At 44.7% G+C, this 61434-nt stretch overlaps 1 protein-coding gene and 1 long non-coding RNA gene across 2 annotated transcripts; one reads left to right on the top strand and one right to left on the bottom strand.

The window, feature by feature from the left end:
- Nucleotides 1-5325: 5325 nt before the first annotated feature.
- Nucleotides 5326-17783, bottom strand: LOC125946573 (uncharacterized). The gene is made up of 3 exons (XR_007467669.1): nt 17672-17783; nt 9031-9078; nt 5326-5487 (listed from the first exon to the last, which is right to left on the bottom strand). It is a non-coding gene; the product is annotated as an uncharacterized LOC125946573 (long non-coding RNA).
- Nucleotides 17784-48565: 30782 nt separating this feature from the next.
- On the top strand, nt 48566-56973 carry LOC119459476 (uncharacterized). The gene is made up of 4 exons (XM_037721237.2): nt 48566-48722; nt 52653-52832; nt 56480-56509; nt 56815-56973. Exons 1-4 carry the CDS (start codon nt 48662-48664, stop codon nt 56868-56870), a joined length of 327 nt encoding a protein of 108 aa, XP_037577165.1. The 5' UTR covers nt 48566-48661; the 3' UTR covers nt 56871-56973.
- Nucleotides 56974-61434: the final 4461 nt, after the last annotated feature.

Below are 61434 nucleotides of genomic sequence, written 5' to 3'. Positions count from 1 at the left end.
AATCGTGATAAGGCGTGAAAATGCGGCAGCCTGAGGGGAAACCCCACGTAAAAGGCACGTCTTTCTTCAGAAGTTCAGTGAGTGGTTCGAGCGATTGCTGCGAAATCTTTCACAAACCGTGTGAAATAAGAGCAGAGCCCCACAAAACTCCGGACGTCTTTGACAGACTGAGGTACAGGAAAAGCTGTTACTGCTCGAACCTTCTCCGGGTCGGGTTGTACTCCGGAAGCATCGACGAGATGGCCGAGCACTGTAATCCGTCGGCGCCCGAAGTGGCACTTCGATGAGTTTAATTGGAGCCCAGCCTTACGGAAGACGTCAAGTATAGCTGCGACGCGCTCAAGGTGCGTCTCAAACGCAGGAGAAAACACAAGGACGTCGTCGAGGTAACAAAGGCAAGTTGACCATTTGAAACCTTGAAGCAGAGAGTCCATCATCCGTTCGAACGTGGTGGGGGCATTGCATAAACCAAACGGCATAACCTTAAATTGGTAGAGGCCATCTGGATTGACGAAAGCGGTCTTTTCTTGGTCTTGCTCATCGACGGAAATCTGCCAATAACCAGATCGAAGGTCAATGGACAAAAAGTATTTGGCACCGTGAAGACAATCAAGAGCGTCGTCAATTCGTGGTAACGGGTAAACGTCCTTTTAGTGATTCGGTTTAGGTGGCGGTAATCAACACAGAAACGCCACGTGCCATCTTTCTTTTTGACGCGCACCACCGGCGACGCCCAAGGGCTCGACGAGGGCTCAACAATGCCTTTGGCGAGCATCTTGTTGACTTCCTGCTGAATAACTTGCCGCTCTGCCGTGGACACGCGATACGGTCGGCGATGAATGGGAACAGCATCACCAGTGTTTATTCGATGCTTAACAAGGGACGTCTGACCAAGTGGGCGATTGTCAGTGTCAAATATGTCGCGATAGGAGAGCAAAAGGCGATATAGGGCGGCTGCTTGGCCAGGGGCGAGGTCCGGAGCGACCATGGGACGTAATGGGCCGTCGAGGGTTCAAGGCATCCTGCGGGTAATCAGGAGGATCTGGAGACGCGTCGGCTGCAAAAGCAGTGACGTGGTCGTCTGTCACTGACCGGAGCGTGGCCACCGCTATGCCTTCAGGTAACACTTGCTTCGTCAAGCCAAAATTGACAACGGGGAGACACATCCGATTAGCGGCAAGAGTAACGACGGAGTGTGGCACAGAGATGTCGCGCGCCAGGTGGACATCACGAATAGGGGCGACGACATAGTCGCCATCAGGCATGGTTGCCGTTGAGGCCAATTCGACGAAGGTTAGGGCTTTTGGAGGTAACCGAACAAACGCTAGGGTGTGCGGTTGTTCGGGGCGAACGTCGGAAACAAGAGGAAGCTCGAGGCACAGCGTACCGGTGGAACAGTCGATGAGGGCAGAATGCGTCGTCAGAAAGTCGAGCCCGAAGATTAGGTCATGAGGGCAACTGGTCAGCACGAAGAACAGGACGGGAACTTGGCGGCCAGCAATTCCTACGCGAGCAGTGCACATACCACAGACGGCAACAGTGGCGGCATTGGCGACGCGTACGGCTCGAGTGACGGCAGGCGTAAGAACTTTTTTGAATCGACGGCATAGGTTAGCGCTCATTATAGACACTTCGTCTCCAGTATCAATCAACGCCGTCAACGGGACACCATCTACATCTACTTCAATTAGGTTCGTGTTCGTGAGGAGCGTCAACAGAGGATTTGGACAGGACGAACGTGATGCAGCACTACCTCCAAGAGCTGCATGGCCTAGTTTTCCGTCCGGGAGGGTCCATAATGGGTCGGCGACGAATAGCGACGTGGCTGGTGTGACGGGGACCGACGGCGCTGAGGTGACGGCGAGCGAGTGGGACGACTGTCATCGACGGATACGTGAGAGCTCGAAGGCATACGGCGAGGCGAGTAGCGGCGAGGGTCGGCATATGGGCGAGGAGACGGCGAAAAGTAGCTCGAATATGGCGATGACCAGGAGGTGCGGCAGTGGCGAGCGACGTGGCCAATGCGGTGGCAACGAAAGCAAATGGGCTTGTCGTCCGGAGTCTCCATTCTGTAGGGTTGCGGTATCTGGAATACAGATCGCTGCGAGGCGCAGCTGTCGGCACCAGTCGGGCGTCAGGTCGGGACATGGAGCAGGCAGCAGGAAAACCGAGGTTGGCAAACTCTTGCCGCACAACCTCCTGAATGAGGGAGATCGCTGGGGCTGGTTGGTCAATGGTGGGGTCAAGTGGGCGCGGATGGAACGTGGCAGGACTGGCAGCCTCGATCTCACGGCGAACAATACGCGTGACGGTCTCATTGGAGGGGGGCGAAGCGGTAAGGGCGACGCAGGACGACGTCGCAGCTGTGTTAGGGAGCCGGGAGAATTGTGGAATGACGCGGCGGCTTTTGGCGAGCTCAAAGCGGCGGCATTCCTTGACAATGACGTCGATGGTAGACACATTGTTGAAGATCAACAAGTTGAACGCATCGTCCGCGATCCCTTTGAGAACGTGGCCAACCTTGTCAACTTCGACCATGTTCTCGTCGACTTTCCGGCAAAGAGCTAGCACGTCTTGTATGTACGAGACATACGATTCAGTGGAAGACTGCACTCGAGTAGCAAGCTCTTTCCTTGCAGCCTGCTGCCGACCGGTCGGATTTCCAAAGAGGTCGCGGAGCTTCTCCTTGAAAGCGTCCCAGCTAGAGATCTCCTCCTCGTGTGTCCGGAACCAGACACGAGGTGTTCCGCCCAAGTAGAAGAGGACATTAGCTAGCATTATGGTAGGGTCCCAGTGGTTGTTGCGGCTAACAAGCTCATACATGCGTAGCCAGTCATCAACGTCGACATTATCTTGGCCGGAGAAGATGCCAGGATCGCGGGGAGTGGCTACCGTGACGTACGTTGTGGTTAGAGTTGCAGTAGCAGCAGCAGACGAGGTGTCACCGGGAGCCATGGCGGAAAGCTGGACGGTGCGGCCACTGCGGAGCTCCGTGGCGAGGACGGGGAACGGCACGCTCCACCAAAATGTTACGCGAACGAAGGATTAAGTACAGGAGACTATTTACAAGTATATTTACAAATGATAGATGCAGCGCTGGCCAGATCAGCCGATAGCTCGAGAGCCCAGAGCAGTTCGTCTTCTTCGTCTAGGCGCCCGCGCGCCTCGTTCAAACAACCAAATACCACACGCGTGTAGCAGTATGAAATGGGTCGTGAAGCATAAGGCGTATGTAACACGTAAGCGACTCAATACAATCTCGCTTGGACACGATGCTTTCGATGCTTTCCGATACGCTCCTGTAACGCTTCTGAGCATTCTCTCACACCTGATGCAAAAAAGGCAATACAAACAAGCCGCAGTCACGCCCGAAATGCGAGTCAGTGACTGCGATAGCAAACTGGTAAACTGCTACACGAAGGAATCATATTAGCTTTAGTGGTCGTATAAACTTGGAAACATTTGCTTGGTGTCAGCGTGGTGTCAGCGCGCACAGGCCAACATGAACACATTACGCTCGATGACCGCGGACACTCACTGTCGAAACGCAGGCATGAGGAAGCGCGACAGCAGCAGCTAGGGAAGCGAACTTCGTGCTGTCTATCGCTTCAAGGCAAACTGAGCTGCGAGAACACAGCACGCACGAAGGTATGAGCGGTCGGCGCACCTACGCTCTGCAGATTGATTTCAAGATAGGGCGCGAATGACGCCGGAAAACGTAGTTGCCACCGGAATACAACACCCACCCCCTTCCTCCCTTCCCACCGAGACCCTACGCGCGACGGAAGACAGCGCCCTGCCTCCCCGCTTTCCTCCCTCGCGTGCCTAAGATTCAGCCGTTATCGACGGCTCCCCTCGGGCGCAGCCGCGCAAACCGCAGTTTCTGCCGAAGTACAACGCCGGCCCCCTCCCTCCCGTCCGCCCGGGCCTTTCGGCCCCTCCAGCTTTCCTCCTTTGCGTGCGTCATGTTGGACCACGATCGTCGACTAACATCATGCGCTTTCACTCACAGATACATCATACGGCGCATACAGCATACGGAAGGTGGAGGTGCAGCAGAGGCTTTGCATGGAAAAATGGTCCACCCCGGTTTGGCAAATGACCCACTACTGTCGTCAGTACTATAGCGATAGTAGAAGCCAGTACTATCGGCAAAATAGCCTTTCTTCTATTTTAATTTATTTTTCCTTTCATTGTAAATACTAAGCTTATAGGAAACTGAGCACTTGTTTCCACAACTCTGTTAGTAATAGTAGAGCGTACTAGAATGGGGGAGTGGGTCCAGCGGACGCCTTAGCAAGCGGCGAGGGCGAAGCAAAAACACGGAAAATGTGGCGGCGCTGCCGTCGCCTTCTTCTGAATCTCCGGCCAATAAACGTTGGCTCCGGCTCTTTCGACAGCGCTCATTGGCTGAGGCGAGCTCGCGGGCTGAGTAGCTGTCGTTTGCTCGACGCACCGTCGTTGTTGCGTCGTTTGCGTTCTTTCCGCCGCTCTTTTTCCATTTTATTTACAATAGATCGGTGGGGAATAATCTCAGTGTTACCGCCACCGAGTATCCGCCTGTCAAAGCTCCATGCAGCTGCGGTAGGGTCTCCGACACGACAAGCGTCCGGCCAGGCGAGCGGGGCCGCTAATTCGGAAGAAAGTGACGGTGACGCCAACTGGATTTTCCATAAAATATGCCTCAGCGCAGAGCCCTCGTTGGACCCACTCCCCCAATCTAGCACACTCTAGTAATAGACAAGTCCCTTACCCTTCCTTGTTTTGTTTTCGAGGTCATTCTCTTCATATGGATAACAAAGATACATTCTGGTGTTTTACGGGACGAAGCAACGATCTCATTATGAGGCACGCCTAGTGGGGAACTGCAGAATAATTTGGACCCTTCGGGGATATTTCCCTTGCCCCTAAATCTAAGTAAACGTGTTTAAGCGCAAACAAAAGACAAGGCACAAAAAGAGAGCTGAAACACAGGACAGGCGCAAAAAGAGAGGTGAAGCACAGGACAGGCACCTGTCCTGTGTTTCACCTCTCTTTTTGTGCCTTGTCTTTTGTTTGCGCTTAAAGAAGTTTGTCAAGTATGCACCAACTAGGCCCACAGAAAGTTCTTCTAAGTAAACGTGTGTTTGGTTCTTAGTAGCGGAAAAATTCTTTCACATTCTATCATTAGGAATATGAATGTGACTGGAAAGTGAAAAGAACACATTGCAGGGACACATTGCAGGCACTTGCAGCGACACATTCTTTAGAAAAAATGCAAGGCAATAGCACCAAAGTGATTCGCATATTGTGACATTCGTACAAATGAAATAATGCACTTACTGCAACAGTGTTTCATGCAGTCTTCACAGCTGCTAAATCGATTACAGGGACCTCCACAGCTTTCATATTCCGTTTCACGGCAAGTCCTATCAGTTGAGTTGTAGTACCAACCGGAAAAGTGGCTGCATTTCGTGCTTGTTGTCAGGAAATCACAACGACGCCCTCCTGAGGGAATTACATGGTGTATATTTAGTAAATACTGATACTAGCTGCTAAAAAATAACGCATTATCTTGAACAAATATGCTTCATGACAAAAAGAAAATCTTATAATAATTGCTAGAATTAACGAGTGAATGAAGAATAATTCGTTTTAGAGCAGAAGGATGTTGTCTGATGAAGGGGCAACTAGTACTTCGATGATCACTCGTAACACACTTAATGATCTTGAAATATGCATTCTAGGGCCGCACTGTGGCATTATGTAATTGAAATCGTCTGGTGGTGCGCTGACATATTCGCGGGACGCAACTAGCTCGATAAGCCCGCACGTAGTTCACAATAACTTCCTATTACGCAAGGCAACGTAATTGCAAAACGAAATGGATGACAGGTTTCATGAATAGCTCGTATCAAAATGACGTACCCCAAGCACTCGGGCATTTTGTTAAACTACCCAGGTGCCGCCCAAGAAACCTAGATTACTCACATTACATTATCTTGTAATCATATTTTTGTAAAGTTCACAAAACATTACTACACGAACGCAGAGGATCGGTCTGTTTGACGACAGACGCTGAAGTACAGCCGACGACAAAAGTTGACTGGACGCAATACCACAATAAATGTGAATTTATGGTTTGATAAGGCATGGCATTTTCAATTTGCTGTAGGCCGTAAAGGCTGCTACAGGTTTCATGAGAATTCAGCTTTTTTGGCAAAGAGCGTGTCCCGCAAACTATTATGGCCGACTGTGTTTCACATACAGTATAAAAGGCAGAAGCAAACCAGTTAGGTACTGTTGTTTCTAAATTCATCTGCTCATCATATCGAGCTCATCACATCACGACGATATCATGCTCAAGATGCGCGTATGTCATCTTTGCTTACATATGAGCGTGATAGGACTGCATATGTACTTTGCATTTAAATTATATTTGAAAGGAAGCCCTTGTGCAAACAACACCACTGTGTTTATCCCTACTAGGCGTTTGTTTATTCCATTTGAGCGTTCATCATCATGACTATAGCAAGGCAAGCCGAACATAAAGTCCACTCGATTCTCCCTGAACCGTGAATTTCGTGAACTTGTTCCCACCAGTTCATTGCGCAGTTCCGTGCCAGTGCAGAAGACCCACCTCACCTGCTACCCGAACGCCGCACTATCTCCTAGGATATTGGAGCGAATGCTGTGATCACCTCGTGCGCGAAGCTTGCACTCAATGAAACGAATGGCGAGGTACAGATTATTATTATTGCTTATTTATTACACAAATACAGCGACACGAGGCTTTACAATGGGAAGGCTTAATGCAAATGCACAGGGATAAAGTATTGCAGCTATGCTGTCTAGCGAGAATTACACACCGTTACAAACATACACACCAGAGAAAATATCCATGCCTGAGATAATGTCAGGATGTATGATAAAGTCCCTACAACATAAATCAGTTTGCATTTTTGAAATAGAAAGCCCGTCAGATGTCATCATGCTGACCGTGTGAAACAAAAGCGAAGTGCAGCGCCTCGTTCAGAAAGTGCAGATGAATCGAATGGGCCTTGATATTGCTTTGAAGTGGTCAGGAAAGTCCGTGCCCTCCTGGGACTCAGCGCTCAGAAGCACGGAGCTCATCGCCCAGCTCAATGCTGTCCAGAGGGCCCGGGCCATCGCCGAAGGACTCTGCCTACCGGCCCCGACCTGGGTGGAGCCACCGGATTGATTGGCGGGGCCTCCGGCGCCGCTTTAATTCATTCCCCAATTTTCGAAAAAGAAAGCCCGTCAGATGTCATCATGCTCACCGGATGAAACGAATAGCGAAGTGCAGCGCCTCGTTCAGAAAGTGCAGGTGAATCGAATGAGCCTTGATATTGCTTAGAAGTGCAGCGATCTTCTTCCTTAGCCTTAGTCCCTTTCGGTTGTGGGTCGGCTCAGCTAAATGTCAGTCTCCATTTGTTCTCAACCGCGGGCGTTGTCTCGTTGAAGCCTTTCAGCGGCGAAATCACTCGGCAGCGCTTTCTAACAAGCGCTGCCGTAGTCGTTACCGTGCTGCTTGTTTTCGTGTCTAATTAATGCTTTTTTAGTAAGATGGCGCTGCAGACATTCAGGTTGCCAGAGTGAAAGCACAAGATTCAGATAAATAAAAAAGACGCGTAGTTTTGAGCAAATCTGCCGTGATGAATCCATTTGTAGAAAGCGCACAACTGCGTATATAGCGTTGCAAAGGTTAAGCTCCTCCTTTTACAGCGTAAGCTCTTATAGGCTCATTCCAATAGCCGTTTCGCTTCGCGATGGTGTCCGCTGCCGCCGCCTCTGCAGCCATTGTCCGGTGACCGTAACTGCTATCGCCGGAAATGCGAAATAAAAAGTACCTGGTTCCCGCCAGGATTGAACCCAGGCCTACCGCGCGGGAGTCAGATACTTTACCATATAGCCGCACAAGCACTTGCTATCACGTAGCGGAAAAATGTCCTATCAATTAGGCTAGGCAGGCGCGCAGGCGCAGACGATGAGATGCGATTCAGACGAGGCGCGCAATCAACGCGATCCCGAGCCTCCGCCAGTATGGTGGCACCATCACGTTAAGGCGCCTGCAAAGGCAGCGTGCCCGACATGTAAGTTGCATATAGCAGTTGCATGCTGCATGTAACTGGACTTGGTTAACTCAAGTAGGCTAGGTGACTATTTGTCAACAATCCGTTTTGAAGATTCCAATAAACAATCGTCATTATCATCATCATCATCAGCAGCAGCAGCAACAACAACAACGTACCGTGCCACGGGTCTAGCGATGTGAGATGCGTGCCACGTATTCTGGATAGCTCTTCAGTACACGTTATTGCTTTTCCTCGAAAAGTACTAACCCCTCCTGAAGAAGCGAATCGTAGAGCTACGTGCGCGGCTACAACCAGGCATGATCGGGCTCAGCAGACTGCTGTACAGAGAGCGTTACAACCCGCTGCTCGCTGTCGACGCCGGGCGGACAGTTCAGATCGTTCTCGTCAAAACGAGGCGAATAGACTTTGCCGCGAAGACCCTGTTGTGTGTGGTGCCGAAATTGGAGCTACTCTTGAGCGGCTCCACCAGCTTACACTGTGACTGTGCCGCGTTTGCCGCGCTGGCATGTGACTTTTTTGCTTTATCTTTTTCTACAGTTTCATCACGATGACCGTGCCCATCAGCCTACCACATTTTGTTTCGGTACTTTTGTAGTACGGTGTATGACACACCTTGTAACCCAACTCCATTAGTGCAATACCACAGTGTGTTACATCGACAAAGAAATAAAATTATTTTTAAAATGAAGCTGCTGATCTGTAGAACTACTCGGCTCATAGTGGATCAATCTAAAAGCGATAATTGATGAGATGTTTATCCTGTCGATTTAGGAAACAAATTATTATGTTTTTCAGTATTTTGTACAAATTGCATGGTTTCAGCAAAGGTAACCCTCATGCGAGTATTGTTTCTGCGATGCTTGTTTTTTTTTATAAGAGAAGAAAACATTTTGTCAAACAGAAACATTGCAAAGAGTAAGAATTTAAGTATCACCTGCTACTTTCTTTTCATCCCCGTAGCCTTCGCCTTTTGGTGCGTAACCTGCAAATTAGCAAATAAATTACCAGATTGGTTCTCCAATGAGCGATAACATATAACGATACTTATGCGAATCTTCCATGTCATCATTTTGGTATTCTTTAATGCTGAACGTAATTAACATGATGCCCCAAGAGATCTCGTTCCATTTGATGTTAAGTTCACAGTTTCAATTTGAGACCACTTCTCGTCGTTTTCTGCAAACTTTCCGACAAAAGCTCCGAGGAAGATTATGCATTAAGATATGGCACAATCATATTTATTCGTGCAATATTTATTATGTCTGAAATATCCTTCATGAAAATGGTTGAACAGAGCGGAGGCGAAAGAGAAACAAGAGTAGAGAACTAATCACCTAATTAGACTGTACATTAATTGCTTATGTGACAACAGCTTGGCTTGGTTACACATCCTTGCAATATCATAGGCCTGCTCATGCAGCGGCTTCAATTTGACCATACCGCTTATGCCTTACACCTTCCATTCTTTGCAAACTCTCAGACACCAATAATAGCGTCGTGGACACATGCAATACCTCAGTTGGTGTAGCTCCCTGTGGCAAAACATAGGGCAAACAACTTTACTTGGCCTTCATCGGCGTCCACAACGCTAGCCAGCTACTTGTTATTCCAAATGCGATCCGCTTGTGCCTCTCAAGCAAAGGTGACCCAGAAAACGCACCTCCTTGCAAGCAACCTACCAAAGATAACGTATTACAAAGCTAAGGAAAGGTATAACGCATTCTTCAAAATTCCGGGTGCTTGAAGTACGAGCCTGGAAGGCCTCATCAAGAACGCTCAGCTGTTTCTCCTTCATGGGCAGATCGAATGGCACGTGCAATTGTAAATTGAGAGTTTGTCTATCCATTGTGGCTCCACTAAGGTATATGTGGCCTGCAGAGCTATCCAGCATTCATGTTAGTGCACAAGAACAAATCGAAGTTACTGCAAACGCCACATCTACAGCCGTCACATAAGAGCAACCATTCCGTACCTACGGTAAACGTCGCAGGGCACCGCAGTTACTTTACCTTTAACGCACTTGTCCTTTCTAGAATAGTGTAACGTCATCTTCATCACCGAGCTTATGTGCCATCAGCAGCGCCACGCATCTAGCGCGGCTCAAGTCTCCAGCAGGAAGAACGCGTTCTAGGACCTCAGCCCCGCTGGACACTGAAACCGCTGTTTCACTCAGTTCGGCTTCCCGAATAGAAGCAGAGACAGTGGGACACCGCGTCTATAGTTAAAATAGTTATCTCGCTTTGCTGTGTTACTCTGTAATCGTTATCGAATGACGACTTATGCCACTAGGTCCGTGGCTATCCTTGGTCAATGCTGCAGAATGGGCAGGTATCCAAATATAAAAGAAGGACAACAGCTTGCGTGCCACCGCGCATGTGCCACGGTAGGTAATCTGGGTCAGTAAGTATGGTCTACTAAGTAGGTGCCGATACTTGGCAATTGCCACAAATTGAGTATGCACCTGAACAGACAATGCACTGTAATAGATAAGAACTGAAGACTTTGGAAACAGAAGCAGCCAAATATGTAAAAAAAAATTATGTTAACAAACTGGGATTTGAGCGTGCACTTGTGCATGTTGCCTCTGGCCCTACTTGTGCTGCTTGAGCGCGCACTGAGCCAGTAGAACTGAGCTACACAGAAGTGTAGATCTCGGCAACAGAAAATTTTGAAAGTCTACAGTCTACAGTGAAGTACGCAAATATAAATGCCATTTGCGACTTTATGTATAAATATCACCGTTATTAGCGTTGCGGTTTACGTAACAGCTACGTTTTCGATATGCGCAAACATCAAAGACAACCGCGCTTATTACAGATTCCAACATAAGTGTCAGGTTCGTGAAAATGGTGGGAACGCCCAAGTAATGAGAAAGTTGGAATGACCAGTACGGTTTTTAAAGAAAGGAGTATGCAGCAATACGATGTGTCACTGCATGGCTTGGATGCTAATTATAATTAACGTTGAGAGTAATCGTGAAATGTGTTCTACCGGAAAATTTTCAATAATTTGCGGCTCCTTCATCCTGATCGATATCGACCTATGGCCATATTATTATAATCCACTTAATTTAACAGCATGCTGTTGCATTGCATATACACCTATATTATCAAATGGCACATCATATTCAATTCACAGCATGCAGCGATATTCGATTCCGGAGATACGCGCGCGTAGGGGTTTCCGCGTCTGTATTTATAGATCGCATTTGAACTTATCTGTATGTGTATATGTTTGTGCTGTCCAATACTTGTAATGACAATAGCAGCTTTTCTTCAAAGTGGAAGAAACACTACTTCCCTTGCCCTTCACGAGGGCTCACTCAGGAAACTAAATGCATTATCAGTTGTTTTCGTCAGACAATTTGGCGTACTGTTTCAAAGCACGCATGATTGTAAATGCTGCCGCATATGTTATATTGCGCTGGTCTCGTTGTATTTATGGTAGCTTATCTTTGAACCTAAAATAGAGTGACGAGTACTGCTGCAAAGTGCTAGATACCAGCAAATCGTTCCTTGGTTGCTTGGTTACGAAATAAACTGTAGAATCAGCGCACACAAGCGGCCTTCAAAAGCTCTTACTACATAGGGATGTCAAAGAAAAGCTGTACTCAAGAGAGAAAAGTACTTTAAAATACTTACCTTATTGAATTGGTAGACAAAATAAATTTAAGATGGTTGTCATACTGACAAATGACTGCCATTGAACTTACATTCTTGATTTTGGTGACGAAAGAAAACAATGGTTTTCCAGTACCGCAAAGCGAAATGCAACATGTATGGAGGCGTGGCGGCCTATTTTACCCATCACTCTCGGACAGAATAAGAAAATCAGTATTGCTCGATACTGATAGGCCTACTTCGATCACGGTGTCCTCAGACTATTCTTGCCGGGAGAATGTGAAACATAACGTTTAGTTAATGCGCTTCATTTGATATATACATGTGTAATGTTACGGCAAGGAAGAAGCGTACTAGTATTTAGAGATGGGTTTTAATGGCTGCTTAGAGAAGCGAATCGCCAGAATCTTCTTTGTCGTCTCCCAGGGCACCAACCATGTCCTCTTCTTTCCACATTACATACTGTGACATTAACCCCGTCGGAAGAAGCACTTTACCGGTGCGACTCACTAATTCCAGAAAGGAACGGTTTGAGGCGGCTGACATGGATGGTGTAAGATAGAGGTGAAGGCACGGTAGCATCCAGTGGAGACACTTCATATGGGACAGGCGTCACCTGGCGGAGGATGCGATAAGGGCAGCGAGAGGAGTTTCTCCGACAGACTGACACGTCGAGATGGAGACCAAACTACCACATGAGCACCTGCTTCGTATTCGACGTCGTGGTGGCACTGATCGTAATGGCACTTCTGACGTGTCTGTGAAGCAGAGATACGAATACGGGCAATCTGGCGTGCTTGGGTCGCTGTGGTTATGACATCACTCAGTGGACTCTGTCGGCAACTCCAGTGCGGTCGAAAGAAGAGTCTCGAAGAGCAAGGTCGGTTCCCGACCATATAAAAGGAAGAAGGGCGAATAGCCGGCTGTGTCGTGGCGCGAGGAATTGTACGCAAACGTGAAAAAAGGTAGAGCAGTGTCCCTGTCGCGATGATCGGAGGAAACATACATCGCGAGAATGTCAGTTATTGTCCGGTTAAGGCGTTCAGTAAGACCGTTAGTTTGAGGATGTTAGGCTGTAGTAAGCTTGTGTTTAGTAGGATCCAAGTAAGTCGTCGATGGCTTTGGCAAGAAAGTATCGTCCGTGATCGCTGAGAAGTTGACGAAGTGCGCCGTGGTGTAAGATAACGTCGTGAAGCAACAAGTCACCGACGTCTGTAGCGCAACTGGTGGGAAGGGCTCTCAATGGCACAGCGGGTGGTATAGTCCGTAGCGATGGCAATCCACTTAATTCCGTCGTTTGATATAGGGAATGGTCCGAGAAGATCCACGCCAACGCGAAAAAAGGATCTGTCGGTATATCCAGAGGCTGCAGCAGACCAGCAGGATGTACAGCTGGTCGTTTTCAGCGTTGACACGACTCACACGCGGCGACATAGCGACAGACGGAGCGGTTGAGACGGGGCTAGAAAAATCGTCGCCGAATTCGGTCATAGGTCCGAGAGACCCCAAGGTGTCCAACAGTGGGAACGTCGTGCAGTTGCTGAAGTACAGTCTGCTGAAGACGAGGCAGAATGACTATTAGAAGCTCGGGCCCGTCTGGGTGCATGTTGCGGCGATACAGGGTGTCATTTTGTAGCACGAACATGTGAAGGGATGGATCTGACGGGTCAGAGAGCAGGCGTTCGATAAGGTGCCGTATCGATTCATCGCGTCGTTGTTCAGCCCCAATGTCTTTCAGGGCGGAAAGGGAGAGAACGCCGATCGGTGCGGCATCCACAAACTCTTTCGGCGCATGGACGGGGTGACGAGACAGGCAGTCGGCGTCCTGATGTAAACGACCTGACTTGTAGACCACTGTGTATGTGTATTCCTGAAGGCGTAGGGCCCAGCGACCGGAGCATCCGGTGGGATCCTTGAGGGAAGAAAGCCAACAAAAGGCGTGGTGACCGGTTGTAACCGTGAATGGTCGACCATATATATAGGGTCGAAACTTGCCCACAGCCCCAATGAGGGCGAGACATTCCCGTTCAGTGATTGAATAATTGCGCTCGGATGGGGAGACGAGGCGGCTGGCGTAGGCGATAGCGCGGTTGTGCCCACGGTGGCGTTGGGCTAAAATTGCGCCGATGCCGTATCCACTGGCGTCAGTGGGAATTTCAGTCAGAGCGGAGGCGTCAAAATGGGCGAGAACACGAGGTGTGGTGAGTAGCGGGATGAGGCTGGAGAAAGAAGTCGCTTGTTCAGAGCCCAAGCAGAAAGGAACGTGTTTCTTGAGGAGGTCAGTCAAGGGACGAACAACATGCGCGACATTTTTCACAAACCAGCGGAAGTAAGAGCAAAGAGCGATAAAGCGGCGAACATCTTTGGCACATATTGGTACAGGGAAATTCTGCACTGCACGAACTTTAGCGGGGTCGGGGTGAATGCCTGACGAATCGGCGAGATGTGCGAGCATGGTAATTTGGCGGTGACCGAAGTGGCACTTGGACGAGTTGAGCTGCAGCCCAGTGGCGCAAAAAACAGAAAGCACAGATGAAAGTCGTTCAAGATGGGCCGCAAAAGTTGGAGAGAATATGATTACGTCATCGAAGTAGCACAAGCAGACGGACCATTTCATTCCACGCAAGAGCATGTCCATCATACGTACAAAGGTCGCCGGGGCTTGCGCAAGCCGCAAGGCATTACCCTAAACTGATATAAACTGATAGGCCTTCAGGTGTAACGAATGCGGTCTTCTCACGGTCCATTTCATACACGGCAATTTGCCAATATCCGAAGCGAAGGTCTATTGATGAAGAATAAGTGGCACCGTGGAGACAATCCCGAGCATCGTCGATCTGTGTAAGCGGGTAGACATCCTTCTTGGTGATCTGGTTAATATGACGATAGTACACGCAGAATCGCCAGCTGTTGTCATTATTTTTGACGAGAACAACAGGGGAAGTCCACGGGCTGGAAGAGTGTTCATAATCCCTTTGGCAAGCATTTTATCAACTTCGCTCTGGATAACTTGGCGCTCAGAGGGCGACACCCTGTACGGGCGTCGGCGAACAGGCGCCGCATCGCCGGTATTTATACGATGTTTCACAACCGTAGTTTGACCCAAAGAGCGATCGTTCAGGTCGAAAATGTCCGCGTAGCACTCGAGGAGGTCACGGAGCTCTACGGTGGATTGGAGGTCGAGGTCCGGCGCCATCATCGTTGCAATGTTGTCAGGTGGGGCAAATGCAAAAGGCGGAGAACGAGCACTGGTAGAAGATATTACAACAGATAGAGCTGAAATATGGCACTCGCGGGACGGTGATAACGTGGCATGCGACATCGCTCGAGGAAGTACTTGAGGTATTGGTGAAAGTGCTGGGTAGTCACTTGCGCAAGACGGAGCTCCGCAGCGGACGTAACCTGGCCGCCATGTCATCCGACGGGAGGGGAGTCTTCAACCGCGGCCCCGTCGACGCCACCGACGGTTTTCCTATCCCAGCCCCGCGACCCTGGCATGTCTTCTGGGATGACAACCTTGACGTCGATGACTGGTTGGTAAATTACGAACGGGTCTGCGCCCAAACAGGTGGGATAACACGCTTATGCTGGCCAACATAATATAATATCTAAAAAAAAAACGCCACGGGTCTGGTTCGGGACACATGAAGAAGAGATTACAAGTTGGGAGCAGTGCAAACAGAAGCTTTGGGGTTTGTTCGGCAAGCCCATCGGCCGCCAAAATACTGCTCAGAAGGACCTTGGGACCCGTGCACAGACGTCCACTGAATCTTACGTGGCGTACATCCCGGACGTCTTGGCTCTTTGCCGCAAGGCGGATAAAAACATGACAGAGGCAGAGGAGGTCAGTCACGTTCTAAAAGGCATAGCGGACAACGTGTTTAACCTTCTCGTGTATAAGAATATCACGACAGTCAATGAGATCATTAACGAATGTCGCCGCTTTGAAGAAGCGAAGAGCTGCCGCATAGTTCAGCAGTTCACGCGTCTACCCAGCGCCTCCACCAATAATGTTACGGGAAGGAAGAAGCGTACTAGTATTTACAGATGGGTTTTAATGGCTGCGTAGAGAAGCGAAAAACCAGAATCTTGTTCGTCGTCTCCAAGGGCACCAACCATGTCCTCTTCTTTCCACATTACATACTGTGACAATATATATGCAGAACACCTACAAGACTAGCGCCTCGACGTGTCTATTGTAAAATATGAAGTTTCATGGAAATTAAAAAGAAATTGCCTGCTACAGATTATATAATTCTAGTCTAATGCTGAATGATTCGGAAATGCGGACATAAATCAGAAATTGAAACACATACATAACGTAAAAATGCACTTTTCCGCTTACATTATCAGGAAAACGCTCTCTGGTGCATTCAAGCACAAATGTAACTTGAACGCCCACGTATTCCGCCCACACTTTGGGAAATTGTACCTAGAAATGGTTTTATACAGGAAATTAATTTCAAGTGAACACATCTTGCGAATTCACTGGATACGATTCGTAAATTGCAATATGTGCCGAAAAGGTAATACTTAAGAAAGTAATTAGTCAACTCCTGTTAATAATTGCAATATTTGTATTGACTTTTGTTGGTAATGGCCGCTGCTTCAAATATTCCAGACCAGTAACAATAATTGTGCTATCGGCCCAAGCCATTTTTTTTAATTTCCGCTAAACTTAAAAATGATGCCTCCGTATATATTAAATTACAGCCATATGGCAATAGGTATCCGGTTCTGCATTATATCCTGGTGTACGCCTTGTGGACTATTGTTCTCTGATTAATAAAGCTTTTAATGCTAACATCGAGAACGATGGTGATCTTACCGAACTTATATCTTTGACATGAAACGTCTATAAGTTAGATGAGCGTAGGCGGTCGCTTGCTAGAACTGAATGACTGAAAACGTATATTTCTATTATCGCCGAATCACTTTGCAACCACCATTCAACGCGCTTTAATTTGGTATCGATGCGAAGAAAAACAAGCCACTACTTGATCACGCATTAGTCACGTGCATAGATGGAGCTGTTTTCGATCCACGCATTCCACAATCAGGGCTAAATTTAGTCTCTCGCTCGGCTTCCCGAGTGACATAGCGCGGCTGTGCGTTTTTCGACCCAAGCGGGAGCGATCGCGTTTGTGAAAGATAACTCATCCATTATAGGTAGAATGAAATAAACTGAAACCTGGGCTCATAAGGAGTAATAAGAAATACGAGTGTGCAAATTGTTGCAAAATTTTGTAGTTTGCCCTGCAATGGTGGCCCTGCGTTCGACCCGTAGGGTCAAGGAATGGCGCGAAAAAGACCGAAGAAGACTCAGGCAGCATGACTGAGGGATTCGAACGGCCGTGCACCATCTTTGACCAGGCGAGAACACTACAAAGAAGGAAAAATCACGAATGCAAGATTACATCGTAAGACCCTGCCTAGCAGTATTATAAGGTAAGGATGAAAGCTTTGTAATCCGTGAACACATGTCAGTCATGTGATTGGTTGGGTCAATTCTCCACCCTAATACCCACATACCACAGCAGAACACCCAAGATTTTTCGTGTAGCCTACTGAGGCTTTGTCAACAAAACAGCCTATCCGATTTTCTTAACTGCAATTAACTGTCAAATTACACAAATTATTTGCAAAAAAAGAGCAAGAAAAGATCAGATGTGCGTGCACGCTCACGGGGACAATTATTCGATACAAAATGCCGCTCAGCGTGCTCTATGTTCTACACTATGATACCCTGCTACAAGCGACCCGACCACCGAATTCGGCAAATGGCTATTCCCCATTCATGATGTTTCAAATAGTCAAAGTGATTTAGGTATAGTACTTAATTTTTTTCTTTTAGTACATGCACATCCGGAAGAAGTAGCTCACGCTAACATATTTGTCACCTTTTTTCACTTTCTTTAACTTATGATGACGCTACATTCAACATACCAAACTTACCGTGCACGAAAGCAACACTCAGCCCAATAAAAATTGTATACGAAACGTTCATCGCGGATAAAGCGTTGGCCGACTTGGTCCCGTTAAATTTACGCAGCATTCTTGAGTTTCCCATGGTGCTTTTATATGCAAGGCATTAAGGCTGGCTCATACAGTCTAATTATTGATGACTTGCCACGTTTTTCTTCTGTTTGAATTCTTGTGTTATTGACGTATGTGCCTAGAAATTGAGCACTAATCAGCCACGTGCTTACTCACTGCTCATTTATTCCCTAATGTGACTAAATCTGCGTCCTATGAGAGAACTTACGAAACATTAATCTTTGTGAGCGTCATTTAATATTGCACTTCAACGGAAATCAGCGATGAACTAAAAATTATGTATACCTCGGGGCCGCCCAAGAAACCTTCAAATCTTGAAAATCAAACTTCTTAATTCCCAATTACGCAACTTCCTTGCAGTTCCGCGAAGAATGGGCCTATACCAGACAAACTGGAATGGTCTGCCGCTCGTGCCTGTTTAGTCTAGTTCCGTACTGCATGCAGCACGAAAAAAAAAATTCGAGTGTTTGTGTAACCTTGTACCTTGTAAAAGAAGTAGAATGATAGGCCTCCCTAAGACCATTCTGTGCTGCATCTCTCGTCAAAACAGCATATAACGTGAACGGTATGAACCCCCCCCCCCCCTTATTCGCCTTTGGGCACTGCCAGGCGTTTCCTCTTGGTGTATAGATCAAGGAGGCTGGTCTGTTCATGACATACCTGCGCTCTTATTCTCCTTCCAGTTAGGTTCCTACACGACCGAAAAATAAATTGCAAATATCGTCAACTTACGTAATGGAATGACGTTACACATGAAATCAAAAAATACGTGAAACCGCGTTTCACATATTGGAAATGTTTACTTTTAAAATACACAAACAAAAATGTGTGGCAGTGTGAGCATTTATAATGCTCAACGGTTATCCGGAACTCTGTTCGGATACTAGATACTTTGGGTAATACATGCACTGATAACTGTGTTTTAGATGCGAGAGCATCTTATGCTCGGGGCAGTGTCCGTTCTGCGGCGTCCGCACCCATACTGCGCATGCGCAGCTCTCCCTCATTCTCCTCTCCTAAGCAGGTGTGCGCTCTCCTCCTCAATCTCCCCCTCTCCGCCACAGGTGCGGCGCAGCAAATTATTGCATATAAATCTCTCTCTCTCTCTCTCAGGGTACGCCGGTAGGCGGCGCAAGTGTCGCGGCGCAGTATAAAGCGCGCGTTCGCTGTGCTTCCGTCATTCTCTCTCTGTGCAACGATGTGCGAAACGCCAAGAACAACGTCAACATCGGCGCTAGTTGCAGCGGTAGCGCCACCGCCGCGGAGCAGAGGAAGGCTAGGGAAGCCGAACGTAAATGTCAGCGTCGGCAAGCGGACCCCGCACTTCGGGCCAGGGAAGCCGAAGTCGATGCGCACCCCCCGCGATGCTTTCGCATCCCACCATGGTTGCCCGTGATGTGATTTTTGAATATTGTTTCGAACGGTGTCCCCTGGTACCATGTGGGACCACATTCCGCAGAAAAAACCTAGATAGTTATGACACCAACGCCTTGCTGCACAACTCCATCAAAACTTCTATGGCGCGACAGTGGGACAACCCCGAACATCGGCAAGAGCGCCTCCATAGACTTGACGCCGGTTTGCGATTCCGACTTCCACTTCGAAAGCGGCGAGGCCAGGAAATACTAATCCATCGATTACGACTTGGTGTGGAATGCACTCGCAAATACCTTCACAAGATTGGACGAGAACGGCACCCTGATTGAAGCGTGTGTGACACTCCCGAGACAATAGACCACATATTTTGCGTGCGCCCTCAATATGCGGCCAAGCGAAGGACACTAAAGCGTAGTGTTGACTGTTTGGACACCCGCCCCTTCTCGGAAGCAAAGGTTTTAGGCGCGTGGAGAAGAGTTGATTATGCCCAGCACACCATAAGATCACCTTTGAACTATACGTGTGAGACGGGCTTAGACGGTCGTCTCTAGGACCTGTGAAGTCAGGACTTGAGAAGTGAAGAAAGTGCGAAATGTGTTTGCGCCATGACGTTATGTGTGGACAACACTGCTCCTGCGTGTAGTTTGTGAAAAGTGCACAACCGCGTATTGGACAACGTGTGTAAATAGTAGCTTATTGTACGACATCATAATCACCTGCCACCTACCTCTCCCTGTATCTACCACTTCCCCTTACCCCAGTGAGGAGTAGCAGGCTAGAGACACGCCGTCCAGGCCGACCTCTCCTTCTTTCACTTCATTAAAATTTACTCCCCCTCCTCTAGATAATGTTTTTCCTGTGCAGTCATGCCGCACAATCAGCCGCCAGTGCCGTATCGCAAAAAATGATTATATATGAGGATCTTGACACACAGTCAATTTGAATGTTCTAGTAGCAATCTCGCATATTTTTTATCTGTTCCACAAGACGGCAATGGTTAACATTGGAATAGTTGAGACTCTACATGAAAACAGTAAGTTGAGTGTGGCGCATGTTGCTATTAAATTGTTGCGCCCAATTCGACGTATATTTTGCATTTGCTTTTGTCGAACATGAAAAGCGTGAGACTCACTTCATAAAAAACATAAATTTTGTTTAGCCATACACCTTATGTCAATTACCAGACGTTCACTTCGATGCCCAAAACAATTTGCCGTAATGTTGCCGTTATGCCTTCCCTTTCACATACGTCTCGAAGGACTTACACAACATAAATGCTTGTTTTTGGTTAGCTTCACATGATGCCATGAATGCAAAGCTCATTTTTCAAATGGAAACTCACTATTTAGATGTAGCCAATTAACAAATTTTGAGGTCTCAGATAAATCTTTCGCTGACTAGATTTTATCTTTCTGCAGCTGATATGTTTTTCAGAGACTGATAACAACAATGCTTTCCCTGTCGTAGTATAGTTGTCAAAATATAACAGTGATGTCTCAACCACATAAATTCGTTGGCATTGCAGTTCCTGCAAATTCCAACTGTACAAACTACATTATTTTAAATTCCCGAAATTAGTGTAGCCAAACTTTACTAGCGTGTACAACACTCATCTTCGAAAGAATTGAAATTACCCGATTTCAAAATCAGAAGTAATCACTGACTCCACCACACCGACTCAATGACTGCACAGGACAGTTCCAATATATGCACCCGCCGGCAAGACCTAACATCATCTGTCATGGAGATAACAGAACCATTAAAAGAGCACTGCTAACATTTGTTTTGCTTTAAATGGCAGTGTGTTTCACAGCACCTATAGTCATATTTGCATGTACAAGCGAACATAATTCTCCACAAGTTGCCGTTCAGTTTTTTGATGAAGTGGTGAAATTAAAATATCTCAGCACGTGAGATGCTGATGTCACAAACGACTCTTGCAATGACATGCAGTGCCCTTACTTACTGGACCCCAAACATTGATGAGAACGAGGGTATGGTTCAGCCGTGTAGGTGGCCGGGCCTCGTCCGATTTCAGCACATTTGGGCGTGGGATCGTAAAAATCGGAGGCCATTTAATGAGTAATACCGCTCTGTATGCTGAGTTTGCGGACGTTTATAAACTACAAGCGCGGAGAACTTAGTTTCTTACGATACCTTTAGACTGTGAGATTAGTTACGAAAAGGATATTTGTTATTTACTGATGTTACTATATTATTGTGTTTACGTTTTAATGATACGTGACTCGCTTCCTTGGTACGTGATACATTACGGTCAATACGCACGTGTGTCTCATAGCCCTGAATGCCATAGATAAACCCCCTGCTTTCGTAACAACATGGCAGTCCTGTCGCCAGCCCAAACCACCCGCTTTAATCAGAATTCATGTTTTCAGCATGCTCTCTTTGTTTATATTAAGAAATAAATGGTGACATGAGATGTCGCTTTCTGCGATGGTACGATGAGGACAAGGTATTAGCAATGTTCTTTCTTGCTGCAAATCTTGTTTTTACTCTGCTAGGCTAGACAACTGTCACAGAGCTGGGAAAATATTTTTATTTTTAGCAAGCATATCACGTCGTAGCATTAAAGTTGGCGATTAGAAGGTGGTACTGAACTCCGAAAGCGTATATCTTTAGCGGACCATTAAATTCATTGTATTATTCAGCATTGCACCCTATTACGGCTCTCTAAAACGTTCATGTGCCGTCATGTTTGTCACCGTTTCACAGAGTGTTTGCACGAGCCCGAGAGGTGGCGCATGGGCCTTGTACTGCGTAAAACCTTAGTGATTGGTCTGGTTTCGCATCAACTAGCTGCTTGCCAATCCTCGTTATTCATCTGCATGCGGCGTAGCCGTTAGGCCTTCCCCGACCGATTGCCTGGCTTCATACACATACCTGTGAAACTGTGAGCTTTAAACTTCTTCAAATTCCGGGGCGATTTTTTCAAAGCTTGCCATGAGCACAGGTTTCTTCCGCGATACATACACACTCTAATAAAGGTGATCCAACTTTCGACGCGCCACAAATTCTAACATAAACGTTGCACAAGCTTTGCAGTGATGAGTGACAAAGAAGCACATCAATTGTACTTAACAGTTACTATTTCCGTGACTTGTTTGTGTAATCTCGTTCGAACCAAGTACTCATTTTTTAGTTCTTTCATTCTACATTAAAATCTGTCATATGAAGGGCTGGGGATCTCCGAACAAAACATTTCTGCAAAAAAAAGGTTAGTTGTACATTTTGATCAAACATTTGTAAAATCATAAAACGTGAATAAATTCGTAACTGTTACAAAACATTCGGAAGAGTTGGCTTTAATACATCAAAGAGGCATGCCCTACTCGTTTTGGGATCGTCGCTCGTAAGCAGAATTATATCGTCCGACCTTCCTTTCATCAATCCAACGGCATGAACGCATGCATCCCTCAGTGGTGGCTACGTAAATACGCCAGTGAGGGCGACAGTTACTAATGCGCAAGTAAGTGCCTAGTCATTATTTATTTATTTATTACAATACCCGCAAAGCCCAGGGGGCGTTACAGAAGGGAGTGGAATAAAAAAAGTAAAGTCATAATTCAGCAAAAAGAAAGCAATATGGTATAGAGTAACGAAAAAGCGCTAGCTTAGGCGAAATGCAAATAAGTACGAGGCACATTGGGCAAACGCATAGTTTTAAGCGGTAGTTTTAAATAAACGCAACAGAGGTGAGAAGATGGTTCCAATCGCTAGCAGGCTTTGGCAGAAAAGAGTTAAAGGTATACGCATTAGTCCGGCAGTATAGAATGCGTACCTTATGGTGTTATCCTGTACGAAGTGATATGAATGATGGCTCAGAAAGAAGATCCCCTTTTAACTAATAATTGTGGTAATAAATCTTGTGAAAGGTTAGCATTAAGGAGACTTTTCTACGAAGGTAAAGATTAGGAAGGTTCAACGTACTTTTCATTGCAGTTGGGCTAGCAGCGCGGGAGAAGTTATACAATATAACAGGTGCTCCTATTCTGTGCCAATTCTAATTGGTTAGTAAGAGTTTTGAGGCCTGAGTTCCATGCAGAGCATCTGTATTGTAATTTCAATCGCATTAGGGTTTTGTAGAGCGGCTTTAATGAAGAAGGGTCCATAGAAAAGTAACCAAACATGCAGTTAGCATTACTAAGAATATAATGGATTTGTGGCAGCCATGAAAGATTAGCAGTTATATAAACTGATAAATATCTATAAGTTATTTGCTCAAGTACATGACTTGAGATATGATACGCACCAATATACGCAATCGCAGACCTGTGTGAAACACGCATAACCTTACATTTGATGGTGTTCAATTTCATGAAGGCCCAGTCTTTGCTGAAACCATTCTTTTCCATCCGAATCGGCAACTCGATTTCACTTTACACTCAGCCCTACCAAGCCATCACTATTTTCTGCTCCTCCCTTGGGGAGACGTTATGCTTTGTTTTTCTGCAGACATGCACTTATTGAAAAGTTGCTTATAATGTCCGGTGACGTTGATCTCACTCAGCATTGGCCCTCCTAGGCCTGTTCCCAAATCCTGTAACAAGGCTTTCGATGCCATTAACGCCTTTGCGGTTGAAATAATACACGTCACGCAGAGCTCATACCTACTTTCAATGAAGTGAAAGCCAACGAAGAATACTTGAACAACGCGCTACTTGTATGAATGCGAGACTGGCAACCATAGAAAAGCAGTTTACTGCAGTTAAAACCCAGCGGAAAGCTGCTTATATTCAACGAATCACTGCTAAAATCACAAAAAAGAAGAAATATGTGCCGCCACAGTCCCGGTTTGACGATTTCTAGGATGAGTCGAGGAGGGATAACGTGATTTTGAACGATCTACAGAAACTTCGGCTGAGTCTGAAAGGAATATCCATTTAACTCCTACACAGCCCTTTTCGCTGCAGTTACGCCAAGGAGAAAGCGAGTGACCGCATCGCTTACCTTCTTTTGTATTAAAGAAATGTCGACCAGTAGTTTGGTAAGCTTTCCTTATATAAAGCAAACGATAGATCGATGAGTAAAAAAAGTAACTAAGGGGAACCGGTGCACCGATTCAAGGAGGCATCTTTCAGGCAGCCCGAATAACTGCAAATAAGCTAATGTATTTCGTAAATATACAGTTCAATAGTATTATCTGAGGTACAAGAAATATTCTGTGAACAAACCCTGCTACGTGTGATGTCTACAAACTGATACCATTCGCGAACTTGAGCAATGTAGCTCAGCTGCTGCAGGCAGTGATGTATTTGTATGCAGCAACACAATCGAATCTACTAAAAAATAAACCATCTGCTGCATAAAAGTAGCATCGTGTCACTGTACGAAGTAAACGGGACACTGTTTACCCTTCGCGTTTCACGAACATCCGTTCCATCATGAATAGGCGTGATGCTCTCTCCGCCTGATTTACCTTGTTGTTGTAAGGGTGACTTGACTTTCTCAGCTGATTTAAAATCCTGAAATGTGCACATTAGACAAGGTTAAAATTGTTTAAAGAAAGGATTGAATGAGACGATGTGGCGGTGGTATCTTGATCGCTGTTTCCTCTGAAATCATTACTCATGATGTACTCGTGCATTCGCAGATTGCCTCTTGCATGTTCCCCTAAATAACGAAGACGAAACATCTGCTACTTGTTATCGACCGCCTGAACGCACGTGAAGCGATGAATCATTTTACTGACCTAACCATATGGTTTCTAAATATCAGTGAGGCCAATTATTTCTCTCTGTGATTCGCCTATTTCTGTCCCTAATTGGGCTGATGATTTACAATCTGTGACTCCCACTCATCGCGGTGTACATCTCTTATTCACATCTGTTCTATCTTTGGTTTGACACAGCTCGTGAAAGAGCCTAGCCGCTTCGCCGCTGCTTCTGCAAATATTCTTGAGATTGCGCTCACCACAGAACCGGTATCTGTTTCACGCTTATCAACCTATTCGTGGTTTGTTAGATCACTCCCTAAATGATTTTACTGTTCTCTGACGTATACACTGACCTTCAAAGCAGTAAGAAAATTTGTGACTGCAATAGAGCAGATTATGCCTAAAAACTTAGAACGGTAGGTTTTTCGTAATTTCTTTTTTTTACATTTCCATGAAAGTTATATTGCAGAAAACTGGTGCGTTTTCAAGAACAAGGCTGAAACACCAATTCAAAAGCATATTCAGATCAATCAACTCCTTAGATGTCATCGGGCTTCTTGGTTCATCATATATTGAAAGTGCTTGCTTAATCTATTGATGCCGGATTTATTTTAAACTGGAGTAAAAAGTATGAAACCATGTGGTTTATCTAGTTCTGCACCTTCAATAGAAAACTACAATGGAAAACTTCATTGGGCTGCTGTATTTCTCAAAATTAGTATGTCGCGAATTCGCAACACTGGGCATATCATCCATATTCGGCCACTGGTGAAATTTTATGTACGCGGGCACGTACCTTAATATTGACAGGTTTTTGTCCTCTGAAACAGTTTTCATCTTTGTAACACTGTCAATTTCGGCTTTACTGTCTGAAATGGCGTTGAGGTTGAAAAAGGAGTTATTGTTCTTGCTGGGGTAGAAGCGAACATTACACATGGAGCACATGGACACTGTCTGTTCTTTGATTGCTTCTCTGCATCTCTGCCATGTGTATCTCACATGTGACCAATTCCCTGCTCTCATCGTGACGCCAAAATTTGAAACGGCTGTCACAAGGCACTTCTTCGATACTAGGCATAATTTCATAGACGATGACCGTCTGCCGCTTGGCCTTGGAGGAGTGTCGTTTGCTGCTATGCAAAGTGTTGCTTCACAGAAAAATTATGAAATATTCAACCCGACAATACACTCTCCCACTTTCAGCGAATGCGTGTCAGCGAGGTATATCTGACACCATTTCTTAATTCAGGATAGCTTCATTCTCGACAATATTTCACATGCTAAGAGGCACGCGTCGAGAGCGGCTGCAGTTCTTGCCTTCCTTGTCCTCGTTGTTCGTGTCGATAATCGGAAAGGTCATAAAGTCTTCATGCATAGTCCTCCTAATCTTTGTCGCTGAGGCTCATCTTATCAATGCCACCGTCCGGTGAAAGATCTGCCCTAAGCAGACTTGATCCATTGAAACAATGTGTATTCAATAAACAAAAGGACCCTTCTTTCTTCTTATAGAGCCTGGTAATAGTTCAAAACCTTCTCCAAGGCGTGCACCCACGCTCAAGAAAAAACAACGCACGCAAGCGTCACGCACAACTGCATCCTCAGGGTTCCTCTGTAACAAAACCCTGGAAACTAGGCACTGAAAGAATCATCAGCGTCGCAATAACAATTGGCAACTGTCTGCCTATTCACCTCATCTCTCTAAACCAGGTTCCTTTTCTATTTGTTTACTAATAACGCATTGTATTCTCACGTAACCATCGCAGCCTAAAGAAATGCGTACATGCCATTTGTTGAGAATTTGTGACATAGCGAAAATTCAGCCAATTTCCCGGCTCAATCCACAATCTGGAGTGTTTAGAGCGATACGTATGCTGGGTGTGCCAACTATGATGCACCATTATTTAAAAATATGCAAATGCGACGTAGGTGGACAGAACATCAGTAATGTTGTTTGCCCTTACTAGGCGATACTAAGATTATTTTTTCCATTCGGCCTAATTACAGAATAAGTGTTAATTATTCACATTCTTAAATATAAAATATTAGATAAAAAGTGTCATTGAGAAAATTGTACATAAACATGAAAAACTGCCGATACACCTTGCTGTTGCTCAATACGTTCTACATAAAAGTGTTTTCCGAGCATGAAAGAAGCCCGCGAATACGCGCAAGATTGCTGCGCGACTGGCCGCTAGAGGCACTTTGCATGTATTCGCGGGATTCTTTCCCGGTACGATCGAGTAATGCAACCATGAACGCTTATTTGAGTACCATGAGAGAAGAATGCGGCTGAAAGCATAATTCACTCAGTCGATATAAATAAATGATGGGTTTATTTGGTCTTTTCTCAGAAGGTAATCAAATTTGTCGACTCAAGGTTCAATTTGACATGCATGTGTTATTGTGTTGAATATTTACCCCCATTCAACATAGTCCCATTGCCTAAACTGATGTGCAGCGTACGTTTGGTAGAACGAAAATGTTTATGTTCACTAAACGTATTCAGGCTATCTCAGCCGGTGACTTCAACCTCCTGGGCACGTTAAAGTGCAAAATAATGGCCGTTTTTGCACGTTTATATTACCTCACTTCTTTGTCAAATGCGTCCTGCACAAACGTATATCAACTTGTATCATTGCTAGTTCTGCGCTATAAGGGTTGTCATAAACCAACTACACGGCGACTTTCCATATTAATACAAATCTTGGTAGCATGGTTAGCTGTAAACACTTTTGAAGTATCTATAGTACATATATACAACGCAGGTGATAATTAGGCAGTGGAAGCTGTAAAGTTAAGCAGGCTACCTAGCGATTCCATATTGCAATATCACCAATGGTCATCTATTTTCAGAAGTTAAATTATCTGGAAGTGACGCTTGCCATGCATGACGCCTACAATAGTGAAGTAGCTTTGATGTGCTATTACAACTCGACTAGCATTACCATGTTTACTAGTTATGTTCCTCGTTCCATCGAAGCATTGTGAAATCATCTATATTTTGATACCTTTACCATGTTGCAGTGGTTGGACAGCCATACCGGCTAAGACTTTTGTTCGGGGAACGGCTTCAGGCGCATATTTTAAACATGAATTATTGTGTAATATTTCTTGAATGATATATAAGATGGCAGGTTACCATGCACCAATATTCGCTATTATAACGACGACCTCGTTAGGGCGGAATAGCTAACTTTGAACTCGAGGCACGTGACTCTAAATCAAGCATGAAACTTTTCTGTTACAATTGAATCAGCGTTAAAAATACCATATATCTAGCTTATTGTTGCTGAAACAAGTACGTAGAGTAATTAGCACATTACGTAAGACTGCGTTCGCTATAGTTACCTCCCATCACAGAAGCAATCACTACAACTGGCCAATAACGTGTACGAAACGATAATTTCTATGTAACGTACGTTGAGCCATTACAAGTAAAGAAGATTTTGTTTTGTGTTCTTCAAGATGCTCTTAGCACTTCGTTTCAAAATGAGCTCATGCATTATATATGTGGCTGATGTGCTGCGCAATTATTAGATTTAGGTGTTGTCACTCACGACGTCCCCTTATTTGTCGCCAATTTTCGCACTTGTTTATTCAGTATGACACGTTATTCCAAGAGTCGGCCACACATGCTATAATATTTGGCATCTTTCAAGCAAAAAAGTGCTCATTTCGTTGACTGCAACATATAATTAAATGAATATAACTAACTAAATAAATATGATGCCGGCTTCGCATATTATTGTGTTGTGACAAAATTTCGATAATTGCACTAAATACAAAAATTATCCTGAACTGTATTGCCAGTGGCAGCATGTTAATTCATATGGGAGTAATCACTACCAACATACTCTAGAACAAAACTTATTGAAACATCTAACAGCACAGAGTCTCTTCTCTTCGCTTGAAATTGAAAGTCTGCCTGTATTTCTAAATGTTAAAATACACTTGCCTTGCAGCTTCCAAAGCTACACCGTCTCCCAAAGGTGAAAAAGTCCTCAGCATGTCATTGACATCGTCATCGTAGTATTTCTGCGCTGCCAGCTGCATACAGTGGCATTAAAGTTCAGTGGCAAGTTCAGTGCAATTAAAGTATAATATCAAGGCTAGAACTCACGGATGCGTCAAATGTTTTGACGTAGATGCCTAATCGTTTGGTATTTGAAGGTTCCTGGTATATATGTCGTCAGGCACTCATGAGTGGCTCTACAGGCCTACAAGTTGCATTGTAAGTGCTTTCACATTTTCATTCAGATATCAAAGATTCTATCCTAATGCTATCGAGCTTTCGGTGCTACCATTGCAGCATGTTTTCCAAGCATGCCTGAGCTGAAATCTATGGCACACTCCATTCCTGCACTGCACTTTGGTCGTCTGTTGTGCGATATTAACTATATTGCAAGCTCATCTGGCCCAATATATTGCTTCAATGAATGCATCTATGTGCAGCTCTTCGAGCGACATTGCACAAACCTATTCCTTAGACACACTTCACGTGTTCTACAGATGCAATGGATGGCCGGAACATTTTCTCGTGCTAGGGAAGTCATTGCTGCGTAGGTAAAGAACTTAATGTACTTTACTGCGGCGCTCGCTCGACCCTCAACACGGATTTTCGTTTTGTGTCCTGGACAGATACCATTAAAGGAAAGGACAAGGAATACTACTGCTGCTCTAAGATCTATTCTTTGCTGCTCCTGTTTCTACTAAAAATACTTAGGTATCCTATCCAGTTTTAGATTGGGACTAGCCAGCTACATTTGCAACGCTTTGATGCTACCCATAAATGCCTTGACATCTTTGAAAGCAGCAGCGCAGAGAAAAAGTGTATGAAGTAAAGCGTAAAGCCTATACGAAAACTGCGCTCTTGAAATATCGTTTTTAATATCACAGAATTAGTAATACGTAACCAAACGATTGGCGAAATAAAGAAAGAAGTTTCCCTTGGCAAATTGCCTGATCTATTGTTTCCGCTCTAGGGATTTTTGTAAAAATAAGGAGTCTACTTAGTGAGGAGTTCAAATTATTCGTCTAGCTGTGACGCTTGATCTGCATTGTTTTTGAAAGGCGCTCCTGAAAATTTCTGCAATGAGCTATTGTATGAAATGAGCTCTGTCGTATTTGTAACTTTTTATAAAAAGCAACCAATGGTTGGAGTATTAGGACAAAAAATGGATCATTGCACAAGAACCATATAAACATACAGTTTTACATGCCGCCAGAAAATTTTGTTGATGACATTTTTGCACAATTACAAAAAGATATTTTTGTCTAATAATGGCACCTATTGTCAGCATATCAATTAAGAAATTTGAGACAGCTACAGAAACATGCAACTGAGTTATTTTGAGCAATATGCAAATTGCGTGCACATTTTTCTCAAGCTGAAAAGAAAACTCGCGAATCATGAGAAATACAATGTCATTCCCGTATCCAGAATCATCGCATCAAACGGCCTCACTGGCAGACCTCGCCGAAATATAATCAAACCGTTGCAGAAAGGATTCAAGATGATTGTCCAAGTGAGGGAATGTTCAAATACGTATATTTAATGTTTTAAAGGGTCAGTTTGCTCAGGGCTATTTGTCCGCCACCAGAAGGGATTGACAAGTGTGGATTCCGAGTGGAGTACCTAAGTGGATGTTTGGTCATACAGCAGTTTGACTTTGCTGCTCTTGTCCAGTCGGTGATGGGACTGTGCTCTCTGCTCGAAACTTCAGAACGATTCCTGCACGCGAGTCAGTGAACAGCTTATGCGCACCATATAAATCACGTGGACACACTAGCTACATTTCTGAAGTACACAGCTGAAGTCGACGGGGGTGTTTCATGAAGGCAGCAGAATGTATAGTCGACATGTTTTCGTAGACGGCATGACATGGGGATGGCGACGGTGGTGGTATCGTCAGAACAGTGACAGTGTCGTGACGGTAAAATAAGGACAAGACAGATGGTGATGCCGTGGAAGACTGAAGCATGACGAAGAGAGCGTGACAACTACAAAATCACGACAACGGGACGAAGACGGCGCGTTGATGTGGCGTAACCACTACGGAGTGATTACGGCGGGGCAACAACGGCATGACAACGGCTCCACAGCTGGGCTTTCTTCTCGACTTGTTCTCTCCGTGAATGCCAGGTACTTCTCCTACCATTAGAATTAAAATCATCCAAACCCCACGCACTGTGGGAGTCCGTCTACGCTAAGCTTCAGTGAGCAGGCAAGGCAGAATGGCGCGTCTGAAAAACACGCGGCGGGCTTGGGCAACGACTGGGCCTGACAACGGTCAGCTAAGGTGGCAGAGAAACGCAAGAAGGCGCAAGAAGGTGCTGCTTGGCTTGTTTCATGAATGGTAATAGGTGCGAATGACAGGGCAAATTCTCACGGAACAGCAAAGTTAAAACTCGTTTAATGTCTATTTAATATACACGCATGCGTGCTCAATGGTGGAAGACACTGATTTTTTATATTTCATTAGAAACAATAATCAAAAAGAGAATATTCAGAACACCTATATGGTTAACGGCACGAAACAATGCAATTATTATGGATGATGTATTTTTTTCTAGAAATCACAATGCTTTGAGCGCCAGGATCAAAAAATTATGTAGAACGGTTTATTGTTGTTAGAATACCGAACACCGCTTTCAGGCCTCTAAAATTTTTAGAAGCAAGTGTTTTTTTTTATCTACATACTGCTTTGTACAACGGCTCAACGCATTTGGTTGACCTAACCACGCTATGTTTAAAAGTATCGTTTACATCTGCAAAGGAACACCATATAAAAAGACTGCCTGAAGACAGTACTAACAGCAAGAAATGAGTCAGTTTTGTAGCGAGTCACGTGGTTTGAATAAAAGTAGAATTTTAAATATACAAAGGATATGAGTTGAGAATCATTCTGCTGCACAACGTTCCCAGCTAAATTTCCCTGGAGTGTTATGATGATTATTTTTCAGTGCCTTTTTCTACTGTTTTTACCAAGTTATGAAAGGCTAAGAGGTCTGTACTTTTGTTCACTCGAAAAAAAATGTCACAGTTGCGCCCTAAGGGCGAAGCAATGAATGCGATAGCAACACAGCAATGTCATACGAAGTAAGGTGAGCGGCTTTGGTAGCAATATGAATTGTAGTAAACATGAGCTGATTAAATAAGCAGGTGTGCTGCGGCGTAAGTAGACCGACATGAAGAGAGACTCGATGACCACGAGAAGGCGCGTGTGAAACATTGGTGTTGATGAGAAGCGCTTCCCGTGGGCAGCGCGTGCGAAGGGACACACCTGTAGTGCTGCACTGCCGATCCGGGCAGCATTGCATGTGTAGCGTGCGTTGGAAAATGTGGCCCTACTATTACTAACTGAATGAACAAGCGTGGTGTGAGCGCGCACAAACAAACATGAATAGATCACACTGGATGACTGCAGACAACGACTGTCAAAACGCTGGCAGCCAGCCCATACGCCGCAGCGGGCGAAGGTACGTGCGGTCTATCGCTTCAACGGAAACTGAGCGGCGAATGCACGGCGCATAAAGGGCAGAGCCGTGTGGAGATAAGAGACGGTGCGGGCGAGCGACGGGTGCGGTTGTTGGCAGAGTAAAAGTGCGCCCCCCCCCCCCCCCCCCCCCCGCGCGCTTCCTCCGGCGCTGGCTTCCCGCTTCCTTGCTTGCGCGTGGGTGATTGAGTGCGTTCGCTCTCCGTGATAGCGCGCGCCGCGCATGCTTCCGCTCGGGCATACGGCGCGCGGCGAAGATTTTATCTATAGGGAACCTCACGGCGACGGCGATGGCGTCGACGACGGCGACGGCGACGGCAGAAATCCGGTTGAAGTGTGCATATAATTGCTATCGCAATAAAAAGAATCATTTTAGTACAGGTACGCTTCATAATACAGAGGGGGAGCGCTCCGTGCGTTTAACAGTAACAGAAAAACTCGCATTGGTGGGCAGCTAGTGTGGATAGAAATAAAATAAAGAAAAACATCCGTTTAGAATGGGGGTGGAACATAAACCCGAAAGAAGATAACCATGAAGACGAATATTTTGCTGTGTCCTAAATCAAATTTGTTGCAAAACTTCAGTTTTATTCTCAAAATGTGCTAAGTTTTGCTTAAACACCAATCGGACAAAATCACCTATGAATTAAATGAAACTCCCCTTGAGCTAAGCACTTCAAGTAGACAAGCCATTGATGTTCTGTGAACTTCAGTGATGAACAGCGTGTTACGTTGTAACTTCTTGCTAACTGCACTGTTTATTTTTCACTTGCACAGTCCTACCTTACAGAGGTTTTAATAGGCTGATTTTTATCCAGGTTGTATCCAAATCCAAGTAGTAATTTTTTCTTTCTCACTTTAAGCAGCACTACGTATATTAATCATTGCTGAAGTGATCTCAAGAATATTATTATAAATTATATTGATACGCACTGATGGAGAGATGAATACTAGCAGAACGAGGTCCGCCTGTTCTGCGAGCGACTCAATGCATTGCTTTCGTTCTGTTCTCATTCGTAAAGAAACGCAACCCACATTCGCATCTGTGGTGGACGTGCTGTGTAACCAACTACTGAGCATATTCAGATAAACGCCGTCCACCCAAAAATGACGGAAGCACGACAGCTTGAGCTTTAACAGAGCGATAAATTTCGCTAATCGGTGTGCGTTCTTCGTTATTGCACTGGTATACATCAGACTATAACGGGGACAATATGACGATTGACTGCGAACGTGTCAGTGTGCATCTTCGTTTCCAGTCAGTGTTCACCTGCGCCACGCTTCTCGTCTCGGATACCATGCGCAGACTTCTCGGCAGTGTCACTAGATGGCGCTGCGTGTTCTGAAACGAGCGATAGAGAGGAGCCCAGTTTCCGCATGACGTGTTTCTTAGTGTTAACACGCACCGGTGTATCATGCATTTCAGAGACCATGAAGATGCTTCACGGCAGTGGGGCTAGATGGCGCCGAGTGTTAGTGAAGTTTTGTACACTCAGCAACATGGTTAAAAATAAGTGATCGGCTAAGGTGTACAAGGATATGTACCTGAAAAGCGTGGACACAGAATTGAGGAAGAGGTCAAGAATGTTGGCAACCAAGTACAGGGTAATTGAAAGTGTAGACAGACAAACAGGAGTCATGAGAAAGACAGTGAGATGGAACGCAAGATGGGGTGGAGATAGAAGACAAGCGAAGCTGTACTATGGTGGGAATTATCTATTTCTTATTATGACTATTAAGATGTGATGGTGTAGTTGGTTATTTGAACTATTGAAGAATGAGAAATATATATCATCCGTTGGTTTTCATTTATTTAGTGACCACAGGGACCATGGCCTTATGGTCGCTACCGTACACCGCCATTGGGTTTACGGCTAAGGTTGACACGTTCTACATAAACAAGTCACCGATGCCACGCGCGTTCGGTGCGAACGCGGGCAAAACGTCGCTCACGTTGACAACGGTTCTTTGCGTTGTTTGTGTGACTGCAAACAACCGCTGTCAAAACGCTGGCGTGAGCAAGCGCTCCAGCAGCAGCGAGCGAAGGTTCATGCGGTCTATCGCTTCAACGGAAACTGAGCGGCGAAAGCACAGCGCATACAGAGGTAGGAGCCGTGTTGCTGATCGCATTCAAGATACGGTGCGCGCGACCGCCCGCGTGGGAGGCCATTCCTCCCACGGCCATTCGCGCGACCGAAGAAGTGGCGTTTCCTCTCCGCCCTGCGTTGGCTCCCCGTGAAAGCGCTCGCCCCTCGCGCGCTTTCTCGCGCAGATACAGCATACGGCCAATGAGAGTTTTTTTTCTACATCCGGAAGCGACCATCGAAGACTGAGCCCTTAACAGCTTCGCTTTAAGAATGACCATGTTTGATTTACAAGAATGAGAAGAAAGAAATTAGAAGAAAAAATCTGCACGATAATTGGAAGGGAAGTGCTTTGTTAATTGAGGTTCGAGCTGGTTGCCTAATAAGAACAACATACCGGAGCAAATATTCGCAACTAGATGAGGCATGTGTATGCTGCAGCAAAAATCCGGAGACCACTAAGCATATCCCAATGGAATACGAAGGTGTTAACCCCATGAGCCCCGTAGGGTACCGTACACCTTCCAGAGTGCTTAGATTTAAAATCGATGGAAGCATTGACCGGTCAGCAGCCTGGATAAGCAGGAGACGTTTGGAGTATTGGTAGAAATAAAAGAAGGGAAGAGTTAGATACGACCGGATTCGTTACAGGCATAGGCGGCAGTGCAATGTAGATAGAGCAGTTTTGAGGAAGAGAAAAAAATGGTAACGGGACGTATACAAAGAATTCTAGAAAGACAAGAATGTATAGCATACCTGAGTAACTAAAGCAGGCTGGCTGAAGATATGTCACCGGATGCTTATAGGGGATGCTAATAAGTCATATTGAACATCGAAGCCCGAGAGAACAGTCTCGCCGCAGCACACGCCTCATACACAACTCGTTTCGACGGTGGCAATACGTTGTGTCGCTATATTAATTTTATGCTGATACATCACCATCAACAGTAATCGTAAGATGAATCTGCCGCAATTCGTATCGTTTTTGGGACCTGATGTGAATGTTTTATCGCGCTTGTAGTTTCTACAATGCTTAACGGATAGTGTCTCCCTTAACAGAAATTTCCATGTCGCCATTTGAATGAATGTATGTGGTTTAGTGACGCAAGGGCCAGGTATGGCCAAAGAGCGTCATGCCAGTGTTTGTTACTTCGCAGGGAAGTAATGAATTTTGAGAAGTAGATGTGACGGGGCTGTAAAGGGGCCTAAATTAGTCGCTGTAAAGTGCGTAAAATCAACATATAGTAAGATAATGGCAATGACTAGTCACGTGTACTATGAACATAAAAAAATTGATTGCTAAAGAATGATAAGATATACAAAATATGTAAGATATAAAAATTCCCAAGAAGCACTTCTACCTGAACAGAGCCCTTGAAACACAAGGGCCTGGAGGTATTTGCTATACAGAACTACTATCACAGCGGCATCCTCTGGAGAGAGGATACGCTACGAATGTATTGGGCTAATAAAATGTAAAACAATTACGTTCAAGAAAGCGAGGACTGCTTGGTGTTAAGCAGTGGTTCTTCACTAAGAAACATAATGGGATGAAGAAGGACATGATATCGGTGCGCTTGCGGAATATAATTCTTTCTCTCTGTTTCGGCTTTCCGACACTCCATAAAGACGTGGAGGACGGTCAGCCTCTCACCACTTCTACCACAGGTTGGTGGTTCATCACCAGTGGTTCATCAACAGCAAAAAACTGTGGGTGCCAAATGTATGTCCTATTCTGAGACGACAGAATAGGACATATGTCCCTCGTGTTTTCGTGACGGGGGGCCAGAAACCTAACTGTAGTTTAATCAAGTGAAGTTTATTATTTGTTAGAGTGTCCCACAAGTGTTGCCAGTGGCTTCGCAGTTCGCATTTTGAAATGTTTCAAGTCTGTTCCAGGAGCAGCTACTGTACGATTAGTAGCGCGCGATGTAGCTGATGTGGCCATTTTATCTGCTCGCACATTACCCTCAATGCCTCTATGGCCCGGCACCAAGCTTATAATGACATACTGGTTTGATAAATACGCTCGGCATAGAATGGAATAAAGCTCAGTGAGAACAGTGTTTTTGTTTTTGCAGAGTGACATCAGGGCTTTCACGACGCTTAGGGAGTCTGTAAATGTAATTGCTTTTTGAAGTTTTGATTTCTTTATATATGATTCACAGCCAGTAATAGTGCATAGGCATCAGCCGTAAAGATACTCGTTCCCGGGTGGAGTACACCGGATTCTGAGAAGGATGGACCGACGGCTGCAAACGACACGCCGGCATGTGACCTAGAAGCGTCTGTGTAAAACTCTGTGCACGAGTACTTGTATTGAAGCTCTAGGAAATGAATTTTAATGTGTGCCTCTGGTGCGTGCTTGGTGACCTCTACAAACGATGCATCGCAATCCGCCACGGTGGTAACTGTTTCGCTGGAGCCATAGGACAATGTTCAAGAAGTGGAACACCCATTTCCTCACTGAGGTTCCTCACACGCAAAGAGAACGGATTTCTCGCTGCCGGTCGATAATGGAAGAGTGTGGCAGCGGTCACGTCATTGATAGTTGAATAAGTATGTTCGATGTTCGCGTGTATTTTCATATAATATATACAACTGCTATATGATCGCTGGGGATGAAATGACCACTGATTCGACTCTACATATAGGCTCTGGATAGGACTTGTTTTGAAAGCACCGGTCGCGAGACGGATACCCAGATGGTGAACAGGGTCTAGTATTTTTAATGCACTTGGCGTTGCCGAATTATAAATTATAGACCCGTAATCAAGGCATGAGAGGACAAGATTGTTGTACAAGTTAAGCAAACACTTTCGATCACTGCCCCATGTTGTGCGCGACAGAAGTTTTAAAAGGCAAGCACCTTCAAGCATTTTGCCCTCAGATGCTTAAGATGAAGAAGAAACATCAGTTTAGAATCTAAAATTATTCCTAAAAACTTGTGCTCGCTGCTCACAGATAGCGCTTCTCCTTTGATTTCAATACTTGGCACTTGCGTTACGCCTCTCTTGTTTTTAAAGAGTATGCAAGTGCTCTTCTGTGAATTCAATTTGAAACCATTTTCATCTGCCCATTCGGACAATCTGTTTATTCCCAGCTGCACTTGTCGTTCGCAGATGGCAATATTACATGACTTAAAGGCTATCTGCATATCGTCGACATAAACAGAATAAAACATTGTGCGTGGGATGACTGTACGCAGGGAATTCATTTTTACAATAAATAGTGTGCAGCTAAGCACACCCCCCTGTGGCACACCAGTTTCTTGTGTGAATGACCTAGACAATGATCTGCGCACCCTTAAGCGAAATGTGCGATTAGTGAGGTAACTTTCGATTGTGTTTAGCACATATTGCCACGGACACCCATCGCAGAAAGATCTCGGAGAATTCCAAAGCGCCATGTGGTGTCGTAAGCTTTCTCTAGGTCTAGAAATACAGACAGAACTGCTTATGTATGAAAGCATCTCTAATATATGCCCCAATGCGGACAAGGTGGTCTGTTGTAGACATACCTTCTCGAAAACCACACTGAAAGGTGTCCAGTATTTTGTTATTTTCTAGGAAGCATATTAAGCGCCGGTTTATCAATTTTTTCATACAGCTTGAACGGGCAGCTTGTTAAAGCTATTGGCCTGTAGCTGCTGGCTAAGGACGGGTCTTTGCCTTGTAAGTATCGGGATGACTATGGATTCATTTCATGAGGACGGAATACAGCCAGCCGCCCACATGGCATTAAAAAGAGACAAGAGTGTTTTCAGTGTTTCGGGGTGTAAGTACCTAATCATTTCGTACATGATACGATCGCCACCTGGCGCCGAGTAAATGGGAAATTGTAGGCATCACTCGATGAGCCTTTGCGATTTAGAGGTCGCCGCTCTTCGCGTTCTTTGAATCTAAGGAATGTTTAGGTATAGTGTGATGCACTTGAGACATATTCAAAATGTTCCCTTAGACAATCCGCCTGATCTTCCAGGATATCACTTTGTGTACTTACTAAAGGTAGGGGATGTGACTCCCGACCTGTTAGTTCATTTACCCGATTCCAGACTTTTCTCTCATCGGTGTACGAATTTTCACTGAAGATGTACCTATCCGAACTTTCCCTCTTGGCACGTCGACGTGTTCTCGGGAAGCACACTTGAGCCGAATGTTAGGAATAGATGCTTGTTTTGAATCTCTTTACCATCGCGCCTCATCTTAATTCTTTTCACATTGATGACATTCTGGTCACTCCATCCCTCCAAAAGTTCAGTCTCAGTTAGCTCCATTAGATCCTCATCGGAGATGACACCACGAATGGTGTTCATAGAACAGTGTGAGGGGGGGTGACTCTCACTGAAATGGCCTCGAAAGACACAAGATTAGGCAGCTTTTCGTATTGCATTTTATCATGGAGTTCAAGAAGTAGATCACCGCTTGCCAACTTGCAAATTTTGTAACCTAGGCCAAAAGCTTCCATTAGCGATTTCGTAACCAGGAAAGGTGGGACGATTCTTGCTGACTTTTCTGCTTTCTGAGAATGTACAACATGAAATCTTAGAACATTATCAACTTGGTCGGCCAATAAATTTGAAAACTTATTCGGCGCGCCTTCGTTTATGAGGGCGATCAGGGAGTCGGGGTAATGACAAAAATGCCATAAAGGTAACGCTGACTTAGGTAGCTATGCCAGCCGCCCACCACCGAGCCCAACAAGGGGACGCTACGAGACCCGAAGAAGACGCAGACGCCAGCTGTACATAGCCACTGTAACCTAATATAATAGACCGAAGGTTGGACAAAAACACCATGTTTACCCTTGCTGCCTGGAAAATTGGAAGTAAAACGAAGCGAAGAGAAGACAGGAGAGGTGGCAAGTGAGGGAGAAAGACGAAGGTTGGAGGGAGAGAGAGACAGACAAAGGCAACTACCGATTTCTGCCGGGTGGGTCAGTCCGGGGGTGCCGTCTACGTGAAGCCGAGGCCAAAAGGGTGTGTTGCCTCCGCCGAGGTGCCTTAAAGGTCCAAACACTCAGCGTTGGCTTAACCCCCAGGATCCCCTTTTCCCCGGACACGGCTAAGCCACGCGCGGCTAGACGCGGGAGGGTCCAACCCTCGTGTGCTCGGGTACGTGGTGTCGCCTACATCGCCATTTGTTCTCGCCGTTACCGACCTATTATATATTTATTTCTGCTCCCAACTATTTCATGCTTTTAAAGTTTCAAGTGGCACCGCGCTTTCAATTCTGTATTGTCACTCCCATATTGCTCAGTTTGGCTTATTTCTGTCTGTTGATACCAATGAGACATCAACAATTTGCTCCGTACTCTGACAGCGACACAAGCTTCGCTTTCCATCGACAGCGCGTGGCGGCTAGCGGTGACACCCGTCGCTTGTTTTCCATATTCCAGATGTTCATCAACCCTGATGGCACTGACGCTTGGACACTGAAACAATTGCCATTCTCAAGAACATCAGCTGCATTCGCGGGACCATTGTTGTAGATTTTTACCTGCTATATTTATCAGCTTGTCGTGACGACCAGAAGAAATGTGTCTAATTGGAAGGTTGGTGAAAATACTTGTTTCTGTTATGTGACCCGGGATAATTTCTTGGAAAATGAGTGATCCAATTTGGCAGCATTAGCAAAAGTTGAGGGATACGAATAGCACAACCTAATGACGAGAAAGAATTGTGGTGCCCGCTGTGTTTCGCAGATGTTTATTAAAGATTAGTACGCAGAGTGGACCACAGAATATTAGAAAGGCTACGGGAAAAGCCGTAGATTAAGTTAAAATACAATAAATGACACAGCGACAGTTTATATAGCGGCATATCCGGGCAAAGCTTCGCGTTAAGGAAAACTTCGAGGTTGAAAGTGATTGAGTTGGTATTCAACTATTACGCAGTGAGGTTAGGGCACCCAAGGTTGCTGATCAAGGGGCCAAACGTCTGCTATATTTATCTGAGCTAGTTTGATCGCCTCATTGAAAATAATGTGAACGACGTGCACAGGCGCAGATTCATCGATGCCTAGATGATCACCCGGTTTTCATCATTAATAAAAAGTGAGGAAGACACCAGTTCAAATATGTTTACAAAATATGGTTCTGATTATTCCTTCATTTTTGCATTGTCAGAAAGATCAGCGCTTGCATTGGGATTTTCGAGTGGTAACACCAGCGTTGAGTCTGCGCTTATACAATATTAGAAGCATGCAGTTTCACGATACTGGCCCTTTTGATAAAGATAAGCAGTTCGCCTCAGTACTTCTTTTTCATGTCTTCAGTCTTGTTTTCTGAGAAAATAGAGGTTTCTTATGCTTGGGGTTGTGTCATGAAATCATGCACGTTGTTGTTATCATATTCAGCCTATTTTCATGTCCCCTACAGGACAACGGTCTCTCCCATCGATCTCTCATTATACTCGTCTTGTGCTAACTGGTTCTAACTTGCGCTGGCAAATTTATAATTTCTTAAGCCCACCTAATTTACTCCTTTCCTCGACGGCACTTCCCTTCGCTTGGCACCCATTCTGAAACTCTAATGGTCCACCGTCCTGCTCAGCTCAATTTCTTTCCTAATCTCAATTAGAAGATCGGCTATCCCAGTTTGCTCTCTGACCCACATCGCTCTCTTGATGTCTCTTAAGTCACGCCTAACCATATTGTTCCATCACTCCTAGGGCGGTTGTAAACTTGTTCTGAAGCTTTTTATTACGCTCCAAGTTTACCCTCCATGTGTAAGCACTGGTAGAATGACATGACTGTACTTTTGTTTTCAATGATGGCGGTGCGCTTAGTCACAATTTGGTAATTCTGCCGTATGCATTTCAACTCAATTTATTACGTAACATTCCTTGATTCGTTTTCCCTGCATGTAATTGACATGAATTAACGCAGTTCTGAAGGTCTCTAGAGGTTGACTGGCCATCACGAAACGAAGAGTAAGAAATGAAACAGTGTGGTGATTCGTTACCTTCACAAAGTCTAACATGATGTGAAAGTTCGCAGGTTCTTTCAGAGATATGCCAGTAATCTTCATTGTACCAAAATAAATTTGGTCGTGTCTGTGTTGACTGAAAGAAAGGAGAGCTACATGAGAACCTACAAACGCAGTTTAGAAGAAAATTTTCACTCCAAATTTCAGCTTAAAAATTTGTTCCACGCGTAGCCGACTTTCAATTATAAATTTCCACGTCCCTTAGGCGTGTTAATGCAAATTGTACAGGGCGCTCCGCAAATTAGGTGACGAAATATGAGGACAACTGAAGCAGCTGATACGCGTCTCACCTTCCTATCCAAAATTGTATTGTGTAATATGCTGATGTTTGAGAGGTTCATTGTTTTCAAAAACGTAACGTTCCTATACATTATCTGATGTAAAAATCTTTATTCAGGAATCCAACACAAAATGGATGATAAATGGCTGCTTTGTGGTTTTGACGTTATGCTGCTAATCACGAGGTCGCCGTAATAACCATTATAAAATGGATGGTGGTTTTATGCCAAACCTACGTGAACGTAGGGAAGCGTACTGAACCGGGTCTTCTTGGTGAATATTATAGCAAACCTTCTCTTTCTCATTTTAGGCACATTGCATTAGGCAGATAGGTCGGTATGCACGTCGGGCTGTAGATTTGTAGGTAGAAGTCACCTCAGAACGGGACCTTTAAAAAAGTTGGATGCCTTATTACAGCTTTGAAGCAGTGTCCTCTAGAGCAAAATTTTTTAACACTACTCAATTCGGCACAGGCGCATGCCTTTTAAGAAATGATGTAACTCACTCTCCTCACGTGCAACCTTGTGCTTCGAGATTGTTGGCGTGTAGGTCAAGTTGCATAGCCACAATATTCTTCACCTGGGGGAGAGCCTATGTCATATCAAAAATTAAGAAAAACTGTTTATTGGGTTCTGCGTGTCAAAACCACAATCTGATTATCAGGCACGCTGTAGTGGGAGACTCCACAATAATTTTGACCACGTGGGATTCTTTATCGTGGACCCAATTCACGGTACACGGGCATTTATGAATTTCGCCCCCATTGAAATGCGGCCGCCGTGGCCACGATTTGATCTGGCGACCTCGTGCTTAGCAGCATAACGTCAAAACCACTAAGCCACCTCCGCTCCGTTGAATGGGCTCTTGATGAGGCGTCACATATATGTAGATACAGTCGATATTCATTTCATCTCAAGAAATGTCGAACGATGCCGACATGGCTTACTGGATGTTATTCTGCCGCTCTTCACGCGGGCCCACAATGTACAATGTACAGCGTGTTAGGATATTCGTGCGCTTATAAAGGCCCTCAGCAACAAAATCTTGCTTGACCTCGACATGCAAAAATAACCAGATGTCAGAAAAACAATTCCCACAAAACCGAAGCACAACGAACAGCACGCTGCTTTATACCTGCTCCAATATTACAGATGACAGACGCACCATAGTGGTATGCCCGACAGCTGTGCTAGACGGGTACTGCGTCAATCGCAGAAGTCCAAGCGACATGACTGCAAATTGTGCCTTCGAAGTATGTGAAGATACCTAGAATTTATAGACTCACTATGCGTAGGAAACAGAGACAAGGCATAGAAGCCCGCGTTATGGCGAATCCTTGTTGTAACTCCGGTAAGCTTTCATGTCGCCTATTTTTTAATGTCTGCGTCTGCTTGGTACCTATCACACTGTAGCTACGTCATTACTACAGGTAGACATGTGAGGAAATTGGTTTGCCGCTTCCGTATGTATACAATAAAATAGCTATGAATTCTGCTTAAATGTCGAAACACAATAACGTGTAGGTGATAGTGAATGCCCCTTTATCGAAACGTGTAATTTTACATAAGTATGAAATAAATGTGAGATTCTACCCTACTGTTGCAGGTCAATGCGTTGTAGAGCATTTAGGACCGTTTAACCACGTATCCCCAAAACAAACGCTGTTATTGCATTTGGGATTGTGTATCGAAAATAGTTAGTAGGTTCTATATACACAACTAACACTTATACATGTGGCGATTGGAATATCGAATTCCAAAACTGACATATTGCATATGTAGAACTGGTCTTAAAGGGCATATCGAGCGTTACATTTACAAACAAAATGATATAGAAGAGAACACACATTAGTATGAGATGGTCAACTATTTTATTGCTTATTATAATATTGCTAAATAGGAAGGTATTGGGACAGGCAGAGTTACGATTGAACATTTACATTTGCAAAACGAATTTGACACTCCTGCCCCTCCATACTCTCTATAGAAGTTCCTGGTTCATCGCAATATTCATTATTAATGAACTGAAGCGCTTGCATCCGTATTCGGGCTACCATGTGGGTCATCGGAACCGTGCGGGCAGCTAATAGATCTCGGCTCACCTAATAGATTTTTCGTTTGGCAGATACATTAGTGTTTGCGTTGGAACTTGCATTCGTTACGATGTAATAAAGCCCTGAGCGGAGATAGGCTAGGCAATAGGTTGGTATGGCACCGACAAATCGAGGTACGATAAAGAGCGCTCAAATACATACGACAGGGTTTCATCCGGGAAAGAAAAAAACACCTAATTTGGCAAACATCTTTTACACTAAATGTTCTTGTCGCTGAAAGGAGTATCTGCCTTTTCTTTCTGAGTAACTCTCCTGCCTATGGTCTTACAAGTACATTCCTATGCGGTTTAGTCGCACACTACCAATGCCCACAAAAAACAAGAAAAAGTTATCTATGCCTATGTCATGCGCTCTGCGAATCAGTCTAATCAATGCTTTCGTCGGTGTTTGCGAAGAACGCTAATATTGCTTATCGACCATTTCAATATATAGAGCACAACCAGTTTTGACACATTTTAACCGGGAACCACCTCACTCAATCTATACTTGTTGCTCTGAAACATTGCTACCTGACTCATAATGAAGGCGGAATGATGAGGACGCAATGCCCACGATGGAATGGAGATGTCGATATGACGTTAATGGCAAGGCGACACTGGAAGCACTTCGACAAAATGACGATCGTGGAATGACCGCAACAGCATGACAACGACTGTGCGATGGTGACACAATGATATCGGTGTAATGTTGGCGACGGGTTGACGTCTCTGGTCTGATGACAATGACAAGACAATGGCGAAAGATTTGCAATTTACGACGACGGCAGCCTGCCGACTACGCGATGACGAAACTGGAGTGACGTCAATTGTATGATGACGGCGGCATGATGAAGACAGCATGACGAGAGTGAAACGGCGAAGGAAGGCAACACGACGACGGTGTGACCGCGGCGCAGCGACAATAAAAAAAAAGCTTGAACAAACACGAAGGCACGACGGCGACTGCAGGACGATCACGCAATGCGGACGATTGAATGAAGACGATTGGTTGATGACGACGGAATAACGACGACCAGGCACTACGATGGCCACGTGATGACGACGATATGTGAATGCAATGATGGCGACAGAGTGAAGGCGGCGGAAAGTTGACGATGACTTGACAACAAAGGAATGATCACATTAGGTGTATTGAGTTAAAATTTAGACGATGGCGCTTTCGTATTGGAGCTCATGTCGGCGCTTATCGCCTACCACCCCGGGTCACCTCGGTTTGCGATGTATGCGTAGGGTTGTTCGTTTTTAGGTAAAACCCAATTTTGCCCGATCTTTACATCTTGAACTTGTTTCAGGCGAATCTGGGTAAACCCGATTTCACCCCGAATTCTAAAACCACATACCAGCCTTTTTTTTTCTTTTTTTGTTACGCTGCACGGAGTTTGCGGTGAACACGCGCTAGCTACCCTGCCTCGGGACAACGAAGTTAGATCCTGTTTTCTTATTGAACTCCAGTGACCCGCCCAACGAGCGCGCCTAACCCTGAGTCAGTAGAGGTTGGATTGCACAACAATTTGAAGAGACACACAGAAGAGAAACACACAACACAAGCGCTCTGTGGCGTGTGTTTCTCTTCTGTGCATGTGTCTCGTCAAAGTGTTGCGCAATCCAACCTCTAGTAAGCTATACCAACACGCCCAGTCTTCAGCCTTGTCTAAGTTAGTAACTCACCGTGTCATTCTACGGAAGCCGGTTGTGTAAAAAATCGACGACCAGCTTTTCTTGAATAAGATGTTTTATTTCCAAGAAGTTATCAATGCCCTTCGCTGGCATTATTACTTTCAAACGCCCAACTTCGGAGTATTCGTAAGAAAAAGCTGATGTCCCCTCTTTTTTTGCAAAAATATCCGAATGCTCTAACTTGTGCACAAATAACAATACTCTGACGCGATGGTTTAGGTCGCCAAGAAAGCCTTGGAATAGTGATTCTTTATTATGGTCCATTAAAAAATGAGATACTCTTCGTAAGAAACTTAACGTCCAGCCATTCATTAATGCGCTGCGGTTGCGCTTACACACGTGTTCAAATGTTCTAACAGCCACTTTTAAAAAATGCCAAGCGTAAATACTACGAAAATAAAATAAGGAAAAATGGAAGTGATACCAGATGAAACTGGCAGGTTATTAAAGAATACTTGAACATTAGTACAACTAAAAATCACATATCCTGTGTGAACCACGATTCTGCTAATATTACTTACCCTCAAGACATAGTTAAGGTTTTTAGTGTCCATTTTAGTATTGCAGACGGTAGTCAGCTTGATTCAACATTACTTACTTCTCCGCTCCTGTTCTCATTCCTTTCACATGTTTCCCACAACATCGCTAGAAGTATACAATATTATAAATTCTCTTAAAACAACCGGCCCAGGCCTCGACTTGATACGCGCCTCTAGCATTAAGCTTGCGTCTAGTGAAATCTCACCTGCGTTAGCACATATAGGAAACAGATTATTTATACATGGCATCTTTCCTAATCGCTTGAAGACAGGTAAAGTAATCCCAGTATTTAAAAAAGGTGACCGTAAGTGCATGAGTAATTATCGTCCTATCTGCATTCTGTCTTTCTTCAGTAAGGTGATCGAAAAGCTAATACACAATCGCGCAACTAAATACTTACCCAAATTTATTCTTTTGACTCCTAATCAATTTGGTTTTCGTGACAATTTTTCAACTGAACTAGCACTTATTACTTTTACTGAGAGGGTTAAATTAGCCATCAATCAAGGCCTCTTAGTCGGTGCTCTCTTTATTGATTTCAATAAGGCGCTTGATACAATTAACCATCGTATTCTTTTAAGTAAACTTCAATCTTATGGCATTTCTGGGCCGCCTTTAGAATTAATTCCCAACGACCATATATAGTAGAAGTTAATGGTGTCTTCTCCTCATCAAAAATTGTAAATACAGGCGTCCCTCAGGGATCCATACTTGGGCCACTTTTACTTATCATATTCATTGATGACTTGACAGAAATATTAACAGATGTGCACTGCCTTCTTTATGTTGATGACACCACTATTTTCGCATCTGATAAAATTTTATTCGCATTGCAGGATCAACTTAACGCTGACCTAGCGAATGTTCGTTCATGGTGTGTAAAAAACAAGCTATCCATTAACCCATCTAAGACAACATTTATGGTATTCCATTCTTCAAGAACTTTGCACATTGACTCTATTGTAGTGTCTCTAAATAATAGTGTATCTGAAAGATCCGCGTCTACTAAATTTCTTGGTGTAGTTCTAGATGAGAACCTAAAGTTCCAGTGCCATATTCAATCACTTATTCAAAAAATCTCATTTGGTATTTACGTCATCATAAAAACGCGCTCTTTCTTTCAGCAAACCATTCTCATGTCTTTATATTACGCGTACATGCACAGTCACCTCTTATACTGCCTGTCATCTTGGGGTAATACATATGTCATATATCTTCATCAGCTAGAAGTTTTGCAAAAGCAGGCATTACGATTAATTGCATTGCAATCGCATACATCTCCCTCTGCTCCCATATTCCGTTCCCTAAATGTTTTACCTTTACGCATGTTATTCAATCATAAACTGTCACTGCTTATGTTTCGTCTTATAAATACCGAGCTTAATATTTCAGGTTTTACTCGCTCTAGCCTAATCAATTCTAACAACACAAAATTTTCAGCACAACACAATGTTCTTCTTCCAAAAGCAAGAAGTAATTATGGGAAATTTACCGTCGCGTTTTTAGGCATTTGTGTTTGGAATTCAATACCAGCTGATATGAAGTCGTCTACATTATTATCATTCAAGCGTAGAACGAAGCAGCATTTCATGAACACTTTATCTGACACATAGTATAATTTAACGAACATAGAAATAATTAGATGTTGTTCTGATTTACTATTATGCAATGTACTGTTCAAATTCCCGAGTCACTCAATTTTGACTATTATTGATACTTCTCCTCGTTGTCAGTTTTACGTGCCATATATCCTAGTTTGAATTTCTGCGAGGTATCTTTAGGATTTATTCAATTTTTTTCTGTCTTTTTAACTGTGTGATTATACTTGTGATATTTTTAAAAGATTTTTTCTCTCTTATCGTTCATTTCCGATGATGTAGAAATTGTATAATATATGACATGGCTCACTGGTTGCCACGATCCTACTAGCCCCCTTTTCATGTCTTGTTAGGAGGTCCCCCCGACAGTTGTTACTTCGGTACCTCCGAATGTGTACTTACACCCACCTTGTATTTTATTTTGTGGTCAAAAAATAAATATTGATTAAATATTACCAGCTTGAAACAGATCTCTAGCTTTAACTTGCTAGCGTTAACGAGCTCGTGGTACCCTATAATAAAGAGAAAGAAAAAAGAAAAAGAAGAAAGGAATGTAATGTAATTCTGAGTATACATATAAGTGCAAATTTAACCCGTAAAAACCCGAATTGCGGACTGGTTCCACAAAACCCCGATTGCTCCCCAATTTTCAGCTTGAAAAATAGCACCCGATTTTAACCCCCCGAATTAAAAACAAACATATAAAACCCGAAAACGAACAATCCTATGTATTCGGTGCTTCATGGTGGGAGGGGGGGGGGGTTGCGGGAACAAGAGTTTTGTTTTAAAAGTGGGCTGAACAAAATCACTGCGTCCTTCCAAGTACAACACACAATTGTGCAGGTTTACGAACGCTTAACTTAGCGTATGTTTGAACAAGCTCCACCTGTACCATCTGCCAATTGTTTATTCCGAATAAAACCCTCATATATCATCCAGCTGAACAATCATTGTGCAAGCTCGAGGACATAGACATGCGCGTGCTGCTGGATACACAAAAAGGAACATGAAACCTGGATAATTTGGCCACTGTCAAGCCCATTCCTTATGGCAAAAGACAGAAAATGAGGACTTTCCTTTGCATTCTTGTGGCATATATTCTTGTCTGCCTAATTCCTACGGAAGGTAAGCCACGCCTAATAATGTGCACAAGTACAAACTCTAAAACTTAACGTAGTTCATGTTATATCTCTTCGTAAGCATATCACAACTTTTTTTCATTTCATTTGCACGTACTAAATGTTCTCAATAGCTAATTTGCTATAAAATATTCCCAACTGCTTTACTCAAGCCAGTTTTTATTCCAACGGGTAATAAATGACGCTGTCTACACAACAAATCTTAACATAAGTCACGAAGGTTTACACACTGCTAGTTGTTTGCTAGAATACACTATGCGCACTGGCTATATTTTCACGTTTAATAAGTAAATAAAAGTGTAATCGCTCTTTTTATAGCATGTACGATAGTGTCATCTTCCTAATGGATATAGGCACTGCAGTGGTTTCATATATATTTAACATGAAGCTGAAAATACGGTTTTGACTAACAGCCCAGTTTCTCATACGTATATGGAATACAACAGCCCACGAACGTTAAATGCAGGTGAGGTGATATACTTTATTTCAAAAGCCACAAACATGAATAGAGCAACATTATCACATCCGCGCGTATATTTAACGTCATGCACATTCTTGTATGCTAATTAGAAACAAATGATTCTGAGTATGTTAACTTGACGCGTTAAGTTCCCGTGTTTGTTTTTGAGAGAGCCTTAGGCCGTCTTGCTGGACTGGTTGTGAAGCGAGAAAAATAGTCACCTGTACGGGCGAAAGAGCTTGTGGACATTAAGAGGTCAAGATATTCAATTTAACCTATCAGGAAATATTTTGCAAGGCAAAATTTTGTGTTCATTGGGTGTGCTAGGACAGGGTCAGTAGCAGGGGTGATGCTTATTTTCTGTTTCTCTGTTATAAGAACATTTTCATATTACAGAAAAAGACACTCTATGCAGCATACGCCTTTGTTTCAGCAAGATAAAGAAGTTGAGACAAGTTCCAAAAAAAGCCTATGCAGTCGCATACTGTGCCAAAGTTTAAAAAACCATCACGTTAGAAATAAATCATATTTTGGCGCTCTTTATTGTCTCATGTGCCTAAGTGCAGCCTGCGTTACAAGTCGACAATAATGCACATAAATTTAAGTTCCGGCCGAACCCATCTAACAATGAATGTAGAAAATGATACTGATAGCGGTGAAGCAGTGAACTCACTGCTGTATTTTGTTGTTTTACTTACTACAGCTAATTTTGCTTTATGTGTTTCCGCAGTATAAAACAGCAGCTGCCATAGAAGTGTTTTTTTGGTAATAACAATTGGTTGGGAGCCTTTAACAAATTCGTTGGGTCCCAAAAGTCCGTAATTTGTATTCGAATAACCTTATCTATGATAAATAAACTTTTAAAGTTTCAATATAGAGACGCGCCGCATTGCCACTGCAGTGATGGTTTATGTACGAGGCGTGTGTGCAGCCATGTTCTTCTCTTGCGCTTCGTATACTTAACGCAATACTAAGTGTACTACACAAAGGGTTAACGTGGGCGAGACAGGTGACCAGGACAAGCGTGGCCCCTTTCTCGTTCACGTTTGTCTTTCACGCTGTACAATTACGCTTATGAATCAGCATCATGCCCAAACAGCCGCCCTCCTAATCTACTGAACACGCTGCGCTATCTAGTGACGCTGATAGACGGCGAAGTGCGCACGTGGCGCCTGTCTGAATATATATTCAGAAAAAAAAAACGTTTGAGTGTATATGAAGCAGGTTCGATTGCGCTGAGCATCGCGAAATTTTTTTCTGTGGTTCTTTTTTTTTGTCATTGAGGAGCACCACACACCTAGTGGCCTATAACCCGTGAGGCATGTTGGCGTGAAATAAGTTCATTGGTTTGGTTTGGTTTGTATGGCTATGGGGATTCAACCCACTACGGGGTATAAGTCATTAGAGAGCGGCACGTAACCGGTTTCACATACCTGCGGTGGTGCAATGTTAACGCCATCTGAATCGCAAGCGCAAGGTCACGAGTTCGAACCCGGCGCAGAACAATGTATTAATGCGAATAACATTATTTGCCTACATCAGCCCTTTTGATCAGCCAACCGATCTCTATCTATCTATCTATCTATCTATCTATCTATCTATCTATCTATCTATCTATCTATCTATTTAGCCTCTTATGCTGACCCAGTGGCCCAAGTTCATTACCTAGCCACTAGATATGTGCTCTTGGGCGTGATGCCATCGTGTTCATTCAATTCTCATTCCAGCTTCGCGATCTGATTTTCGTCATGCTGTCATCATCATGCCTTCTAGTAGGACCGAGTGATCCAAGTTGTCCAATAGCTTGGGCCACTGATATCTGTTCGGGGTCGTGATGTTGTCGTGGTCGCTGCAACGCCGTCATTCCAGCTGTGTCCCCCGACTCTCGTCATGCCATCTCGTCGTTACAGTCATCGGTATGCCGCCGTCGTCACGCTGTCGTTTTCTCGTGGTCATCACTTCAGTAACGTCATCGATTTGTCGTCATGCCATCATTGTGATACACCTTTTATCGTTCTATCGACATCAATCTTGCTTCGGCATTGTCTTGTAATCGTACTCTCGTCATTCAACCGTGATTATAGACTACCCTTGTCAGGGCGTAATCGTCCGGCAGTAGCTATCATGCCTCCAATGTCAGACCGCAGCCGAAATGCCATAGTGGTCATGCCGTGATCGTCACGCCAGCTTCGTCATGCGGCTCTCGTCATGCCACCGCCGTCACGCCCAGCGTCGCCATACAAGCTAATAACTTAAAAAGCGAAAACGAAGGCGGGACGACCAGAAACACAGACAGGCGCTTACTTCCAACAGGTTTCGCGATATAGTAATCGTCCCGCCACTGTCATCATTCACTCATTGTCATCCCATTATCTTCATGACGTTGTCATGCCAACGTCATCACTACGTCGTCGTCATACAGTCGTCGTCATGAATTTGGTGTCATTTCATGGCCGGGATGTCGTCACGGTCGTTCCATGGTCATCACTGCAATTTCGACATCCGACTCTCGCGATGCCGACGTCGTCGTACCATTGCCGCCGTGCCATCTTCTTCACACTCTCGTTTCACCAAAATCATCACATCGGTATCGTCAGTCGTCATCAAATTGTGTAACATTACAATACGTTCTCGTCATTCTAACTCCGTCATCCTAATCTTGTTAAGCCATTGTCGTAACACAGTCGTCGTCATACCATTGTTGCTACGTTTGTCGTTTTACCATCGACATCACTTCTAAAACGTTATTCAATTGTCGTCAAGCCTTGGTCGTCATGCGACCTTCGTCAAACCATCTTCATCATTCCTTGTTCGTCATTCTATCGTAGCCATGCTCTCGTCGTTCATACTTGATTATGCCGCCACTGCCACGATATCGTCTTCATTGCGTCGTCGTCACAAAGACGTTATCATACAACCCTTCTCGTAAGGTCGTCGCCGTCCTGCTGTCATGGTCGCGCCTTCATCGTAATTTTTGCTTGCTCATCTGGTTGTGATCCTACCATCGTAGTCATACAGTCGTCACCATTTCATTGTCCTCTTGCCACCATCGTCCTGTGGTCGTTGTTATGGCATGTTCTTAACTAAAGAATCGAGATATTATTGTTGTCGTGCCGTCGTTGTTATACGCCTTTGCCGCTCGATCGATATCATTCGTTCTTCGTCATGCCTCCATGCTCATGGGAGACTTCGACGAGCGAGTACCGTAGCAAAGTGGGACGATATCCGAGTATGTGGCATATAGCTGAAGCAAGGAAAGTCTTAAATAAACGTGACTTAGGGAATGTGGTGGCTCACTAGATTGCTCGATTGATATTCCTAGTACAGTTTACAGTCGTCTTGAGATTAGTTCTGCCGCATTTCTTTCTGATCTGTGGCACTTCTTCAGGCATACATTCTCAGCAAGGACCAAGTTCGCAATTGTGTAAATGGTAAAATTTTTATATTATGTTGCAGGCCAACAAAGATACCAGAAGAGGATGTGCTCACGTATCCCAAAACTGTCAAATTGTGTAGGTGAAGAAGTGAGGTGGCGGTATGACAAAGATAAAGACAAATGCAAACCTTTCCTTTCTGGGGACTGCACCAAGAATAAGGGTTTTCCGACCTGTAGGAGCTGCATGAAGACGTGCCAAAGTAAGGAAACATTGACCCTCATTTATGGGCAAAGCCAAAGCCGGAAGACACGAGAACAGCGAAGCAGTGTGATTACGCTGAAATCCGTGTTGGCAATGGAAATTGCTTTATGTGTTTCACAGTTCGGGTTTCATCACAGGATAATGGACCGGCGATTTCAAATGCGCATTGTGTGCATTGAAATACAGCACACTTCGAGCAGTTAGGCCTGCTGCTATGGAGTTTCTAACGCACTATATTTCGCAGGTTAGGAGTGACTGACGTAGTTGATTGATTAGTACAAGTCGCAGCTCGAATCGTTGGGTTACGCTGTCACCTAGTGGTAAAATCCAATTTGCTTGTTTTGTTATCGGTTTAGGTTTCATTTCTGCCATAATTTGGGTGTTCAGCTTTCACAAAACGTATCTACATTGCTTGTTTCTCAGCTTGTTAAAAGGGCGCGCCCGGTTTACAGCCTAGAAGTGCAAAAGCAGAAGCAAACATTGCCGTTGGGTGTCTGAAGTCGTCGTGGGAAGTTATTATTATTTTTAGGTGGAAACCTGCAGGTCTTTAAGTAAGTTTCCAATATCTGCTGAAGCGTGATAGAATAATTTAAAGACAAAAGCTGTGCCTGCAAAGCGTGTTGCCGATATATCAAGTTCCACAAGATTGATTGGCCCGGTACCATACAGCCAGCTCCCCAATGCAGTGAGTAGGGTGTATGTATTGTTTTGTACGATGCTATCGGCCGATGAGGGACAAAACTGAAGTAATGCAGCAAATGCACCCATGTCGCGTTCTAGCTCCATAAGCAATGCCAGCACGCGTAAACACACAGGCTGCAGAAACGTAGTCTAATTCGTGAGATTTACCCAGCATTAGTGTTAGAAAGTTCACATCTCCTTTGAGATCACATTCATGGCGGTACGTCTAACGGCAGCCAGCTTGACGACGGAGCAATGCCGCGCACACTTTCGGTCACTAGGCAAGTAGTGAGTAGACGCTGATTTAGAAGAATTATAAGCTTATTTGTTCATTGCCTCATTGTTCAGCGAATACGGTTCTCAGTTGCCGCACGTAAATAGAAAAGACATGCGTCGCAGCAGCAGTTTATATCAATTTGACGTCGTTATTCTGGAAGTTTAGTGGAGAGCGGCAGCGTCGACCGACGGCGTCTATTCCGCCGGTGTGGCATATATGTAATCGCACTTTGCTTTGCTCGTTACGTACACTGCGTGCAATGCAGTCTCCAATGTAAGAAATCCTAAATTTTCATTGCAGCCATTCCCATCGCACCGTTTTAATAACAATGCCATCAGGTCACTACTCTACGTGAAACCTCCCAGACACCAAAGAGACCATCGCCGATTCTCGAGCAAGAAAATACGGATAGTTGGCGATTCAGTATATGAGGTTTCACCGCAGTATTGTCACGGTACAACGCCTGTGTTACGGCGATAGTATTTTATCTCGCGATTTCTTTTTTTTTTTGCTTAGCTAAGCTCTCGCAAATTTTCGCGAAGAAGCAAAAGTTGGTTTTAGGTGAGCTTTGAAAAACCAACAGTGAAACAAGGTACAATGGCAAATAGTATGTTAGAATATTCCACTTACTAATTTCATATGATGGCATTAGTGAACGTATGTAAGAATTTCCCGCGTTTATTTGGCTCCGTCAAAAAGAAAAAAATCCGATTTTCTGAAATGTTTTGCATAAGAGTCGCTAATATTTTAACCTCAATAAATGTTTTCCCGTTATTTTCTTTCGTTGATATCGTTAATGTAAAAAATAATGTCAAGTAATTAGAAAAGGTACTTTACCATGGCTCCATATTTGGCGGGAAATGACTTTTCTGGGAAGTATTTTGTCCCGTAGTAGTGACGGTGAAGAAAACAGTCGCAAAACTGTGGATGACGAAACGAACTTTTTATTGGTAGAACCCGCGCCCACAAAAGCTACAGTTGCACTTGTAGCACAGCGGTAGCGGCGAACACTGTCGGCGATCGTCAAAATCTTATCGGTGGCGAAACGCTTCGGCGTTTATATATGACTCATCGAAGGTTCTAGATTAATCCCTGGTGCCCGCGTGTCTTCCAGAAAGTACTAGACAATTCGCGTCGCTCATACAATCAGACTACATAAGCGCCGGTGACAAGACACAACGGATAGAAGCATCGATAACGTTCGAGAAACTTTCGATACATACAGGCGCGTCCTGTTCCTAGCGATAACGTTTAGCATTTGTTAGCCGGTAAAAAGCAGTCACTGGTGAAAGGTAAACATTTACACCTGTCAATATATTTTAGAATTGGCTCAAACACACCAACCTCTTCCCGTGTGATCTAGAAATTGAAATCTGGGTAAATTTCTTTCGAAGTGACAAAAAAGAACTTTTTGAAATTGATATTAATTCTCACTCGTTTGCACTCCAGAACTGTCTTCAATGAAAAAAAACTAACATGCCACAATTGAATTCTTCTCTGCTTAAGTCTATGATATGTGGATGGATGCGGTTTTATGCGCCAAGTTAGCCCCATCGTCATAGACTATAGCGCATGAGCCACAGCGTTCATAGCCGCGGCACATTGCGCAGCGTCGTCAGGATTCTGGAAGATGTGGTTAAGCGAGCGTCCGTCCAATAGCGAGTCCAAAGAGCAACTGCTGATAACAGCGCTAGCGCGATCTTTACGTCACGAGACAAAGGGGCACAACGATTGGTGGGAAGTGGCACCGCCGAGTATTGCGACACTTGTCAAAGAGGCATCGGCGGTGGCGAGGGGTTTAATAACGGGCCATCCATCATCTGTTTTGACACCTGTGCTAAGGCACAACTGGCAGGAAACCGCCACGCACATGGAGCCAACCAGAACATACATGGAGCTGGAAAATATTCATCTATTTCCCGTCTATCTATCTACTTCCGTTGCCGGACGCGATCCTCTGGAACCTAGCCTATAGCAGCTTCGCTGTAAACTAGTCACCGTTAGAAACATCGCTAAAAAGGCGCTAAAGGCGGACCATCAATTGCAATAGAATATTATCGGACAGCTATACGAAGTAAGCATAGCAGTTTTATCGGCCGTATGAAATTGTAAACATTCGCTGACTAACTAAGTTAACAAGCATGGTGCCACGAGCGCACTGGCACACATAAACACATCCGACTCGATGACCGCGGACATTCGCTGTCAAGACGCTGGCGTGAAGAAAAGCGCCAGCAGCAGCGAGAGAATTGACCTTGGTACGGCCTCTCGCTGTGTGGTACCTCTCGTAACGCGCACGAAGCTATCAGCCCTCGATGCTAATGACTCTGTACCTGTCGCAGATCGCTTTCAAGATATAACCCGCGCGGCCACGACCCGCGCAAACACAGCTGCCACCGGAGAAGAACGCACCCGCGTCCCTTGAGAACAATGGAAGACGGCGCGCTTCCTTCCCACCTTCCTCCCTTGCGCGTACTAGATCACGCAATCATCCCCGGCTTACCCTCGCATGCTTGCACTCACATCCACAGGATACGGCGCGCGGCCACTGTGTTATTGCATTTGGATTTTATACGAAAAATCACGGCGACAATTGTTGACATGCGCCTTGAGTGTCCATTTAGTCGCTATCGCAATCAATCTTTTCTTGTCCATATTATATGCACATTTCCATGCTTCTTTTGCAGGAAAACTTCCCAAAGGCAAGAACGAAAAGGGTAAGCTGCCCTCTTTTTCAATGAACCACACTGCTGGGACATGCAGTTTTTTAAAAATATTTTCTTGTCAGGAAGCAAAACACATTACAAGAGTTGAGACATCTAAGAGCAACTGAAAGAAACATGAAATGTGTTTGAGAAAATGTATTATCTGCTTGTAAATTACAACAAATACTGTCGTGTGAACTCGGAATTGTAATTGAGGAACATAGATTAAAAGCCATTTGAGTTAAAATCTCGTTTATATGGGATAACAGTTCAAAGATAACTGTTAAAAAGTATTTAGAAATGTTTTCATCCTATAGGCATGAAACCTTCAAAGGAAGAAAATTACATCGGTATTTGCCCACCTTATGAATAACAATCGAAAACCGGGGAACACAGGAGGTGGAAGTACTATTATTTTACATTTGCGCGCCTTCTTGCGCAGAAAAAAGGTAATAAAGATATCAGTGCTTATCGTTTTTTGAATGTAAGACTTTATTCTCTGTTTTATTACTAATCTACAGGCCTGAATTTTCGTAGATACAACAATGTAAAGCCGACACGCAACGAAGCCAAGGAAAGCATATTGGTTATTAGCTGCGGATGAAATCGAAGTGTTCTTCTTTCTGGGGTTTTACGCGCCAAAACCAGTTCCCATTATGAGGCACGCCGTGGAGGGCTCCGGATTAATTTTGACCACCTGGGGTGCTTTAACGTGCACTACAACGCAAGCACACGGGCATTTTTGCATTTGGCCTGCATCGAAATGCGGCCGCCGGTGCCGGGATTCGATCCTAGTGCTCAGCAGCGCAACGCCTTAGCTGACTTAGCCACCCCGGTTTGTTTTTTTTTTCTTTATGTCCAACTTGGCCACAAGCCCGAATGAGATTTTGTCAGATCACACTTGTTTTATATGTGCTAACGCATCCAACATTGATATCACATCTTCATCACAGTCAGGTGTTTTGTAAATATCACGTACTTTCACAACCCCGGCGGGTGAAATCGAAATGTAGAAAATGATACAGAATAAAAAGGCACAGGCCTGCGCGGCACATGCAGCACCGTCACAGCGTAAGCTGGTGGACCGGCTTAAGAGTAGCAATCTCGGCACCACCCACAACAGGGTCTTCGCGGCAAAGTCTCTTCGCCTCGATTTTGACGAGAGCGATCTCAACTGTCCGCCCGGCGTGGACAGCGAGCTGCGGTTTGTAATGTTCTCTGCACAGCAGTCTGCTGAGCCCGATGATGCTTGGTTGTAGCCGCGCACGTAGCTCTACGATTCGCTTCTTCAGCAGCTTGCGAGGAGACGCCATAATGTGTACCGAAGAGGTACCGAGAATTCGTGGAGCACATCTCACATAGGGATCGCGTTTATTGCGCGCCTCGTCTTCATCGCATCTTGTCGTCTGCGCCTGTGCATGCGGCTTTTTGTAGGCGCCTTAACTAGATGGCGCCACCATACTGGCGGATCCTCGGATCATCTGCGCCTGCGAGCCGGCCTAGGGCGCGTTTATAGGGCCTTTTTCTGACGCTGATAGCAAGCTCTTGCGTGGCTCAGTGGTAAAGTATCGGACTGCCACGCAGCGGGTCTGTGGTCGATGCCGGCGAGACCGCGTACTTTTTCTTCAAATTTCGGGCCAGAGCGGATACGCGGCCGCGGCGGACAACAACGCGAACCGAAACGGCTATTGGAATGAGCCCATAACAGCTTCGGCTGTAAAAAAAAAAAAAAAATGAAAGTGGACTAAAGGATGGCATGCGGCCGGTGGGAGCCGAAACCACAACCTCCGCATTGCCCATCTGTTGCCCTTTCACTTGTGCAACAGCGAGGGCAATTGACCCAGCCACCATATTGGGTATTTAAGTTCATTAGAGCGCTGGGATTTTCAGCCAGTGCCACTCAGGGCCATGGCGGGCGGATGTCCAACGCCCTTTTTCCGCTTGCGCTGCTACGTAACAGGTGAACCTAATAGCAGGCTGACGGATATAATCCATCGCATGCTACCTATTGGCACCAAGGCGGTCAGATTCAAGACAATCGAGATGAGTGATCGAGAAGAAGGAAAACCGGGGGCTCGATTAGTGTTGCTCGTTACTTCCGGTCAAAAGGCGCGCTTCAGGCTAAAACAAGCTTAGTTCGGTTCTGGCCGCTATTTTGTTCTTGTGGATGCAGCGAGATTATGTGATAGAAAATAAATTTTAAACGTTTATTTCATTTTACACTAATCTCAATTTTCTTCCATGATTGATAAAGCATTGTATCTTGAGATCATAGTCGCTCTATGAGTTTCGTAATATTTTTGATGTGTGGACGCCGGCTAGTCTAAATAGAAAAGTACCAAAGCGTGGAATTTTTTATATACTTTCTTGTTCACTGCAAAGGTAATTTCGTTACATTTTAACAATCGGTGTAATCCAAACAAGGATCCCGATCTATTTCGAGGCTTGAGAAGAAGAAACGTGCACACGAATTATCTTCAATATCCCAAAAATAGGATTATTCTTTATGTATTGAGGCCGATTAGATACTCAAGTTATTCAAGTAGAAAAATAAAATGAGCCACACGTTTTATACATATTATGGCGCATTTATTTCTGAGAGATTAAGCAAAAACTTGGGTATTTTTAGCAGAGAACAAAGTTTACAAGTGGAATATCCGAGCTCTTACCAGGTATCTTCCTAATTGTTCTTGCACACACAACCGCCGGGAATAAATACCGCACCTTTTTATGTTCTACGTTTCGCTAATGAGAAGAACCTGAGTGTGCATTTGCGGGTGGATACAGATTACCCGAACCCGACGCGGCGGCTTAGCGACTAAGGTGTTGTGCAGCTATGCATGAGGTCATGGGATCAAAAGCCGGCCGCGGCCACAGCATTTCCCTGAGGGCGCAATGCAAATCGCCCGTTCGCTGTGCATTTGGGGCACGTTAAAGAACCCCAGGTGGTCAAAATAATCCACAGTCCTCTAATACGGTGTGCCTCCTAATCAGATCTGGGTTCTGGCGCGTAAAACCCCGAGATTAAATACTGTTGCCTTCTGACTGGTCATGCACAACAAATAGGCAAACATGCAATGGCTTGCATGTTCTCTCATTGGTCTGATTGTGGCGGAAATTGAGCAATAAATGCATAGTTTTCGAGAAGTTCATGAGAACAATAGCCTTGTGTCTAACTTCGTTTTAAAAACAGCTCCTGTTAGCAGATTGCTTGATTCTTGTTTCACGAAGTGGTGAATTCTGTGCTCCATTTCTCCCTTCCTGTTTTAACATTTCCAAAATATTTTCACCGGAGGCGTGAACTGTCAAAATCAGTCTCTAGGCTTGAACGAACGCCGCTAGCCTACAATAGGCAGGGCGCAGTGTGGCAAAGCTGGTGAAGCCCCAATTCAAACCAGAACTTTGCTTTCACGCCTCGTAAAGTTCACGTAAATTCAGCAAGAGTACACGTGACTGCTGACCGCGCATAACTTGCTTTTTCCCAAGAAGGCAGTACGGAACTGCGTCGCGTTCACGAAACTACTACGCCGAATACTTCACAACCTCACGTATACTGCGGCACGCCCTTAGTGAAGATGGACAGAGCTCACCAGCTGCTGACTTGATAATGATGCCTGTAGATCGTTTTTTCCGGGATCATGAAAATTGAGCCATAGGTAAAATTTATATTTTTTCCTGCCGTTGCTGCCATTGGTCCGAGTTTTTTTCTAAACCCTCCGTGAAGAACACTGAGGAATTATGAGTAAATATTGCCGAAGAGGTTGACGGTTGTTCCAGCTGGACGTACGATTACACTCGCTTTCAGGCTCTCTTTCGAAGACTGGTGAAATTGCTTGCGTACGACTTCGGATCTTTCAGTCCACCCTTTTAGTTTAGTGGACTCACACGTACTGACAGCTGCAAGAGCATTATTGACACCATCATCATGTAGTGCTTGATCGCTTGGGTCACAATAAGGTTCAGCTTTCTCAAGCGAAGCTTGACGTTCCGAAGTTAATTGACGGGGCCCTGTCGCATAGCCGGCTGCATTTAGGACAGATTTGGTTTACAGAGTTAAGCATCAGGGAAGGATTTCCAAGAGCAGTTGTGATGAAGACCAGAGAAATGGTAAGAACACTATTTAGGAGCATTTAAGCTAGTGTACTTTATAACAATACAGCGATGTCACTGATGACGAAGGGACGATATATTCGGTGTTATGTGGGCTCTTACGTCGCAATAATACAAGGCGCTGATCACTCTCCTTTATTGCTTAGTACTTACAATAACTTTCTTCTTTTTCTGAGTCATCCTATGACAGTCCCTTAGACCAAGCAAGCATGGAGGTAGGATGTTTTCTGAAATGAACACAAGTGAGTTCTTTGCAGCGCACGACAAAGCGCACGCAAGCTGGCAGAAACATTCGACGCTAAAACATAAAAGTTTGATGATGGCTGACATCTGTCTCTTACATATAGCTAGGAATATCATCTTGGCCATATTTCCGAAAGCACTGTGCGTACGCTTGAAAGCAGTAGTATAGATCGAAAAGATATGACCAGGGCTGGGCAGACCACTGCTTCGATTTGTTTTGTACTCCGAGGGTCATGCGCTTGTTGCCATTTGGCGGTGAGCCTTTTTAGTAACTTCTTTGCCTCACGAAAAGAGGTGCGGGGCTTGATTTTAGTGCTTTATATAATTTTCGCTTGCCGTCCCGTGAGCTAGTTTCCGTAGATTGCTCTGTAACTGGCATTCATCGCGTACTTGTCAGTTTTTGCACTCCGCACTGATTGCAGATATTTCAGTCCACGATGTTCGTATCTCCAGCAGTCGTATCTGCGTTGAACTAGCAGTGATGCTATTCATGCTCCACGTACTCCACTTATTCATGCGCGGTTTGATGTGCGGCATCACATCCTATGTGGGGCCCCTGTCTAGGTGGATGTTGCTGACAGAAC

This window comes from Dermacentor silvarum, chromosome 7 (genome assembly GCF_013339745.2).
Source record: "Dermacentor silvarum isolate Dsil-2018 chromosome 7, BIME_Dsil_1.4, whole genome shotgun sequence".
NCBI lineage: Eukaryota > Metazoa > Arthropoda > Arachnida > Ixodida > Ixodidae > Dermacentor > Dermacentor silvarum.
This window is presented reverse-complemented; position numbering and strand designations above follow the sequence as displayed.

What these genes read in the sequence shown, in the direction of transcription:
- LOC119459476 (XM_037721237.2), top strand. Translation starts at nt 48,662, where the DNA reads ATGAGGACTTTCCTTTGCATTCTTGTGGCATATATTCTTGTCTGCCTA. An exon ending in CTGCATGAAGACGTGCCAAA is followed by an intron (nt 52,833 to 56,479) that starts GTAAGGAAACAT and finishes CTTCTTTTGCAG; the next exon opens with GAAAACTTCCCAAAGGCAAG. An exon ending in CAAAGGCAAGAACGAAAAGG is followed by an intron (nt 56,510 to 56,814) that starts GTAAGCTGCCCT and finishes TTCATCCTATAG; the next exon opens with GCATGAAACCTTCAAAGGAA.